The 72089-nt window shown below is 47.5% G+C and overlaps 1 protein-coding gene across 1 annotated transcript; it reads right to left on the minus strand.

Annotated features, from left to right (window-relative positions):
• Positions 1 to 26437: 26437 nt before the first annotated feature.
• On the minus strand, positions 26438 to 28120 carry LOC146179701 (uncharacterized). Its single transcript, XM_084580248.1, has one exon. It carries the CDS (start codon positions 28118 to 28120, stop codon positions 26438 to 26440), a length of 1683 nt encoding a protein of 560 aa, XP_084436374.1.
• Between the last annotated feature and the right edge of the window lie 43969 nt (positions 28121 to 72089).

The raw sequence follows: 72089 nt of genomic DNA on the forward strand, positions 1-72089 counted from the left end.
GCTGCAGAGACAGTTGTCGCGCGACCTCCTGACGTACAAAAGCCTTTATGTCTTAAGAGAGGCTAGATTACTCCCTCTCCGCGGCTAGTTCAGCAAGTGATGCTTGAGACTGACGAATCAAAACACGCTCCTTGTGGAGTTCGTCGTAGCTTTGACAGAGGTCGTATATTTCCTTGACCGTAGCGGGGCCTTTGGCGACGAGCATGTTGAAAGCGCCGTCATCAACTCCTGTGAGGACATGACGTATTTTAACGGCCTCGGTAATGGTCGGGTCAACGCGGCGACAGAAATCAACAATGTCCTCAATGTAACTGGTGAACGTTTCACCGGGTCGCGATCGAAGACGCTGTTCCGCGCGGAGTTTTCGGACGGTGGGGTGGCCAAAGACATCAGAAAATTTGGTCTTGAAATGCGCCCAGGTGGTAAAGCCCGACTCGTGATTTCGAAACCACAGATTAGCGACGTCGCTCAAGTAAAAGATGACATTATTGAGCTTACGATTGTCATCCCAGTTATTGTGACGGCTGACCCGTTCGTAAGTGGACAGCCAATCGTCGACGTCGTCATCGCTGCTTCCGCTGAAGGTAGCGGGGTCCCGTTGGCGAAGGGCACCTGTGCAGGTGACTGGCGGATGTAGGTGCGATGAAGTAGGCTCCGTCATTGGGGTAGTCAACGTTGTGCTGCGAAGTTCCAGGGCAGGATGGGTACAGGGAACCTCAGCTTGACCTCCACCAAGTGAAATGTGGATTTAATAGTCGATTGGAACGTCTAGCGTTGGCAGTAATTCGGGCACAGCAGGATCGGAATACCAGCCGCAGGGCACAGCTTCAGCGCGAGAGAGATGGGCGCCGGAGACCAGCGATGGTGATGGCGATGCCGCAGCGTTGTTTCTTCTTTGTCTTCTTTAACTTACCTGTTTTCTGTGGACACCGCAACCGCGCTGTAAGGCAAGAGAGGAAGGTGGGTGTGAAAGTCGAAAGAGAGAAAGAGGAGCCGTAGTGGAAGGCTACGGAGTAATTTCGACCACCTGGGGATCTTTAACGTGCGCTGGCATCGCACAGCACACGGACACATTTTCGTTTCGCCTCCATCGAAACGCAGCCGCCGAGGCCGGGTGCGAACCCGGGTACTCCGGCACAGTTGTCGGGCGTCTTACCACTGCACCACTCCCGTGCAGACAGAAGAGAAAATAGAGAAGAAAGAAAAGGAAGAGGAAAAGAAAGACGCTCGCCGCAACAACAGCCGATAGTCCACCACCGAAGCGGTGGTGGTTGCAATGACGGCCTACAACAGATAAAATTTCCGTGGCAGGCAAGCCCCCGCCGCAAGGGGCGGTGACCTAACTGCCCCAGCCCCACCAGGGGAGACTCCGCAGTTAAAGATCCACAGGTAGTCGAAATTACTTCGTAGCCCTCCACTACGGCTCATCTTTCCCTCTTTCCTCTTTCACTCCCACCTTCCAACACCACCTAGACCTATGTGGTGTTGGCAGAGTGTTAAGATGTGAAGGGCGTTGGCGGGTGATTCGGGACAGAGGGTGCATGCAGGTGTAGGATAGAGGGGATGGGAAGGTGTGTGTTTGGAGACGTCTCCAAAGAGTGGCACGTCTATTGTCTAGGGATGAGTGAGGCTGAGGTTATAGCTGCCGAGTAGCTCTGTAGGCCTTGGTCAGCTCGCTGAAAGTGTGCATGCGCTCCCTCGTAAATCCCAGGTCGGAGGCTTCCTGTGCCCGGTGTATGATACCTCGGGCTAAAAAGTTGGAAGCCTCATTGCCCGGTCCCCGGACTGAGCTGGCACACAAATCAGCTCCACTTGGCGGGACGGGTTTCGCGCAGCAGACAAGCTTAGAATGTCACAAGCTGGACTATGGACTCTGCCTCGCAAAAAATTTTGAATGGCCATTTTGGAGTCGCTGAGAATGTAATTTGCTTTTGTATACGTTATGGCGGAAGCTATTGCAGCTTCCTCGGCTTCTTCAGAGGTGAGGTTTGGTAGAAGTGGCAGCTTAAAAAGTGGGGAGAGAGTGGAGTTAACTGCGGCAGCCGCGGCGCTTATGCCTGTGCATGCTGCATCCATCCATGCGGTTTCGGAGTCGGAGCCGTACTGTCGGTGGAGTGCCTTATCACGGGCTATGTGGCGCTGTTCGTGGAGATGGGGATGCATATTTCGGGAAAGGGGCTTAATAATAAGCTTCTTGTGGATATGCTTCGGTATAGGGAAGAGGTCTGGGTCATTGGCGGGTATTCTGAATACGAGATGAGAGGGTATGTGGCGACCCGTCGATGTGTGTATGAGTCGTATGTATTGGACATGTTTGTGGGCTTCAATGTGGGCTTCAATGGACATGTTTGTGGGCTTCAATTATGTATGCCTAGGGCTCCCAAGCGTTCGTTAGGCGTGTTGCAGGGTAGTTTGAGTGCGGTCTTATAGGCTTGGCGAATGAGTATACATAGAGCGTTGATGTCGTGTTTTGCAAGTGGGAGGTAGAGCGTTGTGTAGAGCACCCAACTGAGGACAAAAGCTTGAACGAGGCGACATAAGTCGGGTTCTTTCATACCCATGTGCCTTACTGTTACTCTACTAATGAGGTGCAATATTTTACCAGCAATCTGCTGGAGTTTCTTGAGTGTGATGGCGTTTTTCCCATTGGATTGGATGTCGAGTCCTAATATCCTGAGGTTGGAAACCTCATGGACGGGCCGGTCTTCAATGGTGACTGAAATCGGGGCACACGGAGAGTTTTGTGGACGATGATGAGGAGCACTAACTTCTCCGCGGAGCATGATAGCCCTATGCGGCTTGCGTGAGTTTGGATAGTGGTAGCTGCTGTTTGTAGGGCTTCCTCTATTTCTCAGTCGTTGCCATGTGTGGTCCATGTGGTTATGTCGTCAGCATATAGCATGCGGCGTAGGTGTGGGATGGTGTTCAATTTGCTTGCAAGGGGTTTGAGGGTGATATTGAAGAGGAGAGGCGATAGTACAGACCCCTGCGAGGTGCCTACATTTTTGACGGTGAATTTCTCTGAAGTTAGGGGGCCAAAATGGATTTCACCTGTTCGATCTGATAAAAAGGCCTTAATATATGAGTACGTGCGTTCGCCAACATTGAGGGAGGAGAGTGCACTAACGATCGCTAAGTGGTGGATGCGATCGAAGGCTTTGGAGAGATCCAAAGCGAGGACAGCTTTGGTGTGTCCTGGTGTGAGGGGGTTGTAACTGTCGTTCGTTAACTGCAGCATGGCGTCCTGAACCGACAGGTGCGGACGAAAGCCGACCATGCTGTGCGGATACAAGTCTTTGTCAGCCATATGGCGGGCAAGTCTGTTTTGAATAGCATGCTCGAAGAACTTTCCGAGCCATGATGTCAGGGGTATGGGGAGAAGGGTCTGTAGCGCGAGTGGTTTGTTTGGCTTGGAAATGATGATGATTTTGGCATGCCGCCATGATTGGAGCACAGTGCCTTCATTCCAGCATGTGTTGAAGTAACCCGTAATCTACACGATAGAATTATTGTCCAAGTTACGGAGAAGAGAATTTGTGATTTGTTCTGCGCCTGGATTTGTTCGTAGCGCAAGAAGTGCCGCTCGCACTTCTGCCTCCGTGATTTCTTCGTCTAATGTTGGGTTCGGGTATCCTTCGTAACATGGGAGAGCGGTAGAAGTGCCCAGAGACGTGTATGTGATTTTGAGGGTGTCGATTAGGGTCTGTGTCGTGTATGTTTTTCTGAATGAGGCGAGTAACATGGTGTTGCGTGGCAGATTTTGTTTGTGTTGGATCTATGAGGTGGCGAAGGAGTTGCCAAGATTCTTTAGAGGATAGTTTGCCAGGCATGCTGTGACAGATCTGGTTCCAGTTGGAGCGACAGAGGTCTTCCGAGTGTTGTTCGATTTGTGCTTGAAGTGTTGAGACGCTTCTTTAGCGTTCTGTTCAGTTTTTGGCTTTTCCATCGCTCTAAGAGGCTATGATGAGCTCCCAGAGGTGAGCGAGGCGGCTGTCAAGGGTAGGAATCTCCCCTTCTGTCTCAATGTATCGGATGTGGGTCTGGAGATCCTGTGTGAGTGAGTTCATCCAGGCCTCTATGTCATTGATGGGCTCTGACTCGCGTGATTGCCGGGTAGCCCTGAAATGGTCCCAGTTGAGTTTGTGTGTGGTGTAGGCTTTGCGTTTTTGTTGAAAGAGGATGGAGGCAAGAAGGATGTAGTGGCCGCTGCCTAATGTATGCTGGGTTCTGTCCCATGTCACCTTTGTTAAACAGCGGCTGAAGACGAGGTCGGGGCTCGTGTCGACACGTACACTACTGCCAATTCGAGTGGGTGTGTTGAAGTTGTTGTGGAAGGAAAAATTAAGGTTTTGAAGAAGGGTCCATAATCTGCGGCCTCTGTATGTGGTTTTGATATAGCCCCAGTCTGTGTGGGGACTGTTGAAGCCTTCCCCATTGAGTAGAGAATGCTTACGTGCCAATTTATATATACATTTTAGGAGAAATTCTAGCGATGCAATGGGTAATGAGGCTAGTAAAAAGGCTAGTTCCTAGCCAGTAAAGATCCCTAGGTGGTCGAAATTGCTCCGTAGCCTTCCACTACGGCTCCCCTTTCTCACTTTCCACTTTCACTCCCACCTTCATCATTTCCCTTTCAAGTGTCCACAGAGAAAGTAACAGATACTGTGCCTTTCCCTTCCTGTGAACCAATTAATAATAATAATAATAATAATAATAATAATAATAATAATAATAATAATAATAATAATAATAATAATAATAATAATAATAATAATAATAATAATAATAATAATATATTTTCGCCTTATTTTGCTCGAACTAACTTGTATAAGCTTTCTTTTCTTCCTCGCACAATCGATGAGTGGAACTTTGCCCAGGGCCCGTATTCCGAGTTTGCGTCGTTGTCGAAGTGTCGCTATCTCATGTGACCTCGAGTCATCTGATTGGTCGAAATGCCGGAATCGGGTGGTGCCGCTACGGAACCGGAAAAGGTGGCAACGTCATGTTCCAACGTTTCCACCAATCAGATGACTCGGGGTCGGAGAGATAGCGTCAATTTCGATAACAACGCAAACTCGGAATAATGTTTTTCGTAAGAGTCATCGTCTTATAAAATTGCAAACTCTATGTTGTAAGTGCGTTTATGCTATAAATTGCATTGTTTTGTATATTTTTTTCTGCGTGCTTCTATGCTATGTATATTGCCCTACCCGATTGGACCTAACCACGGTCCGCAGTGTGTCTGTAAATAAATAAATATATTATGAAGGAAAGAACTGAGGCAAACATTTTAAAAACGAGGCTTGAAGGGCGTTTCTGCGGCCTAAAGAGGAACCCATCACGAATCAGAGATATATATCGAACCATTTGGCATAAAAAAAAGGCATCTTATCAGTTACCACTGGTGATTGCATCACTGGGTGTGGTATCACAAAAACAACATGGGGTGACTAACTTTCAGACAAGGGCGCCTTTTAACTAATTCCTTGAAACGTGCCTCTTTGCAGAATAATAAAGTGCGAAATCATGTAAGAGGAGTTGGAGTCATCGACTTGATTATCTGACGTTCTTTAAATCACATTTACACGCATTGCTATTTTGGCATGATGTATGAGATCGCTTGAGGTCAGATAATTATTTGCCGGACGATTCGATCCGTATAAACCTTGCAGCTTCTTTGGTGACATCACACTTTGCCGACCGATTGGATTTGTCCTAACAAAATGAAAACGCCATGTCGAATCCTTTGCAAAGGTATTTGCGCTACCGGGTTTTTAAAACATATCGCAAGGAATCCGATTGGAACGCGACGATAGTAGATTGAGTTAGGAAATGGGGAATGGCATTTGTACGGTTCGCAGAATAAATATGTAACCGCGCCGGGGTGGCGCAGTACTTACGGCGCTTGACTACTGTTCCCAAGGACGCGGGATGCTAATCCCGGCCTCGGCGACAGCTTTTCGATGGAGGTGAAAAGCAAGGCACGCGTGTGCTGTGCGATATCAGTGCACGTTAAAGAACATTGAAGGTTTGAAGGTCTGAAGGTTTGGAACAGATTGGGAAAAAAGAAATTGGACGTTGCACTTTCTTATAATAATAATTGGTTCACAGGAAGGGAAAGGCGCAGTATCTGTCACACTTGTTGTCTGTGGACACCTGAACCGCGCCGTAAGGGAAGAGAGTAAGGTGGAAGTGAAAGTGGAAAGAGAGAAAGGGGAGCCGTAGTGGAGGGCTACGGAGTAATTTCGACCCCCTGGGGATCTTTAGCGTGCGCTTTCGCCTCCGCTGCGATTTGGTGAAAAGATGCACATGTAAATGCGCTGAAAAAACATGTACAAACTGTCCTCTTCTGCATGAAGCAGCCCGAAAGAAGTTTGCGCCCCGCAAGAGGAAGCCCTACAAACAGCAGCTACCACCATCCAAACTCACGCAAGCCGCATAGGGCTATCATGCTCCGCGGAGAAGTTAGTGCTCCTCATCATCGTCCACAAAACTCTCCGTGTGCCCCGATTTCAGTCACCATTGAAGACCGGCCCGTCCATGAGGTTTCCAACCTCAGGATATTGCACTTTGCACTTTCTTATAATAATAATTGGTTCACAGGAAGGGAAAGGCGCAGTATCTGTCACACTTGTTGTCTGTGGACACCTGAACCGCGCCGTAAGGGAAGAGAGTAAGGTGGAAGTGAAAGTGGAAAGAGAGAAAGGGGAGCCGTAGTGGAGGGCTACGGAGTAATTTCGACCCCCTGGGGATCTTTAGCGTGCGCTTTCGCCTCCGCTGCGATTTGGTGAAAAGATGCACATGTAAATGCGCTGAAAAAACATGTACAAACTGTCCTCTTCTGCATGAAGCAGCCCGAAAGAAGATTGCGCCCCGCAAGAGGAAGCCCTACAAACAGCAGCTACCACAATCCAAACTCACGCAAGCCGCATAGGGCTATCATGCTCCGCGGAGAAGTTAGTGCTCCTCATCATCGTCCACAAAACTCTCCGTGTGCCCCGATTTCAGTCACCATTGAAGACCGGCCCGTCCATGAGGTTTCCAACCTCAGGATATTAGGACTCGACATCCAATCCAATGGGAAAAACGCCATCACACTCAAGAAACTCCAGCAGATTGCTGGTAAAATATTGCACCTCATTAGTAGAGTAACAGTAAGGCACATGGGTATGAAAGAACCCGACTTATGTCGCCTCGTTCAAGCTTTTGTCCTCAGTTGGGTGCTCTACACAACGCTCTACCTCCCACTTGCAAAACACGACATCAACGCTCTATGTATACTCATTCGCCAAGCCTATAAGACCGCACTCAAGCACAAATCGTAATCTACACGATAGAATTATTGTCCAAGTTACGGAGAAGAGAATTTGTGATTTGTTCTGCGCCTGGATTTGTTCGTAGCGCAAGAAGTGCCGCTCGCACTTCTGCCTCCGTGATTTCTTCGTCTAATGTTGGGTTCGGGTATCCTTCGTAACATGGGAGAGCGGTAGAAGTGCCCAGAGACGTGTATGTGATTTTGAGGGTGTCGATTAGGGTCTGTGTCGTGTATGTTTTTCTGAATGAGGCGAGTAACATGGTGTTGCGTGGCAGATTTTGTTTGTGTTGGATCTATGAGGTGGCGAAGGAGTTGCCAAGATTCTTTAGAGGATAGTTTGCCAGGCATGCTGTGACAGATCTGGTTCCAGTTGGAGCGACAGAGGTCTTCCGAGTGTTGTTCGATTTGTGCTTGAAGTGTTGAGAGACGCTTCTTTAGCGTTCTGTTCAGTTTTTGGCTTTTCCATCGCTCTAAGAGGCTATGATGAGCTTCCAGAGGTGAGCGAGGCGGCTGTCAAGGGTAGGAATCTCCCCTTCTGTCTCAATGTATCGGATGTGGGTCTGGAGATCCTGTGTGAGTGAGTTCATCCAGGCCTCTATGTCATTGATGGGCTCTGACTCGCGTGATTGCCGGGTAGCCCTGAAATGGTCCCAGTTGAGTTTGTGTGTGGTGTAGGCTTTGCGTTTTTGTTGAAAGAGGATGGAGGCAAGAAGGATGTAGTGGCCGCTGCCTAATGTATGTTGGGTTCTGTCCCATGTCACATTTGTTAAACAGCGGCTGAAGACGAGGTCGGGGCTCGTGTCGACACGTACACTACTGCCAATTCGCGTGGGTGTGTTGAAGTTGTTGTGGAAGGAAAAATTAAGGTTTTGAAGAAGGGTCCATAATCTGCGGCCTCTGTATGTGGTTTTGATATAGCCCCAGTCTGTGTGGGGACTGTTGAAGCCTTCCCCATTGAGTAGAGAATGCTTACGTGCCAATTTATATATACATTTTAGGAGAAATTCTAGCGAGGCAATGGGTAATGAGGCTAGTAAAAAGGCTAGTTCCTAGCCAGTAAAGATCCCTAGGTGGTCGAAATTGCTCCGTAGCCTTCCACTACGGCTCCCCTTTCTCACTTTCTACTTTCACTCCCACCTTCATCATTTCCCTTTCAAGTGTCCACAGAGAAAGTGTAACAGATACTGCGCGCCTTTCCCTTCCTGTGAACCAATTAATAATAATAATAATAATAATAATAATAATAATAATAATAATAATAATAATAATAATAATAATAATAATAATAATAATAATAATAATAATAATAATAATAATAATAATAATAATAATAATAATAATATATTTTCGCCTTATTTTGCTCGAACTAACTTGTATAAGTTTTCTTTTCTTCCTCGCGTAATCGATGAGTGGAACTTTGCCCAGGGCCCGTATTCCGAGTTTGCGTCGTTATCGAAGTGTCGCTATCTCATGTGACCTCGAGTCATCTGATTGGTCGAAATGCCGGAATCGGGTGGTGCCGCTACGGAACCGGAAAAGGTGGCAACGTCATGTTCCGGCGTTTCCACCAATCAGATGACTCGGGGTCGGAGAGGTAGCGTCAATTTCGATAACAACGCTAACTCGGAATAATGTTTTTCGTAAGAGTCATCGTCTTATAAAATTGCAAACTATGTTGTAAGTGCGTTTATGCTATAAATTGCTTTCTTTTGTATACTTTTTTCTGCTTGCTTCTATGCTATGTATATTGCCGTACCCGATTGGACCTAACCACGGTCCGCAGTGTGTCAGTAAATTAATAAATAGATTATGAAGGAAAGAACTGCGGCAAACATTTTAAGAACGAGGCTTGAAGAGCGTTCCTGCGGCCTAAAGAGGAACCCATCACGAATCAGAGATATATATCGAACCATTTGGCATAAAAAAAAGGCATCTTATCAGTTACCACTGGTGATTGCATCACTGGGTGTGGTATCACAAAAACAACATGGGGTGACTAACTTTCAGACAAGGGCGCCTTTTAACTAATTCGTTGAAACGTGCCTCTTTGCAGAATAACAAAGTGCGAAATCATGAAAGAGGAGTTGGAGTCATCGACTTGATTATCTGACGTTCTTTAAATCACATTTACACGCATTGCTTTTTTGGCATGATGTGTGAGATCGCTTGAGGTCAGATAATTATTTGCCGGACGATTCGATCCGTATAAAACTTGCAGCTTCTTTGGTGACATCACACTTTGCCGACCGATTGGATTTATCCTAACAAAATGAAAACACCATGTCGAATCCTTTGCAAAGGTATTTGCGCTACCGGGTTTTTAAAACATATCGCAAGGAATCCGATTGGAACGCGACGATAGATTAAGTTAGGAAACGGTGAATGGCAGTTGTACGGTTCGCAGAATAAATATGTAACCCCGCAGAGGTGGCACAGTACTTACGGCGCTCGACTACTGTTCCCAAGGACGCGGGATCTAATCCCTGCCTCGACGACAGCCTTTCGATGGAGGTGAAAAGCAAGGCTCCCGTGTGCTGTGCGATATCAGTGCACGTTAAAGAACCCTGAAGGTCTGAAGGTTTGGAACAGATTGGGAAAAAAGAAATTGGACGTTGCACTTTCGCCTCCGCTGCGATTTGGTGAAAAGATGCACATGTAAATGCACTGAAAAAACATGTACAAACTGTCCTCTTCTGCATGAAGCAGCCCGAAAGAAGTTTGTGCCCCGCAATAGCTACATTGTATAATCCCTCCCTCTGTCCTGTGGCAACTATATGTTGGTCAAACTAGTCATTGTCTTAACGATAGGCATGGGGAACACTGCAATAGTGTCAAACATGCTCCTCCAAAAAATCGGCATTCAAGAGAGGTCATTGAGGCTTCAGAGTTTGCGAAGCTAGGACCGGCATCCGTTAGCACTCCATTCATCGCCATATCACATAACGAACACGTTTTTTGTATCATTGTAAATTTTATTGCTTTGTTTTCCCGTGTTTTTTCCTTTCTGGTTTATCTGAAGTGCTTTTGTGCTTAAACAGGGGTGCTCTGCATATGACAATCAGATGTTAGTCAGCGTTGTGTCTCGCATCTCCTTCCCTCGTGTTTTTTTTTTTGTTTTTTTTTTGCGAAATTTATTGCCACAGGGCATAAAAGGAATGTTATGATGGATGAAGGGTGTGGTCAAATAAATGAAAAAAGGTTGGCTAATGCAATGAAATGGAGGTGTGAACGATGATGCGGTCCCAGTGTCCAAACAGCATATGACTGCGGATTATGGGGGGAGAGGCCAGCTGCCACCAGGTGCCGGATCCGCATTAGCTTCAACGCTGGACAATCCCACAGTAGGTGATGGATGTCAGCTTCTATATTTCTAGACTTGCAGATGGGGCACCCAGGGTGTGGATATAAATACCGAAATTGTGGCCACTTTCGGATCACTGCTGGTGTTAGGGCCACCCCAACTCTAATCCTCCGAAGCGCCACCTCCTCTGCACGGTTTAGACCGCGGGGGAGGCTTACCGTACACGGAGTTATAAGAGCACGTGTACGGCGCCGGAGGTGCTCCTTTCTTGTTAAAAGCAGGGTACTGCTTTTTATTGTTTGTACTGGTACACTGATTTTTTCCTTGAATGTCGTACCAACTCGCCCATCAGTCTACGTCTTTGGGCCTAGAAAGGCTATTGCCTGAAACATAACATTTTAAAACGCAGAAATAAAGAGGTAAAACGTTCGCCTTATACAAAAATACTAGAGATGAAAAGGGGGTAAATGACTTCCAATAATACAGCAGAAGTAAACTCAACACCAAGGGACTTCCTCTTGTCCATGAGGAAACATAGTATGTTGTTGGAACGAATTATTATGCCATATGCGAATTGAGATCAATGAGAGTGACACTGATACATTTTGCAAAAGGCCATTCTTAAAAAAAATAGTCAAATGCGCTTAACTTTCATACCCTAGTTTGTAGATTGATATTGTGTAAAGCTGCCGAAAACCAAATACAAAATACATCTAAGCTGGGCTTATCAGTTCAGAGGCAAATCGTGCACAAATTTATGTAATGAATGTTTGGGTCCCGCATTGGAAGTGCTGCTCGGCTACACTTTGGACGAAACTAAAGATGAGTGTTTGAAGTATGCTTGTCGTATGAACGGAAAATTTTTGATACGCAAAACGGACATCTCGCACGTATTGCAACTAACATGCTTGGCTGACCTTGCCCAGTTCTTGCAACAAATAGATGTACCTAGCGATTGCTCAACCTCTTAACGGTATAGAGTTCTGCCCAAATAGTAATCAAGTCCCTTGGACACATTGAGGCATGCGTGTTACACTGTAACTCCCGGAATGTTAGAAAAAACCTTGATCACTCGGTTCTTTATGGCGAACGTTGTACATCCTGTAACGATGTTATTGCGCTGTAATAGACATGGCTAAAGGAAGGAGAAACTGGTGAAATTCCTTGGTAATCATCTTTTTGCGACAGCGGGTGAGTAGATCACGTGATGTAGAGGTTGCGCTTTTTGTTCAAGAGCTCAATAAATGGTACCACTTCAGTGCTCCTTATAATCGATCATCAATCAAAAATTTGGCATCATTATTTTGTTTTTCATCGCACGCACAGCACGTTTGTAAGTAAATTTTATGCCGTAATGAATATTAATTTGTGATCACCTGCGACAGGCAAATTGTTTAAATCGTCTGTAGCGATATAAACACTGATTTTTTAAATATGACTGCTGTGATTACTTCTTGCTGATAGTCTTAACATTAGAATGTTGCAGATGGGTAAATTCGAGTCACCAAATGTTCCGCCCCGCTGATTATGTCATTTGCAAGAACATATGTTTTCTGGTGTTTAAGACAGTGTTTAAGGCATCGTAACAGAGTCTACTTTTGTGCTTTATGCCTGTGACACTTCTAGTTATAACTTCAGCAGCATAGAAAATGTTCAACGCGAACAGGCTACGTTTACGTGGGGCCTTTGCTTCAGTGCACCAGTATTTAACCCTCTCATGCATGCGGGCCTAATATGAGGACATATATGTACCCTGTTATAAGCATTTTTCACTAACTGGGAGGGTGGCGCTACCAGCGTGGAGACCTCAACTGACGACATGTTGAGGTTTCTAAGATGTTTAACAGATGACACTAGCCTTCGATGTTTTATTTTTTTGAAATGCCAGGTTCTAATGGGACCACGCTTGTTTGAGGTTATCGGATATTGTTACGAAAAAAAAAATAATTCATCGAGAGGCAGTGGTCCTCTTCGAGTATAAAAATATATGCGCTAAGTACAACTCTTTTTTAACTACGCAAGTTTTGTTGATTTTTCTTGGCCATAGAAACCACCATGCATGCTCAAATGAAGACATTATGCATGAAAAGCGTAGTCTTATCTTTCACGCCACCTAACAAAAACTCATTTGCAGAATTCCAGGCCTTGGCTCAAAGGGCATGTATTTTCCCTGGCTTTCCATGCGCAGTGCAAGCTGTGTTGGCAGGAATTTGGTTGTTTTTAAACCTTCCACTGACCGTGACGAAAACGGTAGTTTTCCAAAATGTTTTCAAAGCGACGATTGTCTGGAGAAGAAATCTATGTTCAGTTGTAGCTCTAATTTAACTCTAAAGATGTTTCTGAAAATGATGATTGGAACAGAGATCTTGGTGGAGGATGATGTCAGCGAGACTCTACATGCTAACGACGATTCTGTAAATACGGGTCTAAAAGCTGCATCGAGGGCCCCTACTGCGAGAAACTGAGCACTAATCTAAGCCAATAAAGACAGCTACTATGTAGAGAAGCCTGCTGGGTTTATTAGTTAGCACAGGGTCAAGGAGCACGACGCACATACCGATTAGCTACCTTCTTGCTGTAATTCCTGAGTCCTCACTTTACAATATTTTTTATTTCTAAACATGTTTGTATGGATTCAAAAAAAGAAAAAGGCAAGAGAGCGGTGTATACGATGTAATCAGGCTGCACTCCGCGGAATTTTACAAAGAACACATGGGGGGTGTCGACGTAATGAATTCCTTGATTATAAGGCACGGAAATAACATCCGGAACAATAGGGGTTACGTGCGAATACCATCAACCTTTTAAATGCAGTAATTGCAAACGCCTCGACAGTATGGAGATGCAACAAAGGCATTGAAAACTTTATGAACCAAATTGAATTCAGAGTTTGCGTTGCCAAGGAGCTCATGAATCGCGTTCAACCCGCACTGAGCTCGAAGCGACAAAACTGCTAATCCAATGAGCCCGCACCAGCTTCTTTATATGACAAAATGCTCCATCATACATCTGTGGAACAAAATAGGCGACGTCATGCACCCTTTCCTAAATAAAATTAATGAGAAGGAGGCCAACAGCTGTCGAATTACCTTGCCTACCGTAGCAAGGCAAGCTACCTCTGCAGCCGCTGCCACGTCTCTCAGTGTACCGAATGCTCTGAGTCCTTCCACAGCGCATAAGCGAAGTGAGCAAAGCCCACAATGAAGATTTCCCTTTAAATTGTTGTTTGTTATGCTCTTCTAGTATGCGTTACCTGTGTTATATAAAGCAATACTATTTACATATGTACTTAAGCCGATTCCCTCGACCATCTTTAGGCATGATGTCCACAATTGAGGACACATTGAAAATATCTTAAGGATGTTGTTCACTACATCAAATAATTTTTTTCGAAATCTGTGTGGCCTAAATAGATATTTTGTGTGAGAAAGCTTTTATCCATACACTCTGTTTTATTCATGCACGATAGAGTGAAGGTGTATGAGATAGCGACAGACTCAATATCAAAACCTGGTGATTGAAATAGCATATGCAACTGACCTATCCCCTTGTACATACACTAAGATTAATTGCTACCACGGAATGTCCCTTGGACAACACAAACTATAGCTGATGTTCTAAAAAGAGAAGGATTCTTACTATCACACGCCTAGAAATAATTGAACTAATGATTATTACCGCGGACATTTGCAGCACTACCGAAATAAATCGATTGCAGTGATGAGAATCTCAAAGAAACGGTACTACACTAACATGCTTACGCGCCAGGAATGAAATATTGTAAAGATATCAGAACTGCGAGTGATGTTATTGTAGCAAGAATGATGATATAATTTTCCTGAAAAAGTCTCTGAGGACGTCGTTAATATTTTCAACACTCATTTCGTCGAATGCAGAAGAAACGCGTTAATTGTCATCCCTTCAATAGCGCTTTAAGCAAGAAAATAATACTTTCACTTTCGGGATATTTCTCAAGATGAAATGATGTCAGTGATCAAAGCACTGCAAGAAATAAAACGTGTGCTTATGAACGAATTGTGATGGAGGTATTAAATACAAAGGCAAAATTTTTAGGCCTTGCGCTAAATAATTATCCACGCAATCTTTAGTTGCGAATATCTAATATTTTGAAGTCTGAACGTTCTGCCAGTGTATATACACTGGAGGCCCCAATGACAACAAATGCTACAGACCTCCATCTGAGTTCAGTGTAATGAGTACTGTATTCTCACCGTAAAACCTGTACAATTTAGTAAGTTTCTGCTTGATAACAATGTAATTAGTCCAAGCAGCATGACTCTCTCTCATCTAAATCAACGACAAATCTCGGCACACCACATTTTCAGCAGAATAACTCTGCACATCACTAACTCCAAATGACAGTGGTAACATTTATTGATTTAAAAAAGGCGTTTGAGTGCACAGGGTACTGCGAGCTGTTAAAAACAATAAGGAAATAAAGTAATAATAACGACACTAAAGCAGTGCGTCTCCGGTAGCGATGAAAGATTTGCTGAAGCAGAAGGCGGCATGGCCGAGCTCCACCTTCTGGTTTGTGCCGTAGAAGTTGACGAGCAGCTCCTGGTTAGCAAACAATGCTGCCACCTGAACCGTGCACCAGGATAGAAGGAGATGCATTTGATCGTCTCCGTACCTAACCCACAAACCGAAGAAGAGGAAGATAAATGCATATGAATCGGTGAACAACTTGATATCGGTGTTATTTTGAGTACCTAAGCAATACTCTACCAGAGTTTCCTTCCATTGTTGCGCCGAGAATTTGGGGACAAAAAATTCAAACTCTGAATCAATATTCCGCAACTTTTGTACACCGCTCCCAGGCCAGAGTTCATCCAATATATTTTCTTCTGCTTTTCGAGTTTCTTCAAACGTCACTAAATCATCGGGGTTTCCTGGTCCGCTTGCTGCGAAGAAGTTTTTTTTCAGCGTATCGAAGTAACGTTGCCTGCTTCCGGGCAAATGAAGCTGCTCATTTGCTCTCTGGCGTAACATAAAAAATTCGTTTGCTGGCCCCAGTATCAAGCGCGTTTTTGACGGAGTAGCCAGTACAATGAAGGCCAAAATACTGGGCCAGCGAAGTTTAATGGACAAGTGTAGTAGGGTCTGTAGGAAGTCTGGACGACTCGCCTTGAGAGGCCACAAGACGTTCGCAGCTTTCAGCGCTAGTACAAAGTCTGTTAGTTAGTTGCTGTCGCCTTTGCCAACCCGTTCGCAACTGCGGTAGAAAGCTGCGGCACGTTGCATCAGATTCTGTCCGCTCTTGGGCACCTTCATATCTCGAACCATTTGGGACATTCGGGCCAGCGAAGACAGCAGCGCATCGTCAATGACGCTTATCTCATTGCGACTGCTCCAGCCATCGCAGACGTAGTGTGTGAAGCTGTCGCATGGGTTCACTGACGAGTTGATAGACTCTCGCAGTCGCTCCGAGTAGGCATAGCACGCCAGAGTGTCGCAGGTGTCGTAGTGGCGTTCCTGGGAGCGGTGTAGCATTGTCGAAAGCACGATCACGATGATGGCCAATAAGACAATAGAAATCCCCGCGCAGTATTGTATATACGTGCGCCTCTTGCTGGCCTCTGGGCTCTGAAAGAGTTCGTCAAAGGGGCAATAATTAATGCGCCACTCTTTTTCATCTCTCATGTTTCATGACATGTTTAATAGTGTGCCAGGGAGATCCGTGATTATCGTAGTTGTTTCCTTGCCTCTGAGTTTAATTGTCCCCACGCCGTGACGCCCTTTCTCGGAGCCATTTTAAACCATTGATATGTGTAGTATATTAACCACAGCAACATACGTTCAGAGACCTGCATATATAAGACCACGTTTTTAACCAGTAACTTTCATTGTTTATTATATAAAACGTGCACTTGTTACCACAGCTTGAGCAAATTAGACTTCTGGCCACTTGGAAAGACATGATTACTGGGAGGCGTAGCACGGAACAGACAAGGACAAGTGAGCGCTCGTTCTGCGTGCCTCTCTTATCTTTGTCTGTTCCGCGCTAAGCCTCCCAGTAACCATAGCTTGAGGCGGCCCCAAACCTTTCCTGTTCAAGCGTTTCATTCCGTTCTTCCGTTATAGTACGCACTGTGCATTCAGAAAGAGCTACTGCTATTCACGTAAAGCGATCAGTAGGTTCCACCTCCACGAGTACATACATAATTCCACAACAAAAAACACATCAATTCCCTGTTCTCGCGAAAAGGCCATATACTGTTCAAGATGAGAGTGACATTACGGTCCTTTACATCATCTGAGGCTGCTTACTTTTCTCTTTGCCAGCCATGGAAAAACTGATCGTACTTAACGTCCCCATTATCTTCGCGGCTACTTCGGCAACTGTGGAGATAATGCAGAACATTTCAGTCACGTTGCCAATCTTATCTCAGTTGCGATGATATTTCCCGCCTTTTCTCTTGTCGCATACCACCTTATCTTACCTCTCTATAATTCATTGCTGCCTCTTTCCAGTCTACAGAAGGTATTTAGAGATAACATTACGCTGCATCTTCTGCCCATGCCCATTTCTTCTGTATTACGATTAAATGACATACACATGCAATGCTCCGTCACCCACTACACTCATTTGCAGCCTTTAACTTTATACGCATCACTTTACTTTCCTTGCCTCACTGGTGTCATCAATTTGTGTTAAAGCTTTCGTTAGCCTCCATGCTTCTACTCCGCAGTTTATACGGCTATGATAAAACTTTTAAAAGGCTTTCTCTTGACAGGCACTAGTAAACGGCCATTAATGATCTGAGAATGCTTACCAAATGCTCTTCACCCGATTTCATTTTATACTCATTCAAAGTCTCGCGTTCCGGATCTCCTTTCAGTGTTTATTCTAAATAGATGAAATTCTAACGCCTCGATCGTGGTCTGTTACGAGGGTTACCCTTCTTATCGACTCTAATGAACATTAGTATTCTCTATGTTAATTTTCCACCTGCAGTCCTGCTTTGTCTGTCTGGGATATTGGTCATTTCTTGTCCACTGAGTTACGTTTAGTAAGGCAATTTAAACGATTAATTAATTAATGAAGTGATAAATCGTTCACTAGGAAGTATCCCGAACTGTTCTCAATAACTCTGAATACGTTCTCTCAGTAGCTGGGAAATCAGAAACTTGTGCGCCTCTGCGAACGTTCTGTCTTATTGGGAAATATTTTATTGTCTTCATCAAATGCATGGCATCTCTTCCGCCTTATTCTGCAATGTCTTCATGACTTCTTGAGGTTTAACTGACTCAAATGTTTTCTTGTAAACTAAGGTTAGCAGCCTTCTAATCTTGGCATGTCTGTATTGCCCGGCTGATGGTGCATGTGAATTTGTCTCATTGTCCAGTATCTTTTGATTAATGGAAATCTGCGATTTGTCTCATTCTATCAGTGCACCAAGGAGTAATAACGACAACAATAATTGCTTGACAAGAAGGGAAAGGCGCAGTATCTGTCACGCTTGCTCTGTCGACACCTGAACGGCGGCATTAGGGAAGGGAGGAAGGTAGCAGTGAAAGTAGAAAGAGGAGTCGTAGTGGAGCGCTGCGGAGTAATTTCGACCACCTGGGGATCTTTAACGTGCGCTGACATCGCACAGCACACGCATGCTTCTTCGTTCGTTTCGCCTCCATCGAAAGAGGTGAAGGATTGCAGTTGCTGGGCCTACGGGGCTGGTACGGTAGGTCAACGCCGCTTGCGGCGGGGGCTGGCCAGCCACCAAAATTTATCTGTTGTAGGCTGTCATCGCACCCGCCACCGCTTCGGTGGTGGACGACGGCTGTTGTTGCGGCGCGCGTCTTTCTCTCCCTCTTCCTTTTATTTCTTATCTATTTTCTCTCCGCGCCTTTCCCTTCCTATAAATAAATCAGGCTCTGTCTGCACAAGGCGGTGGAGGTGGCTCACTCTCTTTCCACTTTCACTCCCATCTTCCTTCCTTCCCTTACGGCGCGGTTGCAGTGTCCACAGAAAACAAGTGAGACAGTTACCGCACCTTTCATTTCCTATGAATAAATAAATCAGAGGTGGCTCAGCGGCACAGCGAGTAGCAGGCGCGTGAATTTTATTTTCCTTCTTCATACAGCCACAACAACAACGCCACGATCGGGGTGCGTATTTGGGTTTGCTCGGTACGGTGGCTCCGCAAGGGACAAAGCGACAGAAGAGACCAAGAAAGCGGGCTGTTCCGACTAGCATCTACCGCCCCCAGGAGCCGAGCAGCCTAGCGATTAGCGGCGCATGCTTTTTCAATGGGCGTCATGTTGGACGCGGCACTAGCTAGTGCTGCTGCTGCTGCACAGCAGCATGTGCAGCATGTGCAGCAGCAGCAGCAGCAGCAGCAGCAGCAGCAGCAGCAGCAGCAGCAGCAGCAGCAGCAGCAGCAGCAGCAGCAGCAGCAGCAGCAGCAGCAGCAGCAGCAGCAGCAGCAGCAGCAGCAGCAGCAGCAGCAGCAGCAGCAGCAGCAGCAGCAGCAGCAGCAGCAGCAGCAGCAGCAGCAGCAGCAGCAGCAGCAGCAGCAGCAGCAGCAGCAGCAGCAGCAGCAGCAGCAGCAGCAGCAGCAGCAGCAGCAGCAGCAGCAGCAGCAGCAGCAGCAGCAGCAGCAGCAGCAGCAGCAGCAGCAGCAGCAGCAGCAGCAGCAGCAGCAGCAGCAGCAGCAGCAGCAGCAGCAGCAGCAGCAGCAGCAGCAGCAGCAGCAGCAGCAGCAGCAGCAGCAGCAGCAGCAGCAGCAGCAGCAGCAGCAGCAGCAGCAGCAGCAGCAGCAGCAGCAGCAGCAGCAGCAGCAGCAGCAGCAGCAGCAGCAGCAGCAGCAGCAGCAGCAGCAGCAGCAGCAGCAGCAGCAGCAGCAGCAGCAGCAGCAGCAGCAGCAGCAGCAGCAGCAGCAGCAGCAGCAGCAGCAGCAGCAGCAGCAGCAGCAGCAGCAGCAGCAGCAGCAGCAGCAGCAGCAGCAGCAGCAGCAGCAGCAGCAGCAGCAGCAGCAGCAGCAGCAGCAGCAGCAGCAGCAGCAGCAGCAGCAGCAGCAGCAGCAGCAGCAGCAGCAGCAGCAGCAGCAGCAGCAGCAGCAGCAGCAGCAGCAGCAGCAGCAGCAGCAGCAGCAGCAGCAGCAGCAGCAGCAGCAGCAGCAGCAGCAGCAGCAGCAGCAGCAGCAGCAGCAGCAGCAGCAGCAGCAGCAGCAGCAGCAGCAGCAGCAGCAGCAGCAGCAGCAGCAGCAGCAGCAGCAGCAGCAGCAGCAGCAGCAGCAGCAGCAGCAGCAGCAGCAGCAGCAGCAGCAGCAGCAGCAGCAGCAGCAGCAGCAGCAGCAGCAGCAGCAGCAGCAGCAGCAGCAGCAGCAGCAGCAGCAGCAGCAGCAGCAGCAGCAGCAGCAGCAGCAGCAGCAGCAGCAGCAGCAGCAGCAGCAGCAGCAGCAGCAGCAGCAGCAGCAGCAGCAGCAGCAGCAGCAGCAGCAGCAGCAGCAGCAGCAGCAGCAGCAGCAGCAGCAGCAGCAGCAGCAGCAGCAGCAGCAGCAGCAGCAGCAGCAGCAGCAGCAGCAGCAGCAGCAGCAGCAGCAGCAGCAGCAGCAGCAGCAGCAGCAGCAGCAGCAGCAGCAGCAGCAGCAGCAGCAGCAGCAGCAGCAGCAGCAGCAGCAGCAGCAGCAGCAGCAGCAGCAGCAGCAGCAGCAGCAGCAGCAGCAGCAGCAGCAGCAGCAGCAGCAGCAGCAGCAGCAGCAGCAGCAGCAGCAGCAGCAGCAGCAGCAGCAGCAGCAGCAGCAGCAGCAGCAGCAGCAGCAGCAGCAGCAGCAGCAGCAGCAGCAGCAGCAGCAGCAGCAGCAGCAGCAGCAGCAGCAGCAGCAGCAGCAGCAGCAGCAGCAGCAGCAGCAGCAGCAGCAGCAGCAGCAGCAGCAGCAGCAGCAGCAGCAGCAGCAGCAGCAGCAGCAGCAGCAGCAGCAGCAGCAGCAGCAGCAGCAGCAGCAGCAGCAGCAGCAGCAGCAGCAGCAGCAGCAGCAGCAGCAGCAGCAGCAGCAGGAGGACTTCCACCGGTCGTCTCGCTCATGGTTCAGAAAGAACTGGCAGATAATTTCGCAGTGGCGAAGGGCAGCGGCAATTTCTGCTCGGGCGGCGCACATATACAGATCCGCCGCCACCGATCTGGCTCTCTGATTGCCACCGCGCAGGGGTTGCATTGGAGGAGGAGGAGCGAAGAAAGGAATTAAGTTCGAACCGGCGCTTTGACAAGCGGAGACTCGCAGGAAGAGGGGGGAGGGGGCGGCGTGTACACCCAGCGGCAAACGATGGGGGCAGAAACGCGCACAGCAAGCGGACAACGCGATAAAGGGAGGAGGGAAGAGATAGCAGCGACTGTCTGATGCTGCTGACGCCGATAGTGAGTCAACGCCAGCTGCGGAGTTGGTTTCAGGGACAACGCCGCCGATGCCGACGCAAACAATATGATACCCTCGCTTCCGCAGCGCCAAGAACCAGGTCTAGCCGTGGGAAGGTGGTCACGTATTCGTCGACGTGCCGGGGCCTACATGAAATAACCGGCGCGTCGGCAACTGAAGAGCACCCTATCCGCCACACAGGAACAGGGGGGGGGGACCCTCTTTCTGCATGGCGGCGACGGTGTTCTATGCAGTCACGTTATCTTGACTCTCTAGCGGCGTCAGCGGCATCCAGCGGTATCAGTCGGTCGCTGATAGCGCTGGAGGGATGAAAGGGGGGGCGGAGATGGTTACGAGGCCGACGCCGACGCCGACGCGAAGCCCAGGAACGGACGCCAAAGAGCTGCGCTCTAAAAGCCAAAAATAGGGCCATACAGGTAGTGCCAAACTGGATGTACGATTGACCAATATTGGCGTCACCGGTGGACCAACACTGAGAAATACAGTAAAACCAATTAGAGTCAATGTGGCTCTGATATTTAAGCCACAGTTCCCAAACCCTAGACCATCGTCGCTCCAATGATGGTGGTCTACTTGGATCGCTTCAAACCTGACCACCGGCGACTGTGTTTCGTAGGAACTTCGTGCCGTGCGATGTCAGCCAAATACCCTGATGGGGCTGGGGCAGGTAGGTCACCACCGCTTGTGGCGGGGGCTTGCCTGCCACCGAATTTTTATCTTTTGTAGGTCGTCATTGCACCCACCACCGCTTCGGTGGTGGACGACGGCTGTTGTTTCGGCGCGCGTCTGTCTATCCCTCTTCCTTTTCTTTCTTGTGTATTTTCTCTTCTGTCTGTACGAGGCAGCGGAGGTGGCTCGGCTATAGAGCCAGTAGCAGGCCCGTTCATTTTCTTGTCCTTCTTCCTACAGCCACAACAACAACAACAACAAATTGCCCACACAACCCCCGAGATGACCGATGAAGTGCCAAGAATTGAGGGGTGGGAGGCTGCTCTATCTAGCTCTGGACTAGAGGCCCAACTGGTCCATGTCACACGGGCGCTGATAGCAGCGGCAGCCGCTGGAGGCCCGGACTCGGACCCCGCCTAAACATCCCTATCTTTTATCTCTACTGAATAAAGTTTTTCACTCACTCATTCAGCACTGCATACGAGAAGTGTACGTACAGACGGAAAAGCGTTCTTGTCACACGGGTACAAGGAAGTAGTCTACAGGTCCTACCGCGAGTAGACAACGGTCGCTAGCTTCGGTGGCGTCTACGACCATTCGAAGCAGTTGTGTAATCGCCGGGTCGGCGCTGAACCGTCGTGTTAATGAATTCACTCGCTTGAAAAGCTTGAGCGCAGTTCCAGATCTCAGGTTGGCCCTATCATTAGATTGTATGCATTTGTCTCATTATTGCCCTTCAGTACAAAACTGCAGTTTGAAAAATGACCCTTAGCGGAATCATTTATACCAAGTAAAGGTACTGTATCAATCACACTTTCTCCGTCGATACCCAAACCGTCCCGTAGAAGTTATGTTCATGCCGGACAACTTTTAAACGACGTCAAACGGAATCCTCCTTGCATCCCCAGAGTACATGGTTGAGGGTAGCTCTCTTATCGCACAGTGTGCAGTCAGGAGAAAATTCGTTCGGGAAAATATGCGACAGACCATTCGGCGCTGGTCATCTAGTAGGGCAATGTAACTCATCCCTATATAACTATCCGACCAAATAAATGTTTCTTTTCGCTCTCACTCTCCAGAACTAGGAGAAATCCTGCATCCAGATGACTGGGAGACCCTGCTGCGCAGCTCGGACCCGGTAATACAAGACCGGATCCTCAAGCGAGCCTATCAGGTCACCAACAAGCTTGGAGGAGGAGGAGGAAAAAACTTTATTAAACGAGCGAGTTCGGACCCTTCAAGGGCCCAGGGCCACCGCACGGCCCTCACATTACGTGCATGTGTCCAGGTCACGTAGGGCCATGGCACTGGCACCCCGGTCCACACAGCGACGTTGTATGTCCAGGTCCTGCGACGTAAGGAGGGCCTCCCATTCCTCCCATGATCCGATGGCGGGCTGTCCCTGCGGGGGAGGATCGGCAGGGCAGCCGAAAAGAATGTGGTCCAAGGTGGCGTGCAACTCTCCACAGAGAGTGCACTCAGGGGAAACGGGACGGTAGTAGGATAGGCGTTGAGGGGTGAGAAGCGTTCGGGTTTGAAGATGCCTCCAGAGGATTTGTTGGGAGTGCGACAGCTGGGAGTGGGGAGGGGAGTAGAGTCGACGGGCAAGGCGTGCTTGCTGTGTGAGCTCAGAAAATGTATGTGCCCGCTCCCTCGAGAAGTCCCGGCATGGGTCGCCATTTGCCCGGCTAATAAGTCCTCGGGCTATGTTATCGGCGGCCTCATTTCCGGGATTGCCAGAGTGAGCCGGCACCCATATAAGCTCAATACGCCTGTCAGAATTCAGGGTGCACATTCTCAATATTTGCCACGCGGGAGGATGGACGCGTCCGCGGGCAAAGTTAAGTATGGCTGTTTTGGAGTCGCTAAGTATGTAAGCCGCATCTGTTTGGGCGATTGCTAAGGCTATAGCCACTTCCTCTGCTTCTTCCGAGTTACAGGGAGGGTCTATGAAGTGAGTGAGTGGGGGGGCTGCTGGATTGTAGGCCACAGCTACCGAACGGTCTGAACCACATGCGGCGTCCACCCAGCGGACATCCTCTGCAGTCCCATAGTGTTTATGGAGAGCTTTGGCTCGCGCGACGCGGCGGGATTGATGGTGTTCTGGGTGGACGTTCTTAGGAAGAGGTTTGAGGATAAGCGCTGAATGCACGGCCTGAGGGAGAGGGTTTAACTCTTCAGCATGTGCGGGTATGCGAATGCCGAGAGTGTCCAGTATATGTCGTCCTGTTTGCGTGGCAGCCAACCGAAGGTACTGTGTGTACCGATGTGCCTCTATAAGTTCTTGTATATTGTTGTGCATTCCTAGTTTTAAGAGCCTGTCCGTGCTAGTGGTCTTCGGTAGGTTGAGCGCTGCTTTGGTAGCCATGCGTTGATTTTATCTTTGTCTGCACAGGATAGGTTCAGGTAAGGAGAGGTGTAAAGAATACGACTGAGCACAAAGGCATGTAGTACCTTTAAATTGTCAGCTTCATCTAGGCCGGCTCGTGAGTGTGAAACCCTTCTCAAAAGATGAATGACGGAGTAAGTAGACTGTTTTAGTGCCTTCAGGGTAAGGTCGTTTTTCCCCGTGTCCTGTAAGTTCAGACCAAGAATGCGGAGGTTGGGGGTTTGTGGTATGGGAGTATCGTGCAAATAAATTGTTATGGGGGCGGTAGGAACACGCCGCGGCCGGAGTAGAAAGAGTGCTGACTTTGTCGGGGAGCATTCAAGGCCAATTTTTTCCGTGTGGGTAGATACAGCTGTGGCCGCTTCTTGAAGTGTAGATTCTATGTCTCCATCCCAGCCGTATGTGGTCCAAACCGTGATATCATCCGCGTAAATGGTGTGTCCCAAGTGTGGGATACTGCTTAAAGCCTTTGCCAGCGGGATCATGGTAATATTAAAAAGGAATGGCGACAACACTGCGCCTTGCGGGGTGCCAATGTTACCAAGTGTGAAAGAGGGGGTCTGTATATCATCTATAGGCATGGAGGCGGTGCGTCCGTTCAGGAAGGCCCTGATATAGTTATAGACCTTAGGCCCTAGCTGCAGCTCTTGAATGCTTTGCAGGATAGCACTGTGCGTGACCTTATCAAATGCTTTGGTGAGGTCTACTGCCAGTATTGCTCTGGTGTGGTGTGGCATATCATTGAGGATAGCATTTGAAATCTGTAGTAGGGCGTCCTGCGCCGATAAATGAGCTCGAAAACCTAGCATGCTATGGGGATACAGTCCATGGGATTCCATGTGTTGCGTAAGACGGTTGAGGATGACATGCTCAAAGAGTTTCCCCAGGCAGGATGTCAGGGAGATGGGGCGGAGATTTTGGGCATTTATGGGCTTGTTTGGTTTATGAATGAATATTATTTTACCGTGCTTCCATTCATCCGGTAGCTGCCCCGCTTCCCAGCACTCGTTAAAGTATTCAGTGAGCAGGGAAAGAGAACGGTCATCTAGGTTTCTGAGCATGACATTGGTGATTTTGTCCTCTCCAGGGGTTGAGTTGCGTAGCTTAAGGAGGCCTGATCTAACTTCGATCTCCATAATGGCGGCATCTAGGGAGGGTTGATCAGGGCCTATGTAGTTTGGATAGGATATTGCTTGGCCCACAGTAGTATAAGTTGATTGCAGTTGGGCTAAGAGCGATTGCTGACTACATCGATGTTTATGGATAAGCCTTTTGAGGGTAAGCCGAGTTTCCTTTTTAGTTTGTGTAGGGTCTATCATGTGTCGAAGAAGATGCCAGGCCCTGGAGGAGGAGAGATTACCTCGCAACCCATCGCATATTTGGTGCCAGTTATGTTTACTGAGGGCGGCGCTGTGCTCCTCTACTTGCTTTTGAATTTGCGCCAGTTTAAGTTTAAGCTTTCGATTATGCTTATGTTTTTTCCAGCGCGCAAGGATACTCTTCTGTGCTTCGAGAAGGTGCATTAACCTACTATCTGCAATGGGAGTCTCGGGGGTGGTGTCTAAAGTTTGCGTGAAAGCCTGGACATCCTCCTTGAGCTGTGTCATCCATGTGTGAAGGTTAAAGGGGGTTTTTAATGTTCTGGCCTCTCTGTGCTTACGCAGATTATCCCAGCTAGTTTGCCGGACACGGTAGATTTTAGCTTTTTTGGCAAAGTCAAGCTCTATAGTTATTATATAATGGTCACTGCCCAGGGTCTCATTCGAGTTGCTCCATACCAGTGTTGGGAGGTTTCGGCCGAATGTAAGGTCTGGGCTAGTATCGGTGGTGACACTATTGCCGATTCTTGTAGGTGTGCTGAGATCATTATATATAGAGTGGCCCTGCATCTGAAGGGTGTTGTGTAATTCCGCTCCTCTCTTGTTGGTGCGCATGTTGCCCCAGTCTACATGTGCGCAGTTAAAGTCGCCTATAATAATGAGGGGTCCTTTTTTGCCACTGTGGATGCAGCTTTAATGAGAGCAATTAATTCGGCGACCGGCTGCCTCGGAAGGAGGTAACAGTTAAGGATGAATAGGGGATAGGATTTCTGAGTAGACGGGATTAATTCTAAATATGTGTGAGCCACCGGGGAGTGTATTTCGTGACAAGTGTATGGAATTAAGTGTTGAACATACGTGGTAACCCTAGGGTTGGGAGTGATGTCAGAGGGTACCAGAGCGTATCCTGGCAGTGATACATTTGTTCCAGCATCCTGGAACGCTAATATATCGGGGTGTGTGGAAGAAGCAGAGAGTAGTTGCTGCAGGGGGTCTCGTTTGCGGCGAAACCCCCTGCAGTTCCATTGCAAAATGCGTAGTCGGTGGTTACTGCCTCCTGTCGACAGGGCCATGCTGGAGGGTAGGAGGGCGAAGGATGGAAGTTGGTGTAGGGTTGTCAGCTGGGGTGTTCGAAGGCATTCCAGCAATCATTTTTGGAATCTGTTGCATAATGGCTGTGGTTACTTGCCTGATAATTGTTTCTGTAAGCCTAGCCATGGCGGTTTCAATGTACGTTTGAGTCTGAGCCAGAATCTTGGCTTCTAGGTTTTGGGCAAAGTCTTTGAATTTGGAGTCAATGTCTGGAACGTCTTCTGGTCTCCGTTTTTTTTGGGGAGGGGGTGTGAACGATTGGGGTGTTGGCGATTGAGGGGGTTGGTTGGATGTGGAAGGAATAGAGCTAACGGCTGCCCTTAAATGCCTTACCTCTTCCCGCAGGAGTGCTATCTCTTCCTCCCGCCGTGATGTTTGGGGTGTACTGCTGGCTTTGGTCCAGGCTGGCTGGCGATCCTGACGAGGCACTAGGGGTGGAAAGTCTTTTGCCGTGGGCACTGCTGTTTTGGGTTTCGGCGCTGTCCGTCGTCGAGGCTGGGGGGTCCTGGCTTTGCATGAGCCTGTACCGGTAAGGTGGTTCCCACCACAAAGAATGCATTTCGGCGTGCAAGTGTCTTCTTGCCTGTCGTGATTCTCTCCACATCGGGGGCAGAGTCCGCTTCTTGGGAGAGGGCGCACATCGTACCTGTGACCAGGTTTCCGGAAGTTTGTACAAGCTTCAGGGCTGCCCTTGTATTTGGTGCATCGATGTACAACACACATGTACTTGATGGTGTGGGGTACCGGACCAGAAGCAAATGTTATTAGAATTGACGACGTTTTCCCCATGCGTCGAGCCGCTATGATATTGGCCTCCGGGTTGCGATACTGCAAGTCCTTCAGTATTTCATCTGGTGCTTCATTCCAGTATGCACGGGAAATAACACCCTTGACTGCCGCTGGAGGTGCCGCGATATACGCGGCTACCGGGAATTTCTTTCCATCTATAGTGATTTCCTGCATGTTCACTAAAGCGAGAGCTGTTGCCTCCGCCACCGTCGCTACCGTGAAGGTATTGTTTGTGGGATGAACTCTGATGTGCAGTTCGCCCATCACTGAGCAGCTCGGAGTTGCATGCAGTGCCTGCAAGAGACTTGGAACTGGAAGCTTTTCCAGGGAGAGCCCGCCTCTCGGGCGAAATACGACTCGGATCGTGCCTGCCGGCAGCGCGGCAAGTTGTTTACTTTTGTGCACAACCATGCGCGTCATGCGTAGTAAGTGCGGCGTCTCCTGGAGCGGGGCTCGAGAGGTTCCAGGCGCAGCGTCCGACGGCGCGCCGGCGTTGCTTCCGTTAGGGTTGACGTGAACTGAGGCCGTTGATGGGTTTTTTGAGGCCGCGTTTGAATCTGAGGTTTGAGCTCGATAAGCACGTAGGACAGTTTTCCACTCACCAGGGCGATAGTCTTGTGGGTTGGGTATATCTGCATACACTGGTTCCTCCATGGTTGTTGGGGACTGAGGAACGCGGCGCGCCGGACAGGGTCGCCTCGATGAGGCGAGGCCTAGTGCGGCGGCGTGGCTGTCAGAGGCGTTTTCACTGGATGATTCTCGAAGATCGCGGGGCACATCCAAAAGATGGCAGTGGTTAGGGTCCGTGTACCTTCCTGGATCCTGGAACAAGCTTGACCTGCTGGCCATCTAGTAGGACAATGTAACTCGGCCCTATAAAACTATCCGGCTAAATAAAGGCGCCGTTCAAGCTTTCTTCATGACACCTTAATCGAGGCGTTGAGGGGATTTGCAGGCGCTGTTGCCACTGCAGTAAGAAGGAAAAGAAAATGCAAGGTCCTGCTGGCTCTGTAGTTGATAGCGTGCCTCGATGCGCGCGCCTCTCGCGCGCATCGAGGCACCTTAGGAGTTTAGCCAACATATCGGCCTCGTGAGGACAGAGGAGCAATTCGAGAAGAAAGACAGAAAAAGACGCGCGTCGCAATAGAAATCTAAACGGCGGCATACACAACAGGTACAAACGCCGCAGCAAACGAACACCCGCCTGAAGCGAGTGAGGCTCTGGTTACCAGTCTCATAAAGCCGGGAGCAGCCGCCTATCCAAACGTTATTTTGCCTTCAGCTCTGCATGCGGTACATGATGCAAAACAATACAAAATGGAGCTACCGCTCCCCAATGCGGTTCAAAAATGGCGAATACCTCATGATGTTGAAATCCAAAGTCTGTATACATGGCTTACCACAAGCGGAAAGTTTGTAATGCTACTAAGCTTGCCGAATCCACTCACTTGTTATGAAAACATGTATTTATTCCCAATTAACCTGAAGTAGGACCCCAGGCGAGGTAAATTGCATCTCTAGAAAACACTCCTAGGCTAGGCTAATATGCTCACATTCTGTATAGTATTATGGGGTTATGTATAAAAAGCTGTGATGAAAAGTAAACCATAAAAATTAAACTGGGTATTGCTGGATCTGATTAACACTAAGCCCATTAAAAGGGGCGAATGTGTGTATGTTCAAAACATTACGCAATCTAGAGTATCGGTGGCGGCCACCGTGGCTGATGTTTTAACACTCACAGCTGCAAGCACATCCACATTGATAACTATTATTTAACAACCAATGCTCGAGATTTCAGAGCACGTAGCTTACCATAACGCCGAACACCGAGGGTTTAGTTCCGTCTACAGGGCAATGAACGGCAGGCTCCTTCTGCGCAGTGAGGGACCTCGCTTTCGGTTGTCCTGAAGGGCGCCTTGGTTTCACCGCCCTCTTTATATTCGCGTCAACCTGGAAACAGCTCGACTTGCGTATGGTGCGCGTCGTGTACTGCGGTTCTGTGTCAGGGCTCTTCACGTCTTCACGTGCGGCCATTATGACGTCACCAGTCACGCTGCGGGGGTCGGCACCGATGTCGTGGCTGGCTTTTGGGAGCTGTGCTTGGTATTCGTTGGAACGTGGTTTTATGGCAGATTCTATTTCCGTAAGGCCGAGCACTTCTGGTCGACTTGCAGTGTTGAAGCACCGCTCCGCAGTCGGGAGGTTGGACAGCCTTTGCTCTTCATTCTTGAGAGCACTGTGGTTGCTCGGTGATCCAACTTTCGGTCCCTTGCTAGGTGCTTCCTGCGTGCATGTTTGTCTTGAAGCTTGATCCCAGTGGTCGATGACTTCTTGGGGTCCTTTGCCGCCATGAATCTGGAACGTTTTCTTACTCCTTAGTCGCTTCTGAGCAGTTCTCGACTTCTCAGACTCCCTCTCCGAATCTTGCTTTGGCTGGGGCACTTTCTTTTTCGCCTTCCTAGAGGTCTTGGACGACCTTGACGTCTTTGTAGCGTCTTTTTCCGCAGAGTCGGGGTCCATGGCCGACCGATTCAAGGGCAAGGCTTCTTCTTCAAAGGCGCGTGAGAGCCCTCCGCATGCATTCGCAGCCGCGTTGCTGCCAGGTGCAAAATTCCGAGCGAACATTCTCTTCATCCCTTGCAGGTAGTGCGACGCAAAATAAGAAATTGGATGAAATGGTCATGATGATAAAACAGGGAGGATGGAGCAGGAAAAGTCGCTTGTCCGAAAGTCTCAATAGTAGTGCAAGCCCGATGCTATTAGTCAAGAATAGGATGGGAGATATTAGGGTGACTACAGGGAATAACCCTCCTCAAAAGAGGAAAATTACAGAGAAAGAAGATGCGGAGGAGTCCCTTGAGGACAAATAACCAGAATATTTGGGGCCGTGGGTTCGTTGGAATCAATGCTGGAAGGCTCCTTTGCTAAAATAGATTATAAAACCTAATTGCATAGATGAGAGCAATAGAAGAAGAGCTGAAGAGATGGCTGCTATGAAGAGCAGTATAGATGAAATCACCAATCTCATATAAAATGGACATATGACCCAATAAGAATTTCGTGGTTAAATCTGGCAGTGGAATTGTCGCGGCTTCCGGCGCAAACGGGGGATAACGCAACAGGTTTTATCCAGAGTAGAGGGAGGTCTCTCGCTACAGCCTTGCAGGAGGTAGGGGGAAGGTAAAATTAATGGGGTGCAAGGGCTACCATAGTTATAAAAAGAACTCGAGAGCTGCTACCTTTGTAACGTAATGTAGCCACAGTAGTGCGTGAGCTAGGAAATAAAGATATGAAAAACGTGTTAATAGAAATTCTTACAGGCAAAAAGGGCGAGTCTAACACTTTCATACTAATCATTTCCCGCCTAGGCAACAAAAAACTAGGCTCAGGGCCATTTTTGGAAAAGCCCTAAAGGTAGCGGGAAAGCAGCCCTGATAGATATAGGCGACTTTAATGCATGCCACCTTGAGTGGGGGTATGATAAAGAACAAATTAAGGGGATAATGTTATGGGAGGTTTATCACAATTTGGGAATAACTCTCCTGACAAATCTGCAGTTCCCGACGAGGGAGGGTAATAGTGTATGCAAAGACTCGTCTCCAGATCTTACACTTCTTTTTGGGCGAGTTGGTACATATTTGGAAAACTTTGTGTCTCGTCTCTTGTCTTTAGTGGTTGTGTGTGTTTGCGCTCTTTCAAAGTTTTCCAGATCTTACGTTCAGCAAGAACGCAGGTGAGTAGGAGTGGCGAAATACAGCGCAAAACCTTGCAAGTGATCACTGTGCTGATAGTCAGGATGGATTTGAAAGGTAATCGTAAGCCCAGGAATGAGGCCCCTTTGTATGTGACATAGTGGGATAGTTTCAGGGAGATTAGAAGCAACAGAGATGATGAGTCCAAAGTTAGACTGTAAGCTGCGGTGTGACAACCTCAAGCAGGATGTCAAAGGTGCCACAAAGAAAATTTACGTGGATAGCGCCCCGGATGTTGCAGACAGTCGGCTTCTGTATATGTGGTAGGCCAAGGAGAGCATGGAGCGCCGTCTGAAGAGGCAAGGCAGGCGTAATCGCAGTCTCAAAAGGCTCCTTGTTAGACTCAACTAAGAGATTGAAGACTATAGCTTCGAGCTGTGCGAACAACAATGGATCAGTAAATGTGGAGAAATGGAAAGGGGCATGAATCACCCTAAAACTGGAACTTGTTAAGACACTTGCTTGACCCGGAAAAATTCAAAAGCCAGACAACGGTACACATGGACAAAATTAGACATGCGTGTGGGGATCTCAGTGATCACTCATTTCTGGAAACATCGGAGGATACATATATAGGGCACACGAGCTCGATACAGCTTCAAGACTACGAGGGGGAAGTAAATTTGGAACAGTTAGAAATAGTTAACCTAAAGTTAGGTCGGCACCGGGCCCGCATGGCATTACTAACAAAAATTTAATAAATCTAGGTGATAGCTCTGTTAGGGATATCACTAGATTTATCAACTCATCATGGATGGAGTGGAAAATGGCGAAGGTGATACTAATCTCTGAGCCAGGAAAGAAACCTGGAATAGGAAATCTTCGACCAATCTCATGGAGCTCGTGCATCGGGAAATTGATGGAACATGTTGTGTAGACTAGGTTAACTAGGTTTATGGAGAGGAATGCGCTATGGCCGGATTACATGTGCGGTTTTATGCCGCACCTTAGCACGTGGGATGTTATGATGCTCCTGAAGCATGACATTGTGGAATGTAAGACACAGGTATTTGTCGGGGAATTTGCGGGCAAATGCAACATATGTTCGCTTTCAATGCGGTAAAAATAAGATCAGCTCAATTGGTGCCGCCTATAAAAGGCCGCAGTGGGCCCCAAACTGGCCGTGGTAGGGCTTACCGCTCTGAAACATCTCAACCCTAACTTTAAGCCACCATTTTATTTATGCAATTCACGTTTTACCGGCCGTTAATTGCCTCTTTTTGAGGTTTCACATAACTGACCTAAGCATAATAATGATATGAATTAAAAGTATTTATTTTACTCTTAACAATACGCTAATAATGCAGTATTGGCAGACAATATGAAGCAGTAACTGTTCTGCTTTACGAGTATGTACTGAACTACCTCCAAAGTTTTCCTGCGCCAATTATATACTAGACACACCACCGAAATAAATATTCAGACCAACATTTTGGGGGTGATGTGGGCCAGCCCACATTGCTGTATTGTTGAGAATAAATTTCTTTTATGTTACTGAGTGTAAATACATAGCGCTCAATTTTCACACTTGATGATTAATGAAACTTGGGCAGCTCCAAAAATGTCAGATTCAACCCATGATGCGCTGCACGTGGGCCAGCTCGAACGGACTGGTCTCCGCAAAGCCCGCGTCGGTGCAATTCAAGTATTGGAGGGATAAATCGACTTAAAAATGAAAACTTTGATCAATATGGCGGCACTGGCTACAAAAACGTAGGACCCATTAGTGATTCTAGTGTGCTACCCTCATTAGGCTATCTGGGCTCAATGCGGGCAGCCCTTATTGGGCTGCCCATACGCACACAGATTGGGACCTCATCGACCACCCGTGTTGCCGATGGTAACACAACTACTGTTATTGGTATGTGTACTGCACGAATTAGCATTGCCGGCCGAAATAATCCTGTGGTATTTACAGTCCTCACCAACTGCCCTCAAGATGTTATATTAAGCCTCGAATTTTTAACTACACACTCCGCTCTTAATGACTGTTCTTCTGGACTGCTTCATCGAGATCTGCCGCTCTGTCCTGACGAACAGGCTAATGAAACTTCAGCCCTTCGTCTTCGCACCGCTGCATTTACTCGTAGCATATTTCTCCCTCATAATATTGCCAGGGAGTGCCACTTCAACGTCTTCAACAACTTCAACAAATCTGGTGGAGGTCAGGTCTGATGTCCCGTACCCCTCCGCTAAGCAGGAGTGCTGGTCATATATTCGAAGAAACGCCTGTTCACCGCACCAGCCGCAGGCAACGAGGCCTACCACCTGAGTTTTCCCCATCGGCTATGACTACCGGCAGCCACGACGTCGTCGCAATGCCTGGAGCGGCCCCTACGTACGTGACGTTTCAGAACCCCCGCGTCCCAAAGACCTTTCACGGGGACACCTATGAAGACGTCGACGACTGGTTGCAGCACTACGAAAGGGTAGCTACCTTCAACCTCTGGGATGACGCCGCCCGGCTTCGCAACGTCTACTTCAGCCTTGAAGATGGCGCTCGGACATGGTTCGAGAACCATGAAGACCAGCTGTCATCCTGGAGTGAGTTCAAGCGTCATCTTGCGGCTGCTTACGGTAGCTCAGATCGCCGCGAACGGGCCGAACGCGCTCTCCAATCTCGGGTTCAAATGCCCAACGAGACGGTCGCGGCATATATCGAAGACATGACACGCCTCTTCAAGCGGGCAGACCCTACAATGTCCGAGGACAAAAAGCTGCGCTACCTTATGCTTGGCGTTAAAGAGCAGCTTTTTGCTGGCCTGGTGCGCAGCCCACCGAAAACTGTCGCAGAATTCCTTGCGGAAACATCCACAATAGAAAGAGTGCTTCAGCAGCGAGCTTCGGCACAGAATCGTACCGTCCACGCCACCTCCGTCTCTGCCGAGTTACCATCGCATGGCATGGACGCATCGGCGCTACGTGAGCTCGTACGTTCGATTGTGCGCGACGAACTCAGACTGCTGTATGGCGCACATCAACCTGCTTCTACCTCCATTGCGAGCGTTGTCCGCGACGAAGTGCAGCAAGTGCTCCGGCCTCCGTTTCCAAGCGGTGAACCTCACCCTGCTCCTCCCCTTACGCCACCTGAGTGCCAGCGTCCCACATACGCCGAGGTGCTACAATACTCGCCACCCCAGTCGCCGACCCTCATTCCTGCTAACGTAGCTGCACCAACAACACCGGCTCCCGTGATCCAGTACGTAACGGATTCCCGACAGTCTAGACGGAAAGCAGACGAGTGGCGTACCCCCGACCGACGGCCTTTATGTTTTCACTGCGGCGAACCAGGACATGTCTATCGGCGCTGTCCCTACCGTCGACTGGGCCTCGAAGGTTTTTCCGCCGATTCTCCGCGGCCTCGCTACGGCGAACGGCCCCGAGCCGTTGAAGATTTCCTCAATGACCAGCGCCGTGGTGTTCCGTCTCGTCTGCGGCAATCCCGATCACCGTCGCCCAGGGCTCGCCCTTCGCCATCTGCTGCGAGGTCCTCATGGGCAGCGCAGGACCGATTGCCCAGCCCCCAGCGGGAAAACTGAAACCAGCGACCTTCGGGGGTAGGCTCGCTGGACATCGCTGCGCGGGAGACCCCCCATCGACGCGGACACGGAAACTTTACGAATCGACATTGGAAAAGTCCGCGGTTGCCGATTATAACGCTACCTCGACGCCACCACGACGCACCCGCAACGACGAAGAATTGCCGGTGGAACCGACGACGCACCAACGCACCCGCAACAACGACGAATTGCCGGTGAAACAGACAACGCACCAACGCACCCGCAACAACGACGAATTGCCGGTGAAACAGACAACGCAACAACGCACCCGCAACAACGACGCATTGCCGGTGGAACAGATGACACGACAACGCACCCGCAACGACGAAGAATTGCCGGTGGAACGGACACCGCAACAACGCGCCTGCAACAACGACGAATTGCAGGTGAAGCATACCGCGTACACCGACGCAGAGCACTTAAACACTCAGAAGCCTGATATTCGCGAGAAGCTGTCGTTGGACATACCAGTAATACTGGATGGTCGCCATGTTCGAGCTTTGTTGTATACTGGCGCTGATTATTCTATTTTGAGCAGCCAGTTTGCCGCGATTCTCAAGAAGGTTTTGACTCCGTGGGCTGGCACACACGTTCGCACTGCGGGTGGTCATCTGGTTACTCCTCTAGGCATGTGCACGGCCAGGGTTCAAATTCAAGGGTCGACATTTTTGGGAAGCTGCCTCGTTCTGAAAAGCTGCTCACGTGACCTAATTCTGGGCGTAGATTTTCTTCGTGAATATGGCGCAATTATTGACCTCCGGGATTTTAAGGTCTCGTTTTCAACTGAGAAAGCAGTGGCCCTCAGCAGTACACAGCGACCACTCAATGTGCTTCGAGTTTATGCGGACAGTGTCACGCTGCCACCCCGAACCACCACCTTCGTTAATGTCAAATGCAATGCACTTCACGATGGTGATGCAATAGCCGAAACTAACCTCTCGTTACTGTTGACGCAGGGAGTCTGCGTGGCTCGCAGTTTGATCCATCTTAACTGTGGCCAGTCCAAGGTACTTGTTACCAATTTTTCGCACGAGTATCGACACCTTTTTCGGAATACTTCCGTAGCTTTCGCGGAACGCATATCTGAAGTCTCCGAGTGCTTGTCCACAGAAACCGTGCCACCACCCACATCCCTCGACAACCTCGATATTAGCTCAGAGCTATCGGTGCGCCAGCGTGAACAGCTGTTTTCACTGTTACTTGAATTCAGAGAGTGTTTTGCATCATCGTCAAAAGTGCATCAGACTCCCATTGCCAAGCACCAGATCGTGACGTTCGATGATGTCCGCCCAATTCACCAGCACCCCTACCGCGTCTCTTCAACCGAGCGCGAAGTTATTAAGTCACAAGTTAAACAAATGCTCGAAGATGATGTTATCCAGGCTTCAAATAGCCCATGGTCCTCCCCAGTCGTTCTAGTTAAAAAGAAAGACGGCACGTTACGTTTTTGCGTCGATTACCGCAAGCTGAACGCCGTAACCAAGAAGGATGTATACCCCTTGCCGCGGATTGACGACTCTCTCGACCGCCTTCGGCGTGCGAAGTACTTTTCGTCAATCGATCTAAAAAGTGGCTATTGGCAGATTGAGGTAGATGAGCGAGATCGTGAAAAAACGGCCTTTGTCACACCCGACGGACTTTACGAATTTAAAGTTCTACCGTTCGGACTTTGTTCCGCGCCGGCCACATTTCAGCGGATGATGGACACTGTCCTCGCCGGGCTTAAATGGCAGTGTTGCCTAGTCTACCTAGATGACGTGGTGGTCTTCGCAGAATCGTTTTCACAACATCTTAAACGCCTGCGGTCAGTACTCGAAGCCCTTCGATCCGCTAACTTGACGCTTAAGCCACAGAAATGTCACTTTGGCTACCAAGAGCTTAAATTCCTCGGTCATGTCGTAAGCGCTGCCGGCGTAAAGTCCGACCCTGACAAGCTTACTGCTGTTGCGAAATTTCCGATTCCACGTGACAAGAAAGCTGTTCGCAGATTTCTCGGCTTGTGCAGTTATTACCGCCGTTTTATCGATAACTTCGCTGATCTTGCTGAACCGCTGACTCGGCTCACCCGCGGAGACACCCCTTTTGTTTGGAGTCACGAGCAAGAAGCTGCTTTTACCGAGTTGCGTCTCCGTCTCCAATCGTTGCCTATTCTAGCCCATTTCGATGAGCACGGTGAAACAGAAATCCACACTGACGCCAGTAACATTGGCCTTGGGGCGGTTCTCGTGCAACATCAAGAGGGTGTGGAACGAGTCGTCGCCTATGCCAGCCGTGCTTTATCCCGAGCCGAGATGAACTATTCAACTACTGAGAAGGAATGCCTCGCCATAATTTGGGCGGCTGCAAAATTTCGCCCCTACCTTTATGGTCGCCCATTTAAAGTGGTCACTGACCACCATTCCTTGTGTTGGCTGGCCAACCTGCGTGACCCATGCGGCCGCCTGGCGCGATGGAGCCTTCGCCTACAGGAGTTTGACCTTACTATAGTCTACAAGTCCGGACATAAACATGAAGATGCTGACGCGCTCTCTCGTGCGCCCGTCGAGCTCGCTTCACCACATTCGGGTGACTCTGGCAGTTTTCTCGGAGCTGTTGATGCTTCAGATATGTCTCATCAGCAGCGTGCTGATCCAGAGTTACGAGCCCTGATCGATTATTTAGAAGGTCAGCCAGCCACAATACCTAAGTGCTTTTCTCGGAGCCTCTCAACTTTCTGCCTGAGAAGTGGTGTACTCTATAAGCACAGCTCTAGATCCGATTCGAGAACCTACCTCCTCGTGGTACCCGCAGCTCTGCGAGAGGAAATCCTTTCCGCGTGCCACGATGAACCAACTTCTGGCCACTTGGGCTATACTCGCACGCTTGCTAGAATATACGAAAGACATTCTACTGGCCTAACCTTGCAACTGTCGTTAAGCGCTATGTTAAGAGCTGTCGGCAATGTCAGCGTCGGAAGGTTCCGCAATCAAAGCCTGCAGGCCTTCTCGTGCCCATAATACCACCACGCGCACCGTTTGATCAAGTCGGCATGGACCTTCTCGGTCCTTTCCCTCGATCCTCCGGGGGCAACCGCTGGATAATCATCGCCACAGACTACCTGACTCGATATGCCGAGACCAAAGCGTTACCTAGTGGTACAGCATCGGAGGTTGCCCATTTCTTTGTACACCAGATCATGCTGCGGCACGGTGCTCCGACCTGTATTATTACTGACAGAGGGACTGCCTTTACTTCACAAATGATGGCCGAAGTTTTTCATCTCAGCGGTACGGCGCATCGAAAAGCTACTGCTTACCATCCGCAGACCAATGGGCTGACTGAAAGGCTTAATAAGACCATTGCGGACATGCTGGCGATGTATGTCGACGCCCAGCACAAGACTTGGGATGCTATCCTACCATATGTGACATTCGCGTACAATACGGCAGTCCAAGAGACAACACGCTTCACGCCGTTTCGCCTAGTTTACGGCAGAGAGGTTCGGACGATGCTGGACGCAATGCTCCCTTGCGAAACAGATACCGAGCTTTCTACTGACGCCGAACACTTTGCCCAACATGCTGAGCAAGCACGCCAACTAGCACGCGTCCACATCGCCCAGCAACAGGACAAGGATTCACGCCGGTACAACCTCCGCCACAAACAAGCTTCCTACAACACCGGGGACCAGGTGTGGGTGTGGACTCCTGTTCGACGCCGTGGCCTATCAGAAAAGCTGATTTGCCGTTACTTCGGACCATATAAAGTCTTGCGGCGCCTCAGCGACGTTAACTATGAGGTCCTCCCAGATGGTCCAGAGCAGAGAGGCCGTCGGCTACCTCGTCCAGAGACAGTTCATGTCCTACGCATGAAGCCGTATTTTACGCGGTAACTGAAAGACGGCATCTGCAAACTTTTTTTTTTCGTTTGCTTTTGTCCACCTGTGTGCACGCGTGCCGTGTGCGTCACGCTTAAGGAGGGAGGAATGCCAGGGGGCGCTCGCAGCGAAAGACGTTGAAGTGGCGCTCGGAGAAAAAGGACGAAGTGAATCGGCTCCGGTCTAGAAGGACGTACCTAAAGCTTGGACCTTATAATTCTACCTGCTCCGGCTCTGATAGCCTAGCCCTAGTCTCCAATATCGTGACAATATCGTGCACGTAGCCAATAAACACACTTATATCCCCGTCCTGAACTTCAGCTGTTCTGTACAAGTTCTTCCTGAGGGCGTTTCGCTCGCCGAACTGACCCTACTATCTAATGTTTCTGCACTTTTACCTGACACTACTGCTGGAGTACCGACACGACCTGCAAAGTCCCCGCCTACGGAGGCCCGCATATCATGAATAGTAGCTCCCGACTTGTCTCCTGATCGTTCTCAAACACTTACACGCCTTCTGACTTCGTACAGTGACATTTTTTACTTTGGTAACCGACCCTTGGGACAAACGTCCCTCGGTACTCATCGCATCGATATTGGAGACTCAACACGAATTCACAGAAGACCTTATTGAGTTGCTATTTCTCAACGTCGCGTCATACAGAAAGAAGTAGACAAGATGTTTTAAGAAATATTATAGAGCCTTCGAGCAGCCCCTGGGCGCCGCCTGTCGTGCTTGTTAAAAAGAGGGACAATACCTGGAGGTTCTGCTTTGATTACCGACATCGCAACAAAGTTACAAAGAAGGACGTTTACCCACTTCCCAGGATAGATGATGCCCTCGACTGCTTGCACGGAGCCAGTCATTTCTCTTCGATTGATCTTCGTTCCGGTTATTGGCAGATCGCGGTCGACGAACGGGACCGAGAGAAGATCGCCTGCGTCACACCCGATGGCCTGTAGCAATTCAATGTGATGCTATTTGGCTTGTGTAATGCGCCTGCTACATTCGAGCGTATGATGGACTCTCCTTTACGTGGTTTAAAATGGACGACGTGCCTATGCTATCTTTATGACTTCATTGTCATTTCTTCGACCTTCGAGAGACATCTTCACCGCCTTCATGCCATTCTTGGAGTCTTCCGAAGAGCTGGCCTTCAGCTAAATTCAAAGAAGTGTAGCTTCGGCCGACGTGAACTCAGTGCTCGGACACGTGGTCGACGCCCGTGGCGTTCAACCCGACCCCCGACAAAATTCGTGCTGTAAGTGCATTTCCTACACTCCACTGTACCAGTGACGTTCGTAGTTTTCTTGGTCTTTGATCGTATTTTCGGTGGTTCGTCCCCAACTTTGCAGACACGGCTCGTCCACTCACACTTCTCCTGAAGAACGACGTAAGACTTTGGTGGGGCCAAGAACAATCTCAAGCCTTTTCTGCGCTCCTCGCAGCTCTCAGCAACCCGCCCGTCCTGGCACACTTCAGCCCCACAGCACAAACGGAGGTACGCACCGACGCCAGTGGTCACGGTATTGCTGTCATTCATGCCCAGCAGCAGACGGGTCGCACTCGCGTCATTGCTTCTGCCATTCGCCTCCTTTCAGCGGCTGAGAAAAATTATTCGATAACAGAACCTGAGTGTTTAGCCCTCGTGGGCGCCATTACAAACTTGCGGTCCTATTTGTTCGGCCGCCCGTACTCCGTGTATAACTATTTTCCATCGTCGTCCTCTTCAATGTCATATACGAAACAATATTACTGTGGTTGTTGTAGGTTCCAGTGTAGTATCAGATTAGTCTTTGCTGCAGGTAAGCTACAATCAGAGGAATGCATAAAATGCATCAGCTTCACCGATATGTTTAATGAGAGGTATCCTCTGCATAAATTCTTTTGAAGAACTTCTGATATAAGTACTGCTGGTGAAATCGTTTTTCGCCAACATCTGGATAAATATTGACTTCAGCCTGACAAGAATATCATAGGAGGGTTTTCTAAATCCTCTTATTATGAAGTGATGATACTGTGGGGATCGAAAAATGCGGAAAAACACATCCCGACATTTTATTTCCAGAATTTGACAAAAGCAAGAATTGCGAAAAGTTCTCTATTTTTTGTAGGTTTACTTCCATCACTTTTACATACGCTGAGTTGATACTCTTTGTAGCTATAATTGAAAACAAACCATCACACAATTGATCCACATTTGTTACGCTGGAGTTGATCGCCTTTCTTAAGTTTACTGTGTAATATACATTAACTTATATAATGTTTTTGTAATTTCTTCTCAGTAACATGAAGTTAGAAAAAACTTTACAATTCAACTAAGTTATTTTAGTTTCATTTCTGTGCTACACTTTGTCTCTTATTCGCGTGGGGGCCAAACGGAGTCATTATCCGTAGGTTAAGATGATTAACCATCTGAGCAAGCTTCACGAATTCAGAAGCTCCTACTTCAATACTGAATGCTAGAGTGATAGTTGCGCCGAAGTCCTAAAGAAATGAGTGTTACTGCTGCAATATGGCAGAACAGTCAGGGCTCCAGGGTACTGGCGAAACTACTATGCAAGGAACTTGTATTAATCCTGTCGTTTTTACTTCTTCCTGCTTCATATTATGACCTGAACGAGTTAAATTCGTTTTAACACCCCTTTAAACATTTTATACCTAATGAATATGTGGCTCAACACAAACACGAGGCGTCAAACATGAAGTCAGGGGACGGGGTCAGAACAGTTCGCACCGTCGCGGTGGGTTCATCCGTGAGCCTAGTGCACATCCGAATGCATCGGCAAACTCAGCGACCTGCCGAAACGGAGCATGGCACAACTCGTCGGCGGCGCCTGGAAGTCCACTGGTCCTCACGCAGCGCACATAGCACGCGGCGACAAAGAAGAGCTGCTCCGGGGTCAGGAACTCCAGGCCACGGATGCGCTGGTCCTTTATATCTTTTCGGGCCCGGTACGCATACAGAGCTGTCTTCAACGACAGCGGCTCAAAATACTGTGCGAGTTTGATGAGGCTGACCTGGGAACAAGAACATTGTAACGTCCAACATTAACAGTTTTATCCTTTGTGTTTTATGAGACTGACGAAGGACACAGGAAATTTATGGCTTGTGTTTTACGTTAGGGTATACCTCAAGCCAAATAGGAATTTAAGAAAGCGCAAACATTACGTCTTATACAATACTGCGACAGTAAGCATTCACCAAATTCGAGTGAAAAAAAAATCGGAAATAATATGTTACTGTGTTTGAGAAGGACAATCTTCGCTTTGTTATGAAATGTACATATACACATATTGACAATATTTGCAGAGCAGCATTTAAAAAACTGAGTTTCCTCAGGCAAAATCCGAAATTCTCCATCTGATGTAAACTTTCTGAGCTATTTTTCTTTATTCAGGCCTTATCTTCAATATGTGTCCATAGTGTGGTATCCGTACACTACATCAAATATAAAAAACCTCGAAAAAGTGCGAACAAAAGCTATGAGATTAGGGCTTTCTAAATTTTTTAAATCGGGTTCACCATCGGAATTATAGCAAATTAACGTATACCACACCCTGAAGATCAGAGAAAAAACATTCCCTTTGAATTTGTTTCCTTGTTACTAACCAATAAACTAGCACTTGACCCCTTTATTTCATTCCTTAACCAGCCAGAAACAGTCCATACAATACAGCTATGCGTTTCGATGGAGGCGAAACAAATTGGCGTCCGTGTGCTGTGCGATCTCAGCGCGCGGTAGATAATTGTTTTTTTTTAATAATTGATTCACAGGAAGGGAAAGGCGCAGTATCTGTCACACTTTTTTCTGTGGACACCTGAACCACGCCGTAAAGGAAGGGAGAAAGGTGGAAGTGAAAGTGAAGAGAGAGAAAGAGAAGCCATGGTGGAGGGCTACGGGGTAATTTCAACTACCAGGGAATCGTTAACATGCGCTGACATCGCACAGCACATGGACGCCTCTTCGTTTCGCCTCCATCGAAAAGTAGCCGCTGAGGTCGGGTTCGAACCCGGGTCTCCGGCACAGTGGTCGGGCGTCCCCCGGCGGGGCTGTTGTTGTTTTGGCTGTAGGAAGAAGGAAAACAAAATGCACGGGCCTGCTACTAGCTCTGTAGCTGAGCCGCTTCCGCTGCCTTGTGCGGGCAGAAAAGAAAATAGAGAAGAAAGAAAAAAGAAGAAGGAAGAGAAAGACGCACGCCGCAACAACGGCCGTATTCCACTACCACCGAAGCGGTGGTGGGTGCAATGACGGCCTACAACAGATAAAAATTTGATGACTGGCTAGCCCCCGCCGCAAGCGGCGTTGACCTACCGTGCCAGCCCCGTAGGGATGGATGGATAAAACGTTATTTAAGCAAAGGAGTTTTGGACTGGCAGATCCCGGCCCCACTGTACTCAAGCGTTCATGCCCCGAAGGTCCTTTACGCTGGTAGCCCGGCTTGTGACAGCGTCCTGGTCAGCCGGGTTCGTAGAGCGCAGCAGGACCTCCCAGTCCTCCCAGGTGTTAAGGCGCTCCAGGCCCCGTGGGGGAGGGTCCGCCGGGCAGTGTGTTAAGATGTGAAGGGCGTTAGCGTGTGATTCGGGAAAGAGGGTGCATGCAGGTGTAGGATAGAGGCGATGATAGGGAGAAAGAGATTGAGGGGATGGGAAGGTGTGTGTTTGGAGACGTCACCAAAGAGTGGCACGTCTATTGTCTAGGGATGAGAGAGGCAGAGAGAGAGAGGCTACGGAGCTGCCGAGTAGCTGTGTAGGCCTTGGTCAGCTCGCTGAAAGTGTGCATACGCTCCCGCGTGAATCCCAGGTCGGAGGCATCCTGTGCCCGGTGTATGGTACCTCGGGCTAGAAAGTTGGCAGCCTCATTGCCGGGTCCCCGGACTGCGCTGGCACCGAAATCAGCTCCACTTGGCGGGAACGGGTTTCGCGCAGCAGACGAGCTTAGAATGTCACAAGCTGGACTATGGACTCTGCCTCGCACAAAATTTTGAATGGCCGTTTCGGAGTCGCTGAGAATGTAATTTGCTTTCGTATAGGTTATGGCGGAAGCTATTGCACCTTTCTCGGCTTCTTCATAGGTGAGGTTTGGTAGAAGTGGCGGCTTAAAAAGTGGGGAGAGAGAGGAGTTTACTGCGGCAGCCGCGGCGCTTATGGCTGTGCATGCTGCATCCACCCATGCGGTTTCGGAGTCGGAGCCGTACTGTCGGTGGAGTGGCTTAGCACAGGCTATATGGCGCTGTTCGTGGAGATGGGGATGCATATTTCGGGAAAGGGGCTTAATATTAAGCTTCTTGTGGATATGCTTGGGTATACGGAAGAGGTCTGGGTCATTGGCGGGTATTCTGAATACGAGATGAGAAAATATGTGGCGACCCGTCGATGTGCGTGTGAGTCGTATGCACTGGACATGTTTGTGGGCTTCAATGAGCTCCTCAATGCTATTATGTATGCCCAGGGCTCCCAAGCGTTCGCTAGGCGTGTTGCAGGGTAGTTTGAGTGCTGTCTTATAGGCTTTGCGAATGAGTATACTTAGAGCGTTGATGTCGTGTTTTGCAAGTGGGAGGTAGAGCGTTGTGTAGAGCACCCGACTGAGGACAAAAGCTTAACGAGGCGACGTAATTCGGGTTCTTTCATACCCATATGCCTTACTGTTACTCAACTAATGAGGCGCAATATTTTACCAGCAATCTGCTGGAGTTTCTTGAGTGTGATGGTGTTTTCCCCATTGGATCGGATGTGGAGTCCTAATATCCTGAGGTTGGGAACCTCAGGGATGGGCCGGTCTTCAATGGTGACTGAAATCGGGGCATATGGAGAGTTTCGTGGACGATGATGAGGAGCACTGACTTCTCCGCGGAGCATGATAGCCCTATGCTGCTTGCGTGAGTTTGGGTGGTGGTAGCTGCTGTTTGTAGGGCTTCCTCTATTTCTCCGTCGTTGCCATGTGTGGTCCATATGGTTATGTCGTCAGCATATAGCGTGCGGCGTAGGTGTGGGATGGTGTTCAATTTGGTAGCAAGGGGTATGAGAGTGATATTGATGAGGAGAGGCGCTAGTACAGACCCCTGCGAGGTGCCTACATTTTTTAGGGTGAATTTCTCTGAAGTTAGGGGGACAAAATGGATTTCAGCTGTTCGACCTGATAAGAAGGCCTTAATATATGAGTACGTGCGTTCGCCAACATTGAGGTGGGAGAGTGCACTAACGATCGCTAAGTGGTGGATGCGATCGAAGGCTTTGCAGAGGTCCAAAACGAGGACAGCTTTGGTGTGTCCTGGTGTGAGGGGGTTGTAACTGTCGTTCGTTAACTGCAGCATGGCGTCCTGAACCGACAGGTGCGGACGAAAGCCGACCATGCTGTGCGGATACAAGTCTTTGTCAGCCATACGGCGGGCAAGTCTGTTTTGAATAGCATGCTCGAAGAACTTTCCGAGGCATGATGTCAGGGACATGGAGCGAAGGGTCTGTAGCGTGAGTGGTTTGTTTGGCTTGGGAATGAAGATGATTTTGGCATGCCGCCATGATTGGGGCACAGTGCCTTCATTCCAGCATGTGTTGAAGTAATCCGTAACCTGCACGATAGAATTATTGTCCAAGTTACGGAGAAGAGAATTTGTGATTTGTTCTGCGCCTGGATTTGTTCGTAGCGCAAGAATTGATTTCTTCCGTGATTTCTTCGTCTAGTGTTGGGTTCGGGTATCCGTTGTAACATGGGAGAGTGGTAGAAGTGCCCAGAGACGCGCATGTGATATTGAGGATGTCGAAAAGGGTATCTGTGTCGTCTATGTTTTTATGAATGAGACGAGTAACATAGTGTTGCGTGGCAGATATTGTTCGTGTTGGATCTATGAGGTGGCGAAGGAGTTGCCAAGTTTTTTTAGAGGATAGTTTGCCAGGCATGCTGTCACAGATCTGGTTCCAATTGGAGCGACAGAGGTCTTTTGAGTGTTTTTCGATTTGTGCTTGAAGTGTTGAGAGACTCTTCTTTAGCGTTCTGTTCAGTTTTTGGCTTTAGCATCGCTCTAAGAGGCTATGGTGAGCTTCCAAGAGGTGAGCGAGGCGGCTGTCAAGGGTAGGTATCTCCGCTTCTGTCTCAATGTATCGGATGTAGGTCTGGAGATCTTGCGTGAGCGAGTTCGTCCAGGAGTTCATGTCATTGATGGGCTCTGACGCACGTGATTGCCGGGTAGCCCTGAAATGGTCCCAGTTGAGTTTGTGTGTGGTGTAGGCTTTGCGTTTTTGTTGAAAGGGAATGGAGGCAAGAATGATATAGTGGTCGCTGCCTAATGTATGCTGGGTTCTGTCCCATGTCACCTTTGTTAAACAGCGGCTGAAGACGAAGTCGGGGCTGGTGTCGACACGTACACTATTGCCAATTCGCGTGGGTGTGTTGTTGTTTTGGACGGAAAAATTAAGGTTTTGAAGAAGGGTCCATAATCTGCTGCCTCTGTATGTGGTTTTGATATAGCCTCAGTCTGTGTGGGGCTGTTGAAGTCTTCCCCATTCAGTAGAGGGTGCTTACTTGCCAATTTATATATACTCTTTAGGAGAAATTCTAGCGAGGCAATGGTTAATGAGGCTAGTTCCTAGCCAATAAAGATCCCTAGGTGGTCGCAATTACTCCATAGCCTTCCAATACGGCTCCCCTTTCTCAATTTCCACTTTCAATCCCACCTTCATCCCTTCCCTTTCAGGTGTCCACAGAGAAAGTGTAACAGGTACTGCGCCTTACCCTTCCTGTGAACCAATTAATAATAATGATAATAATAATAATAATAATATATGTTCGCCTTATTTTGCTCGAACTAACTTGTATAAGTTTTCTTTTCTTCCTCGCACAATCGATGAGTGGAACTTTGCCCAGGGCCCGTATGCCGAGTTTGCGTCGTTATCGAAGTGTCGCTATCTCATGTTACCTCGAGTCATGTGATTGGTCGAAACGCCGGAATCGGGTATTGCCGCTACTGAACCGGAAAAGGTGGCAACGTCACGTTCCGGCGTTTCCACCAATCAGATGACTCGGGGCGGAGAGATAGCGACACTTTCGATAACAACGCAAACTCGGAATAATGTTTTCGTAAGAGTCATTTTAAAAAATTGCAAACTCTATGTTGTAAGTGCGTTTATGCTGCAAATTGCTTTGTTTTGTATACTTTTTTTCTGCTTGCTTCTTTGCTATGTATATTGCCCTACCCGATTGGACCTATCCACGGTCCGCAGCGTGTCTGTAAATAAATAAATACATTATGAAGGAAAGAACTGTGGCAAAAATTTTAAGAACGAGGCTCGAAGAGAGTTCCTGCGGCCTAAAGAGGAACCCATCACGAATCAGGGATATATGTCGAACCACTTGGGATAAAAAAAGGAGCCTTATCAGTTACCACTAGTGATTGTATCACTGGGGTGGTATCACAAAAACAACATGGGGTGACTAACTTTCAGACAATGGCGCCTTTTAACTAATTCGTTGAAACGTGCCTCTTTGCAGATTAACAAAGTTCGAAATCATGAAAGAGGAGTTGGATTCCGCGACTTTATTATCTAACGTTCTTTAAAGCCCATTTACACGCATTGCTGTTTTGGCATGATGTGTGATCGCTTGAGGTCAGATTATTATTTGCCGGACAACTCGATCCGTATAAATCTTGCAGCTTTTTTGGTGACATCACACTTTGCCGACCGATTGGATTTATCCTAACAAAATGAAAACGCCATGTCGAATCCTTTGCAAAGGTATTTGCGCCACCGGGTTTTTAAACCATATCGCAAGGAATCCGATTGGAACGCGAGAATAGTAGAGTAAGTTAGGAAAAGGAGAATGGCAGTTGTACTGTTCGCAGAATAAATATCTAACCCCGCCGTGGTGGCGCAGTACTTACGGCGCTGGACTACGGTTCCCAAGGACGCGGGATCTAATCCCGGCCTCGGCGACAGCTTTTCGATTGAGGTGAAAAGCAAGGCGCCCGTGTGCTGTGCGATATCAGTGCACGTTAAAGAACCCTGAAGGTTTGAAGGTCTGAAGGTTTGGAACAGATTGGGAAAAAAGAAAGTGGACGTTGCACTTTCGCCTCCGCTGCGATTTGGTGAAAAGATGCACAAGTAAATGCACTGAAAAAACATGTACAAACTGTCCTCGTCTGCATGAAGCAGCCCGAAAGAAGTTTGTACCCCGCAATAGCTACATTGTATAATCTCTCCCTCTGTCCTGTGGCAACTATATGTTCGTCAAACTAGTCACTGTCTTAACCATACCCAAGTAGCACAAAGTGGGCTATTACGTAGGGGCTCGCGCTGGGCCCGTGGGGGCAGCCCATACGGGCCCCATGCGGGATTTGCAACCCGTACCCAGAGGGGGCCCGCGTGGGCTGTCTAATTTTACCGCGATCGGTCCCAATCTGTATCCGTGTGGGCAGCCCAAATAGGACTGCCCGCATTTAGCCCAGGTAGACGAATGTGAGCAGCACACCAGAATCAATAATGAGTCCCACGTTTCTGCAGGCAGTGCCGTACCATTGATCAAGGTTTTAATTTTTAAGTCGATTAATCCCTCCAATACCTGAATTGTACAGGCGCAGGATTTTCGGAGGCCATGTCCGTTTCGGGCTGACCCACGTGCTGCCCTGATGGGTTGAATCTGGAATTTTCGGGGCTGCCCAAGTTTCAATAATCATCGAGTGCGAAACATTAAGCACTATTTTTTTTTGCTTTTATGCGACACTCAGTAACATGACAAAAATTTATTCCGAACACCACAATATTGTGGGCTGGCCCACATCACCCCCAACATGTTGGTCTGAATATTTTTTTGGGTGGTGTGTGTAGAATAGTAATGCCGCAGGAAACATTAGGAGGTCGTTCAGTACATACTCGTAAAGCGGAACTGTTAGTGTTGCATATTTTCTGTCGATACTGCATAATTAACGTAGTTTTTAGAGTAAAAATAGATAGTCTTTATTCATGGCATGGATATGTTTAGGACTGTTATGTAAAACCTGCAGAAGAGGCAATTCGTCGCCGGTATAAGATAATTTACATAAATAAAATGATGCCTTAAAGATAGGGTGGAGACGTTTCAGAGCGGTAAGCCCGCCTACGGCCAATTTGGGGCCCCCTGCGGCCTTTCATGGGCCGCCCAAACTGGGCTGATTTTATTTTTACCGCTTGGGGACTACGAATATATGTTGCATTTCCCCGCAAGTACCCCAAGAAATACCCGTGTGGGCAGCGTGGGGGTGTGCTCGCTTTTCAGCCCGGCCGCAAACCGTGCGGGTCCTATTCGGCTTTTGCGTGGGCAGCCCCAATCGGACTAGTCCGTCTTCTATTTGCTTTAGGCCCACATTTGCATCGGATTGCCCTAAATTGCCCCGCAAGAGACCGATGCGGGCAGAAGCGGGAAGCAGCACTTTCCTGCCCCGCTAACGGCCATGTGAAAATTACCTAGGTTTTTGGTGGGCAGCCCTAATTGGGGCAGCCCAGGAATTTTCTGCATGAATTCCACATTTCCGTCTGACCTTCCCACAAGTACCCCTCAAGGGTCCCATGTAGGCAATGTGTGGGCATACCCGTATTTAGCCCCGCCGCGGCCCATGCGGAACCTATTCGGCTTTTGAGCGGACAGCCCCAATTAGATTAGGCCAGGCTTTTCCTACACAAAGCCCCAATTTTATTTGCATTGGCCCTAAAATTCCCCAAGCGGGAACCTTTAGGGTCACATGTGGTGATATGTACTCAGCCATATGATGCCCAGATGAAAAAAGCAGAGGAAAGCCCGATTTGGGCTTGCCCGCTTGATCCCTAAAGATTCCTAAAGAGGGTGTTATTGTGGTTGCCCGAGCCCAACTTGCCCATACGGGCCCCAGGTGGGCCACGTAATGTGTGCTACTTGGGTAGGCATGGGGAACACTGCAATAATGTCAAACATGCTCCTCCACAATATCGGGATTCATTGCCGTGATTGTACTCGTCATGCGCAGGTCGCACATTGTGAAGTTGTAGCATATCACAAAGATACAGTCACAACTTACAAGAGAGGTCATTGAGGCTTCAGAGATTGCGAAGCTAGGACCGGCATCCGTTAGCACTCCATTCATCGCCATATCACATAACGAACACATTTTTTGTATCATTGTAAATTTTATTGCTTTGTTTTCCCGTGTTTTTTCCTGTCTGGTTTATCTGAATTGCTTTTGTGCTTAAAAAGGGGTGCTCTGCATATGACAATCAGTTGTTAGTCAGCGTTGTGTCTCGTCTCTCCTTCCCTCGTGTTTGTACTGGTACAAAGCTTTTTTCCTTGAATGTCGTATCAACTCGCCAATCAGTCTACGTCTTTGGGCCTAGAAAGGCTATTGCCTGAAACATAATATTTTAAAACGCAGAAATAAAGAGGTAAAACGTTCACCTTATACAAAAACACTAGAGATGAAAAAGGGGTAAATGACTTCCAATAATACAGCAGAAGTAAACTCAATACCAAGGGACTTCCTCTTGTCCATGAGGAAACCTGGTGTGTTGTTGGAACGAATTATGCCTTATGCGAATGGAGATCAATGAGAGTGACATTGATACATTTCACAAAAGGCCATTGATAAACAAAATAGTCAAATGCGCTCAAATTTCACACCCTAGTTTCTAGATTGATATTGCTTAAAGCTGCCGAAAACCAAATACTAAATACATCTCAGCTGGGCTTATCAGTTCAGAGGCAAATCGTGCACCAATTTATGTAGTGAATGTTTGGGTCCCGCATTGGAAGTGCTGCTCGGCTATACTTTGGACGAAACTAAAGATAAGTGTTTGAAGTATGCTTGTCTTATGAACGAAAAATTTTTGATACGCAAAACGGACATCTCGCACGTATTGCAACTAACTTGCTTGGCTGACCTTGCCCAGTTCTTGCAGCAAATAGATGTACCTAGCGATCGCTCAATCTCTTAACGGCATAGAGTTCTGCCCAAATAGTAATCAAGTCCCTTGGACACCTTAAGGCATGCGTGTTACACTGTAACTCCCAGAATGTTGGAAAAAACCTTGATCACTCGGTTCTTTATGGCGAACCTTGTACATACTGTAACGGTGTCATTGTGCTGTCATAGACTTGGCTAAAGAAAGGAGAAACTGGTGAAATTCTTTGGTAATCATCTTTTCGCGAAAGCGGGTGAGTGGATCACGTGATGGAGAAATTGCGCTTTTTGTTCAAGAGCTCAATAAATGGTACCACTTTAGTGCTCCTTATAATCGATCATCAAACAAAAATTCGGCATCATCATTGTGTTTTCAATCGCACGCACAGCACGTTTTTAAATAAATTTTATGCCGTAATGAGTATTAATTTGTGATCATCTGCGACAGGCAAATTGTTTAAATCGTCCATAGCAATATCAGCACTGATTTTTTTTAAATACGACTGCTGTGATTACTTCTTGTTGATAGTCTTAACATTAGAAAGTTACAGCTGGGTAAATTCGAGTTACCAAATATTCCGCCCCTCTGATTATGTCATTTGCAAGAACATAACGATGTATTCTGGTGTTCAAGACACAGTGTTTAAGGCATCGTAACAGAGTCTACTTTTGTGCTTTTTCCCTGTGACACTTCTAGTTATAATTTCAGCAACATAGAAAATGTTCAACGCGAACAGGTTACGTTTACGTGGGATCTTTGCTTCAGTGCACCAGTATTTAACCCTCTCATGCATGCGGGCCTAATGTGAGGACATATATGTGCCCTGCTATAAGCATTTTTCACTATCTGGGAGGGTGTCGCTACCAGCATGGAGACCTCAACTGACGACATGTTGAGGTTTCTAAGATGTTTAACAGATGACGCTACCCTTCGATGATTTATTTTTTGTGAAATTCCAGGTTCTAATGGGGCCAGGCTTGTTGGAGGTTATCGGATGTTCTTACGAAAAAAAAAGTAATTCATCGAGAGGCAGTGGTCATCTTCGAGTATAAAAATATATGCGCTAAGTGCAACTCTTCTTTAACTAAGCAAATTTTGTTGGTTTTTCTTGACCATAGAAACAACCATGCATGCTCAAATGAAGACATTATGCATGAAAAGCGTAGTCTTATCTTTTACGCCACTTAAGAAAAAATCATTTGCAGAATTCCAGGCCTTGGCTCAAAGCGCCTGTATTTTTCTTGGCTTTCCATGCGCAGTGCAGGCTGTGTTGGCAGGAATTTGGTTGTGTGTAAAACTTCCACTGACCGTGACGAAAACGGTAGTTTTCTAAGTTTTCCAAAATGTCCTCAAAGCGACGATTGTCTGGAGAAGAAATCTATGTTTTGTTGTAGCTATAATTTAACTCTGATGATTATTCTGAAAATAATGATTGAGACAGAGATCTTGGAGGAGGATGATGTCAGCGAGACTCTATATGCTAATGACGATTCTGTAAATTTTGGCCTAAAAGCTGCATCGAGGGCTCCTACTACGAGAAACTGAGCACTAAACTAAGCCAATAAAGACAGCTACTATGTAGAGAAGCCTGCTGGGTTTATTAGTTAGCACAGGGTAAAGGAGCACGACGAACATAACGATTAGCTACTTTCTTGTTGTAATTCCTGAGTCCTGACTTTAGAATATTTTTTATTGCTAAACATGTTTGTATGGATTCAAAAAAGAAAAAGGCAAGAGAGCGGTGTATACGATGAAATCAGGCCGCACTCCGCGGAAATTTACAAAGAACACATGGGGGGGGGGGGGGGGGGGGGGTGTCGACATAATGAATTCCTTGATTATAAGGCACGGAAATAACATCCGGAACAATAGGGGTTACGTGCGAATACCATCAACCTTTTAAATGCAGTAATTGCAAACCCCTCGGCAGTATGAAGATGCAACAAAGGCATCGAAAACTTTATGAACCAAATTGAATTTAGAGTTTGCGTTGCCAAGGAGCTCATGAATCGCGCTCAACCCGCACAGAGCTCGAAGCGACAAAACTGCTAATTCAACGAGCCCGCACCAGTTTCTTTATATGACAAAATGCTCCATCATACATCTGTGGAACAAAATATGTGACGTCATGCAGCCTTTCCTAAATAAAATTAATGAGAAAGAGGCCAACAGCTGTCGAATTACATTGCCTACCGTAGCAAGGCAAGCTACCTCTGCAGCCGCTGCCACGCCCCTAAGTGTACCGCATGCTCTGAGTTCTTCCACAGCGCATAAGCGAAGTGAGCAAAGCCCACAAACAAGATTTCCCTTTAAATTGTTGTTTGTTATGCTCTTCTAGTATGCGTGACCTGTGTTATATAAAGCAATACCATCTTTAGGCATGATGTCCACAATTGAGCATACATTGAAAATATCTTAAGGATGTTGTTCACTACATCCAATAATTTTTTTCGAAATCTGTGTGGCCTAGAGAGATATTTTAGGTGAGGAAGTTTTTATCCATACACTCTAATTCATGCACGATAGAGTGAAGGTGTGTGAGATAGCGACAGACTCAATATCAAAACCTGGTGATTGAAATAGCATATGCAACTGAATTATTTCCTTGTACATACACTAAGATTAATTGCTACCGCGGTATAGGCCCGTGGACAACACAAACTATAGCTGATGTTCTAAAAAGAGAAGGATTCTTACTATCACACGCCTAGAAATAATTGAACTAATGATTATCACCGCGGACATTTGCAGCACTACCGAAATAAATCGTTTGCAGGGATGAGAATCTCAAAGAAACGGTACTACACTAACATGCTTACGCGCCAGAAATGAAATATTGTAAAGATATCAGAACTGCGATTGATGTTATTGTAGTAAGAATGAGTGATATAATTTTCCTGAAAAAGTCTATGAGGACGTCGTAAATATTTTCAGCAATCATTTCGTCGAATGCAGAAGAAACTCGTTAATTGCTATCTCTTCAATAGCGCTTTAAGCAAGAAAATAATACTTTCACTTTCGGGAGATTACTCAAGATGAAATGATGTCAGTGATCAAAACACTGCAAGAAATAAAACGTGTGCTTATGAAAGAATTCTAATGTAGGTATTAAATATAAAAGCAAAATTTTTAGGCCTTGCGCTAAATAATTATCCACGCTATCTTTAGTTGCGAATATCTAATATTTAAGTCTGAACGTTTTGCAAGGTATATATACACTGGATGCCCCAATGACAACAAATGCTACAGACCTCCATCTGAGTTCAGTGTAATAAGTACTGTATTCTAACCGTAAAACCTGTAGAATTTTGTAAGTTTCTGCTTGATAACAATGTAATTAGTCTAAACAGCATGACTCTCTCATCTAAATCAACGACAAATCTCGGCACACCACATTTTCAGCAGAATAACTCTGCACATCACTAACTCCAAATGACAGTGGTAACATTTATTGATTTAAAGAGGCGTTTGAGTGCACTGGTCACTGCGAGCTGTTAAAACAATAAGGGAGAAAAGTAATAATAACGGCACTCTCTCTTCTCTGATACTTGCCTGTTTGGCAAAAAAAACAAAACGTAGTGTCGATAACAGACGTTCTATATTCTTACCAACGGCTTTCGGAGTCTTGCGAAAATCTAGGCTAGGGCCCGTTTTGTTTTGTATGTTCATGAACGACCTACCACTTGCCGTTAGACTTTCAAAGGTATTGATGTATGCAGATGACACAGCTCTTTCGTTCACATCTCTATCAACTTCTAGACTACAAAACACTGCAAAACGTCAAATGCGTATTATTTCCGAATGATTTTGTGCTATGGAACCAACAGTATAAATCTAAAACCTACATATGTGGACTTGAGACTAAACGATGAAACTGATACGCTTCGCATATCACATAAGAGGTCTCTTCTAAGTACATTGGCGTCGTCTTTGACCAACACTAGCATTGGCCACAAAACATCGATTGTGTATGTAAAACATCGATTTCGGTTGTTGTGTCCCCCCCCCCCCCCCCCATTTAAGGAAACAGTTATTCTTCTCATGATGTTTCTTGTATTATTCGCCAAATTCAGTCTCGTGATAGCAACTGCTGCGAAACTTCAGGCCAAGCATACAAAACTCAAGTACTTCCCTTGCAGGGATTAATAAAGCAAACCGTGCGAAAGGTTATGCTTCTTGAAATTACAGCAAAATTATAATTTTACATAAGAATAATCGAATACTATCATTTGAATCCTCACTCATTCTCAAACTTTTTATATCAGTATATTATTGGTATACATAAGTACTGGTATTTCTCTACCATTCAGTATGTTAGTGTTGCCGTCGCGTAGTACAAGACATATATTGGTTTGGTTTGTGGGGTTTAACGTCCCAAAGCGACTCAGGCTATGAGAGACGCCGTAGTGGAGGACTCCGGAAATTTCGACCACCTGGGGTTCTTTAACGTGCACTGACATCGCACAGCACACGGGCGCCTTGCTTTTCGCCTCCATCGAAAAGCGGCCGCCGAGGCCGGGATTCGATCCCGCGTCCTTGGGAACAGTAGTCGAGCGCCGTAACCACTGCGCCACCCCGGCGGGCAAAGACATATATTAATTGCAAACTTCAAATGCCTGTCTGTCATAAATTGAACGTAGAAAGCTTAGTTCAATTTTCCGGAGAAAACATTTGAAATAGTGATGTTTATGTGAACTTTACAAACAGCTTCCCACTCAGTTCGAAGATATACTTCATTAAGAGTTAGGAAAGGTCCTCTCCCTGCCCGCATTTTGTTTTTCCTTGAAGTTTTTCTAGGTGGTTTATTCTTGTTTTCTGTGCGTATGTTTAATTATACTCTACTATGAACTGTTGACTGATATGCATTTGCACCTGAAGAATTGATTATTCATTTGTTTGATTGTATGTCAAATTTCGGCTTATTAAGGCTGCCTGATCAAGTTTATTTTTTACTCGACCATTTACAAGTCAAGCCTCACAGTTATCGAACCGATTTATAAATATGTATTGTCTTGTTTATCAATAGAGATAGCTTTGATTGATTGGTTGATTGATTGAAATGGGATTCTATTTCTATCAAGTGTGAGTAAAATTAGTCCTTTCTCACAAAATAGTTTGTAGAAAGATTGAGCAGCGAAGTTTATATCAAATCGGCTGCAGTTCACAGACACTCGTTAGTCCACTGTGAGCCTGGGTGATTAAGAAAACAGTCGATGTTATGGCTCATAGCGCTGCGGATATTCTCACGCATGTTTAAGAAACATCAAAACAAAGGCTGCAAGAATATGGAGCCTGTCACATTCAGCAAGTAAGCCCCTGTGTCGCTTTTTACTTTTTCATAAATTGTCAGGGAAATGATGTGGTGGATGAAAAAAAAGTGGAGCATGCACACTGGTTGTCTCCGCCTTGTGCCTTTTTCCTATGTAAAACGCATCGCAATAAACTGCAGGTGCTGTGCGATCATGCGATTGACATCACTCGCGAATAAGTTGCACCTGCCAAGACGAAAAATCGCATGCTGCTAATAACTTTAAACGATTTACTGCTCTCTCACCTGACTTGATGAGAGGTTCGCCATGCACTGAGCATGCGCTCTAATTGCTCCGCTTGCCCGGTCGGTGACGATATATGCAGAGGCGAAGAGCAGGGTGAGCGCTTCAGCTACACGGCTGCCAATCCCAGCGTAGTTTAGCGCTCGTGTTGCTCCGTGGTCGTAGTATGGAAAGCCGAAGGCGTATGGCAGCAGGGAAAAGTCCGGTTGTAAGGTATCCGCGTGCACTAGGTACAAGCCCATGTCTTGCATGACTTTTGACAAATACCGAGAAGATGGGTTCAGGAACGAAGCATTAGACGCCTTTTGCCAGTTGGCGACCAGAGAGTCACCCATATCCACAGCGCCGCCTTCGAGGACATCGATGGCTTCTGCATGCCGACATCGGAAATGGCGTATATGAGTGGCACACCTTATAGGGACCTACATAGCCTATATTGCGCGGGTATGCAGTCATCATACACATTTTATTTTCTAGATGTAGTCAGTCGACGTCACATTCACCGTTGTGGTACATTGGTGAACAAATTTATAGGTCGGAAAATAGAATAGGGTTTAGTCAAAATGTTATAACAATAGAGAAACTTTGGACGCCCTTACAAACATATTCTGGTAAATAGGGCCGCCAAACTGGCATGCATATACATCGTTGGACGCTTATTAAATATCGGTGTCTCACGGCATAACGGAAGTTGAGCTGCTATCTCGTCATCGTGGTAGCAAGCATCGAAGTAGCTGCTCTGATAGCATCGTCCCTTATCATTTATATAACTGGTTGAATGTACGTTATTGTACCCTTCACAAGATTCGTAATGAACTACAGAAATGATCACCGGGCGCGGGTATTAACATAGACAAGTCCGTTTCTGTTCAAAGATTTCCAAAGAAAAGCAGACTGCAATATTTACTCAACAACTACGCCCCACCGAACAGTTTTGCAATAAATATCAAATTTTTTTGTGAACGGAAATCAAGCAAGGTAATGATTGTTACAGTAAACTTTAGTATCTCGCCTTCACCCGTCTGTTTGTGTTAGTGACCATAGGAGTCGATGTTTTTGTTTTATAAGCTGTCTCTTTATGCGTATCTCAAAGCATGTCACAAGTGCTTTTCTTACTTAAATGTTTTTCAGCAGCAAAATTGCATCTAAGGTCTAAGGACCACCTGAGGTTCCCAAAGGTTAACTGACATAGAACAGCACAGGAGCGCAAATATCTAAATATTCAATAACATTCGATTCAGAATATATATGTTAAATACGAAAAGATGTATTAATCTGTACTGCGAAGACATTTCTCTGAACGTACACCTATGCAGCCTAGCATTATGACGGAGGCGGAGAAAGCTCTAAATACATTGGATTTCAAGTCGTTGATTTATTTTGCGCGGATTGTACTTCTCCTGAATTTACCCTTGGGCTACCTATTAAACGCTTGACCTACTGGTTTTGGTGTTCAAGGTAGAACGAGAGAAAGAATATGGCTACACGTTATGAACGAGCACTGAGCAAGGGTAAAGGGGGAGCCACAGTTCGCAAGCCTAGCCAACGTTTCGACAGCTGCTCACGCATATATACCCGATTCGCCGTCATCTCCCGTAGGTTTCTCAAAGTACTGCAGCACAACAGAGGTAGAGTCCCAGTCGTGCACTACAGTCACGTTGTCATCCTGGTGTTCCCAGCCGAGAAGGCCCCTGTGCAGAGACTGGCGAACGTCCAGAATGAGCGCTCGTGCCTCTGGTCGAAGGCTGCCAGGAAGGGTGGTCTCGCTGAATCTGAAATCGTGTGCTGTGTTCCAGCTCGGTCGCATAATGAGATTCAAACCTGCAGCCTCGTATATTTTATGCTCAAGAAGCTGTCTACTGTGTAGTTATTCGAGCCGTGCTAAGGCCCCGTACCGGAAACACTGATTAGCCCATCCGTCTCGTTCTTCCTCGTTCGAATATTTTGAATGCCACTGAACACGACTGATTACGTATTCGGTTCCGAATAAAGCTTTCAAAAGCTGAACAAAAAAGTGCGATGAACTAGCAATATTGCTTCAACAACTTTTCCACTGCGTAAATAGATGAATGCTTAAATGAACCCAATGTTGCATCCTTTGTTCTTTTATTCTCTAAATACAGCACGCAGATGCGAATAGGTGCGTCACGACGATTACAGAAATGTCAGCATTGTTAACGACACAGTAGAGAACTAGTGCCTGCTGTATTAATTTTATTTCATGCTAACTAACAATGCCCAGATTGCCGGATGCAGACAACACTAACGTTTTTTCTACGTCGCAACTAGCTGTTCTGAAATAGGTTTTGGTTAGGCTGTCAGAGAGTCTAAGGTGGAAGTGTTGTAAAAGCACATCGTGAAACAAGCAGCAATTGGTAAGAATGGACTTCGCTTGCGTCGAGAACTCGAGCAATCTCACCAGCAAATAGAATCTACATTCGAATGCTAGGCCATAAGAAATAAAGTAAACAAATAAAAGTCGTGACCTATAAATTTGGTCTTGCGGTAACTTCTTTTCAAGTGATAATAATCGGCAACAGCGGCCTTCTCTTTCCACGGGGTAACTCTTTGTTGCGTCACTGCAAACTTAAGTTGTATCCGCCTAAATTCCTGTAGAAGCAAGGTTGAGCTTACAAGCAGGATTTTGCGCATGTTAGAAGAAGCTGGAACAAAGTAAAATGCTTACGCGTTTCAGACGGGAACGAACCTGTAAAGCAGTGCGTCTCCGGTAGCGACGAAAGTTTTGCTGAAGCAGAAGGCGGCATGGCCAAGCTCCACCTTCTGGTTTGTGCCGTAGAAGTTGACGAGCAGCTCTTGGTTAGCAAACAATGCTGCCACCTGCACCGTGCACCAGGATAGAAGGAGATGCATTTGATCGTCTCCGTACCTAACCCACAAACCGAAGAAGAGGAAGATAAATGCATATGAATCGGTGAACAACTTGATATCGGTGTTATTTTGAGTCCCTAAGCAATACTCTACCAGAGCTTCCTTCCATTGTTGCGCCAAGAATTTGGGGACAAAAAATTGAAACTCTGCATCAATATTCCGCAACATATGTACACCGCTCCCAGGCCAGAGTTCATCCAATATATTTTCTTCTGCTTTTCGAGTTTCTTCAAACGTCACTAAATCATTGGGGTTTCCTGGTCCGCTTGCTGCGACGAAGTTTTTTTTCAGCATATTGAAGTAACGTTGCCTGCTTCCGGGCGAATGAAGCTGCTCATTTGCTCTGCGTCGTAACATGAAAAATTCGTTTGCTGGCCCCAGTATCAAGCGCGTTTTTGACGGAGCAGCCAGTACATTGAAGGCCAAAATACTGGGCCAGCGAAGTTTAATGGTCAAGTGTAGTAGTGTCTGTAGGAAGTCTGGATGACTCGCCTTGAGAGGCCACACCACATTCGCAGCTTTCAGCGCTAGTACAACGTCTCTTAGTTGATTGCTGTCGCCTTTGCCAATACGTTCGCAGCTTCGGTAGAAAGCTGCGGTGCGTTGCATCAGATTCTGTCCGCTCTTGGGCACCTTCATATCTCGAACCATTTGGGACATTCGGGCCAGCGAAGACAGCAGCGCATCGTCGTTGACGCTTATCTCATTGCGACTGCTCCAGCCATCGCAGACGTAGTGTGTGAAGCTGTCGCATGGGTTCACTGAAGAGTTGATAGACTGTCGCAGCCGCTCCGAGTAGGCATAGCACGCCAGAGTGTCGCAGGTGTCGTAGTGGCGTTCCTGGGAGCGGTGTCGCATTGTCGAAAGCACCGTCACGATGATAGCCAATAAGACAATGGACATCCCAGCGCAGTATTGTATATACGTGCGCCTCTTGCTGGCCTCTGGGCTCTGAAAGAGTTTGTCAAAGGGGGAATAATTAAGGCGCCACTCTTTCCCATCTCTCATGTTTCGTGACATGTATAATAGTGTGCCAGGGAGCTCCGTAATTATCGTAGTTGTTTCCTTGCCTCTGAGTTTTATTGTCCCCACGCCGTGACGGCCTTTTTCGGAGCATTTTTAAACCATTGATATGTGTAGTATATTAACCGCAGCAACATACGTTCAGAGACCTGCATATATAAGACCACGTTTTTAAACAGTAACTTTCATTGTTTATTATATAAAACGTGCACCTGTTACCATAGCTTGAGCAAATTAGACTTCTGGCCAGTTGGAAAGACATGATTACTGGGAGGCGTAGCGCGGAACAGACAAGGACAACTGAGCGCTCGTCCTGCGTGCCTCTCTTATCCTTGTCTGCTCCGCGCTAAGCCTCCCAGTAACCATAGCTTGAGGCGGCCCCAAACCTTTCCTGTTCAAGCGTTTCATTCCGTTCTTCCGTTATGGTACGCACTGCGCATTCAGAAAGAGCTACGGCTATTCACGTAAAGCGATCAGTAGGTTCCACCTCCACGAGTAGATGACATAATTCCACAACAAAAAACACATCAATTCCCGGTTCTCGCGAAAAGGCCATATACTGTTCAAGATGAGTGTGACATTACGGTCCTTTACATCATTCTGAGGCTCCTAACTTTTCTCTTTGCCAGCCATGGAAAAACTGATTGTACTTAACGTCCCCATTACCTTCGCGACTACTTCGGCAACTGTGGAGATAATGCAAAATATTTCAGTCACGTTGCCAATCTTATCTTAGTTGCGATGATATTTCCCGCCTTTTCTCTTGTCGCATACCGCCTTATCTTACCTCTCTATAACTCATTGATGTCTCTTTCCAGTCTACAGCAGGTATTTAGAGATAACATTACGCTGCGTCTTCTGCCCATGCCCATTTCTTCTGCATTACGATTAAATGACATCAACATGCAATGCTCCGTTACCCACTATTCTCATTTACAGCCTTTAACTTTATACGCATCGCTTTACTTTTCTTACCTCACTGGTGTTATCAATTTGTGTTAAAGCTTTCGTTAGCCTCTATGCTTCTACTCCACAGTTTATACGGCTATGATAAAACTTTTAAAAGGCTTTCTCTTGACAGGCACTAGTCAACGGCCATTAATGATCTGAGAATGCTTAGCGAATGCTCTTCACCCAATTTCATTTTATACTCATTCAAATTCTCGCGTTCCAGATCTCCTTTCAGTGTTTATTCTAAATAGATGAAATTCGAACGCCTCGATCGCGGTCTATTACTAGGGTTACTCTCTTCTCGAATCTAATGAACATTAGTTTTCTCTATATTAATTTTCCACCTGCAGTCCTGCTTTGTCTGTCTAGGATATTGGTCATTTCTTGTCCACTGAGTTACGTATAGTTGTGCAATGTAAGCGAATAATTACCTAATGAAGTGATGAATCGTTCACTGGGAAGTATCCCGAAAGTTTCTCACTCTAGAACTTTGAATACTTTCTCAGTAACTGGGAAATCAGAAACATGTCGTGCGCCCCTGCGACCGTTCTGTCTTATCGGGAAATATTTTATTGCCTTCATCAAATGCATGGCTTCTCTTCCGCCTTATTCTGCAATGTCTTCATGACTTCTTGAGGTTTAACTGACTCAAATGTTTTCTTGTAAACTAAGATTAGCAGCTGTTCTAATCTTTGCATGTCTGTATTGCCCGGCTGATAGTGCATGTGAATTTGACTCATTGTCCAGTATCCTTTGATTAATGGAAATCTGAGATTTGTCTCATTCTATCAGTGCACCAAGGAGTAATAACATTAATTGGTTCACAAGAAGGGAAAGGCGCAGTATCTGTCACCCTTGCTCGGTGGACACCTGAACGGCCATTAGGGAAGGAAGGAAGGTAGGAGGGAAAGTAGAAAGAGAGAAAGAGGAGTCGCAGTGGAGCGCTACGGAGTAATTTCGACCAACAGGGGATCTTTAACGTGCGCTGACATCGCACAGCACACGCATGCTTCTTCGTTCGTTTCGCCTCCATCGAAAGAGGTGAAGGGTGGCAGTTCCTGGCCCTACGGGGCTGGTACGGTAGGTCAACGCCGCTTGCGGCGGGGGCTGCACTACTGAAAAACCAAAAGTTCTAAGGGGCAATAACCTCATAAAATCTCATTTAATCGCATAGAGTCTCATACGGTGCACTTCATTATCACAAAATATGGTACATAAATTATGATAATGTACAAGAAACTATGAGAGCTTATGCAATTATATGAGACTTGTACGTGATTTCTTATGTGAATTGAGCGAGATTGTGTGAGAAAATGTGAGGTTATTGCCCCTTACAGTTTTTTCAGTAGGGTGGCCAGCCACAAAAATTTATCTGTTGTAGGCCGTCATCGCACCTTCCACCGCTTCGGTGGTGGACGACGGCTGTTGTTTCGGCGCGCGTCTTTCTCTCCCTCTTCCATTTTTTTCTTCTCTATTTTCTCTTCTGTCTGCACGAGGCGGTGGAGGTGGTTCAGCTGCATAGCGAGTAGCAGGCGCGTGAATTTTCTTTTCCTTCTTCCTACAGCCACAACAACAACGCCACGATCGGGATCGTTTCAATGGACAAATGTCGTTCTGTCGCGACAGTGCGTTCCCTGTATTTGTCACCGTTTCAACGAAGCATTTCACACCTAAGTACACATTATCATTTATGCGTGGACTCTTTCTTTCGTAGAGAATTGCGAATAGCGGGGATTCGAAACACAGACCTCCTGCACGCGAGGCTGCTTCTGGTATCCTTAATTAGCGGCACCCTTTGGGCTTCTAAACCGTTTATTGAGACAGAACAACCTGCAAGGCATCGGTCTTAATAATCACGCACGTTGTGAAAAACAAAATAACGTACACCAATTGACTTCTTTCAGTGCCTAGCACCACTTCAAATCAGCTATATCAAAATTTAGGGCGACTCAGCCATAGCATTTCAGTTATATGGTTATTGATGTCATCGTGCATTTTGCTATTTGGTGTTCAGGTGTCGCGCCAGGGTGGAGCAGTGGTAAGACGCCCAACTACTGTGCCGGAGTACCCGGGATCGAACCCGACCTCGGCGGCTGCGTTTCGATGGAGCGAGAACGAAGAAGCGTCCGTGTGCTGTGCGATGTTAGCGCACGTTAAAGATCCCCAGGCGGTCAAAATTGCTCCGCAGCCCTCCACTACGCCTCCTCTTTCTATCTTTCCACTTTCACTCCCACTTTCCTGCCTTCCCGTAAGGCGCGGTTGAGGTGTTCACAGAAAACAAGCCAGACAGTTACCGCGCCTTTCGCTTCCTATAAATCAATCAGTTTTTGCTGTTCGGATACCTGCGGAACCTGTCGTAGTCGTTAGCGAAGAATTCGACGGACATGCTGCTTTATCACTTACGAAGACATGGCCTTTTGAAATTCGAAGCAAAAAAAGATTTCAAAGCCGTTACAAATATTCAAAACGTGCTACCTTCCGACGGAATAGGCAGTAGTTGAACGCTCCGTTCCCCTGGGTATGCTGCCAGTAAGCACTGAAGGCATGCCCAAGTAGCACAGAATGTGGGGCCCCAGCAGGTCCGATGTAGGCAAGTGGGGCTGAGGCAACCATCATAAAACCTGCACCGGTCCCCGATGGGGCAAAAGTGGGCAAGCCCCGTGTGGCCTTGCCCCTGTTCCTCCTGCATGGGTCCCATAGCGGCATTGCTCGGGCCAATGCAGAGCACATTCCGGCATCCAGACCACAAGGGTCCCTTGTCTGATATTTGAGGACAATCCAACCTAAATGCGGGCTGTTTATGGGAAAGCCCTCATATATCCGAATAGAGGCCGCCCCCATAAAAACTTTGTGGGACCAACATTGGCCGTAGTGGGGAAAGAAAACGGACATGCCCACATACTGCCCCCATCGGCCCCTTGTAGGTTACCTAAGGCAGGTGAAATATGAATAAGAGCTCAATTTGTGCAAGTTCTCCTGAAGCCCAAATAAGGCAGCCTTAGCTAAACCGCTTTATATCCCAGATAGGTTGTAATGAGGCTGGAAGGCGGGCGTGCCCGCATGGTACCGAAATTGGTCCCTTATGGGGACTTTGAAGGCACGTGCAACAGCAGGTGTGCTCTAGGTTCAAAAACAACACCCAGCCCAATTGGGCTTGCCCACATAAAACTGCTTTATATCCCGCATGGGCCTTAATGGGGCTGGAAGGCGGGAGGGCTCGCATGATACCAAAATCGGTCCTTTGTGGGGAATTTGAAGGCATGTGCAGCAACAAGTGGGCTTTAGGTTCAAAACCAACACCCAGCCCAATTGGGGCTGCCCACACAAAACCGCTGGAGGTCCGACATCGGCCGTAATGGGGCAGAAGGCGTGCGTACAATTGCGTAATGATTCTTTGCAACCTTTATTTGTATTAGATGTGGCCCTAAATTACTATTATAGATGATTTGTATGAGTTGTTGCCATGTTTAATCGATTAGAAATTTACATGGCTTTAGTTTTTGCGCTAATACAAATTGCGTTAAAATACTAAAACATACTGATTGCTAACTGTTGCCCCTTATGTGGTTGCTGTGGGTAGCCTCCAACTCGCAGCACACCATTACAGTTCAGAACACACATCTCTGTAGCCTGAACGAGAAGTACATGAAGTCATTTAGGCTATGAATGTTATGAATTATTGTAAAATTTAATATTGTGGCTGTTTAGAAAGTGCAGACATGTATAAATAATCAGTTAATTACGTGCATAAATATTGATTGGGAAAACTTGGACTAGGGCTTTCCATCAATTTCTTGCGTCGGACCTCTATGAGAATAATGTGGGCAGGCCTACGTGCGGCTTGCACTATAGAAGCCGCATCAGTCCTATGTCGTTATCTGAGGGGCTAACCGAAGCAAAAAAGAATGTTCATCCAGAGCGGCTGCCTAAATTCGTCCAAAGTAGGACCATCGGGGGGAGTTGGCGGGATGTGTCCTTTTGGCAATGCCGGAAAAATGTGGGCAGCCCGGCAAAGGCTGCCTGCGTTAGTCCCTAGTGGGGCCCATCTGGGCTTTGTCGACAGTCCCCTTCAGGCCTGCGTCGGCCCCTCTTGCAGCACCCACATTGAGCCCACCAGAGCTATCCTGCATTGCCTACATCGGACCCACCAGGGCCCACCCTTCATAGTCCACTTTGTGCTACCTGGGTGTATCTAAGTGTTAAAAACATTGTTTGAATCCTTTTTCTGATTTATGTTATGATTACATTGTTTACAATTAAAAAGGTTCATTGATCTCTTTGGCACAAAAATGTGTAGTGCATGGCTCCGCACAAGTTTAAAATGAGTATAGCAAGTCGCATACCCATCCAGGATAACATGCTTCAAGGCGCAACAATGCCTATCGAATGCGAATGCTTACAGTTGGACATTAACGGAAAATCCTGTGATAGGACCATGCAAAGAAAGCCACTGGTTCGCAAACCTTGGAAATTACATTGAAATAGGAACGTTGTACTATATGAATATTGAATGAAAAAGCCAAAAATAGGGCCATACAGGTAGTGCCAAACTGGTTGTACGATCGACCAATATTGGCGTCACCGGTGGACCAACAATGAGAAATACAGTAAAACCGATGAGAGTCAATGTGGGTCCGATATTTACGCCACTGTTTCCCAACCTTAGACCGTCGTCGCTCCAATGATGGTTGTCTATTTAGGTCGGTTCGAACCTGACCTCCGGCGGCTGTGTTTCGTAGGAGGCGGAACGGAGAGGTATCCGTGTGCCGTGCGATGTCAGCCAAATGGTCGAAATCAATTCGCATCCCTCCACTACGGCATTCCTTTCTTCCTGGTTTCTCCTCACCCAGAGACTCCCCTTACCTTAGGGTGTGATTCAGGCGTCTACGAATAGTGTGAGATGTGACATCTTTCGTTCTTGTAATCAACTCTTTCAGAGGTAATTTCCAAACTCAGAATTGAATCGCGAATCAGGCTTGGAAATTACCTCTCATAATAACAATTTTAATGGTTCACAGGAAAGGAAAGGCCCAGTGTTTGTCACACTTATTTCTATAGACGCCTGAATCGCGCCGTAAGGGAAAGAGGGAGGGTGGGAGTGGAAGTGGAATGAGAGAAGGGGCTCCCGTAGTGGAGGGCTCCGGAATAATTTCGACACCAGGGGATTTTAACGAAATTATTTATAGGAAGGAAAGGTGCATTCTGTCACACTTTCAGCATGGACACCCTACCCGCGCCATTTAGGCCATTTACAAGCCTGTGTGATCGTGCGGACCTGCCCATACAACCCTCCAGATGACCGATGAAGTGCCAACAATTGAGGGGTGGAAGGCTGCCCTATCTAGCTCTGGACTAGAGGCCCAACTGGTCGATGTCACACGGGCGCTGATAGGAGCGGCAGCCGCTGAAGGCCCGGACTCGGGACCCCCCTAAACATCCCTATTCTTTATCTCTACTGAATGATGTTTTTCACTCACTCATTCAGCACTGCATACGAGAAGTGTACGTACAGACGGGAAAGCTTACTTGTCCGACGGGTACAAGGGAGTAGCCTACAGGTCCTATCCCGAGTAGACAACGGTCGTTAGCCATTTAGCTTCGGTGACGTCTACGGCCATTCGGAGGAGTTGTTTAATCGCCGGGTCGGCGCTGAACCGTCGTGTTAATGAATTAACTTGCTTGTGAAGCTTGAGCGCAGTTCCAGATTTCAGGTTGGCCCTATCATTACATTGTATGAATTTGTCTAATTATTGTCCTTCAGTACCAAACTGCAGTTTGAAAAATGACCCTTAGCGGAATCGTTTATACCAAGTAAAGCCGCTGTACCAATCACACTTTCTCCGTCGACACCCAAACCGTCACGTAGAAGTTATTTTCATGCCGGACAACTTTTAAACGACCTCGAACGGAATCGTCCTTGCATCCCCAGAGTATATATGGTTGAGGGTAGCTCTCTTATCGCACAGTGTGCAGTCAGGAGAAAATTGGTTCGGGAAAATATGTGACAGACCTACCGGCGCTGGCCATCTAGTAGGGCAATGTAACTCAGCCCTATATAACTATCCGGCTAAATAAAGGTTTCTTCTGTGTTTCTCTCTCTCTCTCTCCAAAACTAGGAGAAATCCTGCATCCAGATGAATGGGAGCCCTGCTGCGCAGCTCGGACCCGGTAATACAAGACCAGGGGCCGAATCCACGAAAGAGTTCGCTTTGCCGTGACGTCAATTTGATGTAGGCATCGGGGGGAGAAGGATGGGATGAACGCTGGGGGCAGAGAACAGCCAATCGGCTTTGCTGGGCGGTCCCATCTCGGTTGATCTGCCTTGGCGCGGGCCTTCTCCTCGGGAATCGGAGGAAACGGCACCCAGTTTTTCTCCGTGCCGACACGCAGGATTGCCTGAGTGACGGCCAAATTTGTCTGGCTCACCGACGACTGCCGAAGCCGTATAGTTGCCTAGCTGCCTAGCTGCCGACTGCCGCTTGGAAGCCTCCGGTAGCGAAGAACCGCAGAGCGCCGAGTACTTTCCGCTCTCTTGTGAGCACGCTTTTTCTCGTTGGGCCAAGCTGGGGTTTTAGCTTTTCGCATAGTCGGCGTACAAGCCCCTTCGACAGTCTGAAGTGCCTTCGGAAGGCATCGTCAGGCATGTCGAAAGGATCGTCTTGTGCGCGCGACCGCCGAAGTCGCCGATCACATTCGCTGAGCACTGCGAACCGCAGTGCGGCGACGGGGGGCACATACGGCATGATTCTCGCGCTGAAGCGAACGCCACTTACAGAGTTCCACACACAGCGACCGAACGCGTTCGCTTCATTTGATTGACATGTCTCGTGACGTCAACAAAATCTGTGGTCCCGCCTTCGTGAAATGGCGTCACCGCCAGCGGTGGCGACACGCGACCAATGGAGCGAGGCGGCGAGAGAGAAAGCGAACGCGTTCCAAAGCGAACTCTTTCATGGATTCGGCCCCAGATCCTCAAGCGAGCCTATCAGGTCGCCAACAGGCTTGACCTACTGGCCATCTCGCAAGGCAAGGTAACTCGGCCCTATAAAACTATCCGGCTAAGTAAGGGCTTTTTTTTCTCTCTCTCTCTTTCTAACAAAATGGTTTGTAAGTAGAAAAGGCGCCGTTCAACCTTTCTTCATGACACCTTAATCACAGCGCTGAGGGAAATCCCCTCAGGCGCTGTTGCCACGTCAGTAAGAAGGAAAAGAAACTGCAAGGTCCTGCTGGCTCTGTAGTTGATAGCGTGCCTCGATGCGCGCGCCCCTCGCGCGCATCAAGGCACCTTAGGAGTTGAGCCAACACATCGGCTTCGTGAGGACCGAGGAGCAATTCGAGAAGAGACAGAAAAAGACGCGCGTCGCAATAGCCTTCGAAACGGCGGCATACACAAAAGGTACAAACGCCGCGGCAAACGAACACCCGCCTGAAACGAGTAAGGCTCCGGTTACCAGTCTCATAAAACCGGGAGAAGCCACCTATCCAAACGTTATTTTGCCTTCAGCTCTGCATGCGGTACATGATGCAAAACAATACAAAATGGAGCTACCGCTCCCCAATTCGCTTCAAAAATGGCGAATACCTCATGATGCTTACCTCAAATCCAAAGTCTGCGCATGGCTTACCACAAGCGGAAAGTTTGTAATGCTACTAAGCGTGCCGAATACACTCACTTGTTATGAAAACACGCAGGTTTATTCAAAATTCCGCTGAAGTAAGTCAGGCGAGGTAAATTTCCTCTCTAGAAAACGCTCCTTTTGGCTAGGCTAATATGCTCATATTCTATATAGTATTATGGGGTCCTGTATAAAAAGCTGTGATGAAAGGTTAACCAGCAAAATTAAACTAGGCATTGCTGGATCTTATTAACACCACACCCATTAAAAGGGGACGAATATGTGTATGTTCGAAACATTAAGCAATCTAGAGTGTCGGTGGCGCCCACCGTGGCTGATGTTTTAACACTCACAGCTGCAAGCACATCCACATTAACAAATATTATTTAACAACCAATGCTTGAGATTTCAGAGCACGTAGCTTACCATAACGCCGACCCCCGAGGGTTTAGTTCCGTCTACAGGGCAGTGCACGGCAGGCTGCTTCTGCGCAGTGAGGGACCTCGCTTTCGGCTCTCCTGAAGTGCGCCTTGGTTTCACCGCCCTCTCTATATCGGCGTCAACCTGGAAACAGCTCGACTTGCGTATTGTGCGCGTCGTGTACTCCGGTTCTGTGTCAGGGCTCTTCACATCTTCACGTGTGGCCATGATAACGTCACCAGTCACGCTGCGGGGGTCGGCACCGATGTCGTGGCTGGCTTTTGGGAGGTGTGCTTGGCCTTCGTTCGAAGGTGACTTAATGGCAGATTCTAATTCGGTAAGGCCGAGCACTTCTGGTCGACTTGCAGTGTTGAAGCACCGCTCCGCAGTCGGGAGGTTGGACAGCCTTTGCTCTTCTTCATTCTTGAGAGCACTGTGGTTGCTCGGTGATCCAACTTTCGGTCCCTTGCTAGGTGCTTCCTGCGTGCATGTTTGGCTTGAAGCTTGTTCCCAATGGTCGATGACTTCTTGGGGTCCTTTGTCGCCATGAAGGTGGAACGTTTTCTTACTCCGTAGTCGCTTCTGAGCAGTTCTCGACGAGTCATACTCCCTCTCCGAATCTTGCTTTGGCTGGGGCACTTTCTTTTTCGCCTTCCTAGAGGTCTTGGACGACCTTGACGTCTTTGTAGCGTCTTTTCCGGCAGAGTCGGGGTCCATGGCCGACCGAATCAGGGGCAAGGCTTCTTCTTCAAAGCCACTTGAGAGCCCTCCGCGTGCATTCGCAGCCTCGTTCTTCTTCTTCTTCTTCTTCTTCTTCTTCTTCTGCCTTGATATATGGCACATACCCACGAAGGGGGATTGGCCAGGGTTCAGTGTGGACTGCTAAATGTCCTGCACAAACTGAATTAGTGTAATAAAGTAATTGACAACTAAACAAAACAAAAGGTTTAAGATCACAAAAGTTATTGAATGAAGAAATATGAAGCAAAAATTTGTAGTTTTGTAAATTTGGAATACAATTAGCAGGGGAATCTGTCCGTAGCTGTTATGTAGTTATGTAAGTACTGACAAATTTGAGGCAACGCAAATCCTTTCGCACTCACACCGAAGGAGAGTAGAAGCGGGACCGATAGCGTAAATCGCAAGCGTGCAATTAGATTTTCTAAATGCACCCTCCTCTGATGTGAAAACCTTCGGCAAGCGAGAAGGAAGTGATCGATATTTTCAATTTCACCGCAAGCCTCACAAAGGTTTGTGGGGATGATCCCGCATCTACATAAATGAAGATTTAAGCGAGGAATCCTGCATCTCAGGAGAGTCATCGTAACCTCACACTGCCGTGATTTACATGCTCGAACTTTCCATGAGTATATGAGATGCTGGTATTCGGCTGTAGATAGCAAAGAATCATTGCATGTAGCGGCTAGGTATTGATATCGCTGGAAACGGGACATTCCAAAAATGGTGATATTAGGAATGGTACAAGAAACAGATGCATCAAGAGCTGATTTAGCCAGGAAATCTGCCGTTTCGTTATGAAAAATACCGCTGTGTCCGGGGACTCAGATGAAGCGTATTTCTTTCACCCACCCCGGTATGAAATACTTTAGTGAGCGGATCAACTGAGCATCCCGTGCTGACTCCAGTGACAACAAAACAGAAAGAGAGTCTGATAGAAAAATTATTTTTGATTGACTGCAGGGAACTTTTAGTAGCGCTAGCCCAATTGCCATAAACTCTGCTAGAAATATCGGTGTGTAATCCGGGACACGCACCGAAAAACTCCAGGAAAGAGACTCCGAAAAAATTCCAATCGCAGCTTTGTGCGCAATCACAGACGCATCAGTGGCAATTACAGCGTGATCAGGGAACTTTTCAAGGCGTTCACATAGGAGACTGGATATTAGATTTGAGGGCAAGTGCTTCACATTAGATGGAAATATAGAATCGTAATTTATATCCACAAAGTGCGTTGAGCAACCAATAGGACATATAGACCCGAGGTCCACATCAATGCTTGCTAAAATGTTCTGCGTATAAACAACCTGGGGCTTGCAGACCCTTGGCCACTGGTGAGTGAGAAAGAGGGCGGGGTTTGGTTTGGTTTGGCAAAACTTTATTTCCCACAGTAGGGGTCCTGGAGGACACTCGGCTAGGCGCCAGGTGTAGAGGGCAGCTCCCACGTCGGAACAGAGAGCCCGAAGCTCTCCGCCGCCGCGCGGGCCTCCCGCGCGGTATAGCCACACCGGGAGTAGTCTCAAATGATCGCAAGAATGATCTGACAGTTAGAAGGTGGAAACGGGAAATAAGGTCCGGAATGCGGGCCTCCAAGTACAGAACAGTGGTAGAGACTGACTGTGGAAGCCCTAGGCAGAGGCGCAGCGCCCGTCTTTCTAAAAGCAGCAAAGGATGCAGCTTATATTTTGGACACCCAGAAAAAAGAATGCAGCCGAATTCCAGAATCGGTCTCACATAGGCTTTGTACGAAAGTAGAAGAGTATCTCGACGCATACCAAATTTCCTGTTACTTAGCCGTGTCAGCCTACCAAGGGCACGTTCACCTTTCCGAACATTAGACTTGATGTGAAGCCTCCAATCCATAGTAGCATCATACGTAATGCCTAAATACCGCACAGATTCCACTTGAGGTATGACATCTGAGCGGTAGTTTAACGAAACATATAAGGTGGTTATGGTTTTAAAAACTAGCACACTACTTTTGGACACATTTAAAACCAATTTAATTTTGTCAAACCAGACCTCAAGTGCATTTAGGTAAGCCTGTAGTGAACGATATAGGTCATGAATATCTTTTGCCGAGGCGAAGAATGCTATGTCATCTGCATATACATATGCAGTGACATCAGGATGAACCGGAATATCGCACATTAATATATTAAAAAGGAGTGGGGAGAGCACAGAACCCTGAGGCACCCCTCTTGTCTGTGCATAGGTGTCTGAGGTTAATGTGCCATCAGTGCAAAAAAATTCTCGTCCTTTCAAAAATTCCCTGATCCACGCATAAATGTAGAACTGAGGACGTAATAATGACAACTTGTTTAGTAGAATGGAATGTTCAATGCTGTCATAGGCCTTAGCAATATCGAGCGTCACTAACGCTGATACCTCCTTGTTGTACATTGCAAGGCGAATCCTCTTTCTAAATCTACATGTGCCGACCATATTGAGCATCCATTGCGGAAACCAATCTGGGAAGAACTCAAAGCATTAACCTCTGAGATATGCTTTGAGAGGCGGCCATGCACAATTCTTTCTATTAATTTTACTAGATTCGA

The sequence above is a fragment of the Amblyomma maculatum genome, chromosome 9 (genome assembly GCF_055883805.1).
Source record: "Amblyomma maculatum isolate TAMU_Amacu chromosome 9, ASM5588380v1, whole genome shotgun sequence".
In the NCBI taxonomy this organism is placed as follows: domain Eukaryota; kingdom Metazoa; phylum Arthropoda; class Arachnida; order Ixodida; family Ixodidae; genus Amblyomma; species Amblyomma maculatum.

Excerpts from the sequence above, each read along its gene's own strand:
- LOC146179701 (XM_084580248.1), bottom strand. The coding sequence starts at position 28,120 with ATGGCCAGCAGGTCAAGCTTGTTCCAGGATCCAGGAAGGTACACGGAC.